At 44.5% G+C, this 71678-nt stretch overlaps 4 protein-coding genes across 5 annotated transcripts; 3 read left to right on the top strand and 1 right to left on the bottom strand.

Moving 5' to 3' along the window:
- Positions 1–23529: 23529 nt before the first annotated feature.
- LOC123054441 (uncharacterized) lies at positions 23530–32584 on the top strand. Its single transcript, XM_044478218.1, has 9 exons — positions 23530–23889; positions 26529–27068; positions 27183–28320; positions 28525–28849; positions 29373–29628; positions 29726–29942; positions 30503–30852; positions 31018–31536; positions 32046–32584. Exons 3-9 carry the CDS (start codon positions 28306–28308, stop codon positions 32482–32484), a joined length of 2121 nt encoding a protein of 706 aa, XP_044334153.1. The 5' UTR covers positions 23530–23889; positions 26529–27068; positions 27183–28305; the 3' UTR covers positions 32485–32584.
- Positions 32585–45863: 13279 nt separating this feature from the next.
- Positions 45864–50510, top strand: LOC123054440 (TPR and ankyrin repeat-containing protein 1-like). The gene is made up of 4 exons (XM_044478217.1): positions 45864–46781; positions 46885–47238; positions 47474–47693; positions 47936–50510. The coding sequence occupies exons 1-4, from the start codon at positions 46020–46022 to the stop codon at positions 48967–48969; spliced, it is 2370 nt and encodes a 789-aa protein (XP_044334152.1). The 5' UTR covers positions 45864–46019; the 3' UTR covers positions 48970–50510.
- LOC123054443 (uncharacterized) lies at positions 50014–51771 on the top strand. The gene is made up of 3 exons (XM_044478222.1): positions 50014–50510; positions 50607–50743; positions 50945–51771. The coding sequence occupies exons 1-3, from the start codon at positions 50208–50210 to the stop codon at positions 51243–51245; spliced, it is 741 nt and encodes a 246-aa protein (XP_044334157.1). The 5' UTR covers positions 50014–50207; the 3' UTR covers positions 51246–51771.
- A 305-nt stretch (positions 51772–52076) lies between these two features.
- LOC123054442 (uncharacterized) lies at positions 52077–55640 on the bottom strand. 2 transcript variants are annotated; one of them, XM_044478221.1, is made up of 3 exons: positions 55481–55640; positions 54901–55331; positions 52077–52334 (listed from the first exon to the last, which is right to left on the bottom strand). In XM_044478221.1, exons 1-3 carry the CDS (start codon positions 55523–55525, stop codon positions 52298–52300), a joined length of 513 nt encoding a protein of 170 aa, XP_044334156.1. In that variant the 5' UTR covers positions 55526–55640; the 3' UTR covers positions 52077–52297. The 2 variants fall into 2 exon arrangements, with proteins under 2 accessions (XP_044334156.1, XP_044334155.1); XM_044478220.1 differs by having other exon boundaries at positions 54901–55367; positions 55481–55639.
- Between the last annotated feature and the right edge of the window lie 16038 nt (positions 55641–71678).

Here is a 71678-nt window from a genome sequence, read left to right as displayed (position 1 = left end):
GTTGCCTCCCAACTAGCGCTATCGTTTAACGCCCTTAGCTAGGCATAAAAGCGAGGATAGATCTAAGTAGTGCTCTCTTTGGCACTCAATTGATAAGTAGCTCGCATGATAGATTCATAAGGTAATTTGATTTTCTTTCTTGGAAAGTGCTCCATGACTTTCCTTAATGGAAATTGTAATCTAATATTCCCTTCCTTCATATCAATAATTGCACCAATCGTTCTAAGGAAAGGTCTACCAAGAATAATAGGGCAAGAAAGATTGCAATCTATATCAAGAACGATAAAATATACGGGCACAAAATTCCTATTTGCAACAATAATAACATCATTGATTCTTCCCATAGGCTTTTTAATGGTGGAATCCGCAAGGTGCAAATTTAAAGAGCAATCATCAAGATCATGGAAACCTAGAATATCACATAAAGTTTTCGGAATCGTGGAAACACTAGCACCCAAATCACATAAAGCATAACACTCATGATCTTTAATTTTAATCTTTATAGTAGGTTCCCACTCATCATAAAGTTTTCTAGGTATAGAAACTTCCAAATTAAGTTTTTCATCATAAGTTTGCATCAAAGCATCAACAATATGTTTGGTAAAAGCTTTATTTTGACTATAAGCGTGAGGAGAATTCACAACGGATTGCAACAAGAAAATACAATATTTTAAAGAACAATTATCATAATTAAATTCCTTGAAATCCGCAATACTAAATTCATTATCTAGAGTTTTAATATCTTCAATCTCACTTTTACCAATTTTTGCATCAAGATCTAGAAATTCCGAATTTTTGGAACGCCTTCTAGGCAAAGGTGGATCATATTCAGTCCCATCATTATCAAGATTCATATTGCAAAACAAAGATTTAATAGGGGACGCATCAATAACTTTAAGATCTTCATCATTATTTTCATAGAAATTAGAAGAACACGCTTTTATAAAGCAATCTTTCTTAGCACGTAGTCTAGCGGTTCTTTCTTTGCACTCATCAATGGAAAGTCTCATAGCTTTGAGAGACTCACTGATATCATGCTTAGGAGGAGTAGATCTAAGTTTCAAAGAATCAACATCAAGCGAAAGTCTATCAACGTTCCTAGCCAAATCATCAACTTTAAGCAATTTTTCTTCAAGAAAGGCATTAAAATTCTTTTGAGAGATCATAAATTCTTTCACGCTATTCTCAAAATCAGAGGGTATCTTATTAAAATTACCATAAGAATTATTGTAGGAATTTCCATAATTATTAGAGGAATTACTAGGGAACGGTCTAGGATTAAAGTTTCCTCTATAAGCATTGTTACCAAAATTATTCCTACCAACATAATTAACATCCATAGATTCATTATTATTCTCAATCAAAGTAGACAAAGGCATATCATTGGGATCAATAGAAACACTCTTAGTAGCAAACAATTTCATAAGTTCATCCATCTTTCCACTCAAAACATTAATTTCTTCTATAGCATGCACTTTTTTACTAGTAGATCTTTCGGTGTGCCATTGAGAATAATTAGCCATAATATTATCAAGGAGTTTAGTAGCTTCTCCTAAGGTGATTTCCATAAACGTGCCTCCCGCGGCCGAATCTAAAAGATTTCTAGAAGCAAAATTCAAGCCGGCATAAAAATTTGTATGATCATCCATAAATTCAAACCATGAGTAGGGCAATTGCGAATCATCGATTTCATTATTTCCCAAGATTGGGCAACATGCTCATGATCAAGTTGTTTAAAGTTCATAATATCGTTCCTAAGAGAGATGATCTTAGCAGGAGGAAAATACTTAGAGATAAAAGCATCTTTGCACTTATTCCACGAATCAATACTATTTTTAGGCAAAGACGAAAACCAAACTTTAGCGCGATCTCTAAGTGAAAACGGAAATAACTTCAATTTAACAATATCATTATCTGTATCTTTCTTATTTTGCATCTCACACAAATCAACAAAGTTGTTTAGATGGGTAGCGGCATCTTCACTAGGAAGGCCGGAGAATCGATCTTTCATAACAAGATTTAGCAAAGCAGCATTGATTTCACAAAATTCAGCATCATTAAGAGGAGCAATTGGAGTGCTAAGGAAATCATTATTATTGGTATTGGAAAAATCACACAACTTGGTATTATCTTGCGCCATGGCGACTAGCAATCCAACACACAAGCAAACAAAAGGGCAAGCGAAAGAGAGAGGTGATTGGGAAAGAGAGGGCGAACAAAACGGCAAGGGTGAAGTGGGGGAGAGGAAAACGAGACGCAAATGGCAAATAATGTAAATGCGAGGGAGATGAGTTTGTGATGGGTACTTGGTATGTCTTGACTTGATGGAAGCCTCCCCGGCAACGGCGCCAGAAATCCTTCTTGCTACGTCTTGAGCTTGCGTTGGTTTTCCTTGAAGAGGAAAGGGTGATGCAGCACAGTAGCGTAAGTATTTCCCTCAGTTTTTGAGAACCAAGGTATCAATCCAGTAGGAGACTCCCCAAAAAGTCCCACGCACCTACACAAACAAACAAAGAACTCGCAACCAACGCAATAAAGGGGTTGTCAATCCCTTCACGGCCACTTGCAAAAGTGAGATCTGATAGAGATAATATGATAAGATAAATATATTTTTGGTATTTTATAATATAGATTGGAAAAGTAAAGATGCGAATAAAAGTAGATGGCAAACTTGATATGATAAAAGATAGACCCGGGGGCCATAGGTTTCACTAGTGGCTTCTCTCAATATAGCATAAGTATTACGGTGGGTGAACAAATTACTGTCGAGCAATTGATAGAAAAGCGAATAATTATGAGATTATCTAGGCATGATCATGTATATAGGCATCACGTCCGTGACAAGTAGACCGACTCCTGCCTGCATCTACTACTATTACTCCACACATCGACCGCTATCCAGCATGCATCTAGAGTATTAAGTTCATAAAGAACGGAGTAACGCATTAAGAAAGATGACATGATCTAGAGGGATAAACTCATGCAATATGATATAAACCCCATCTTTTTATCTTTGATGGAAACAATACAATACGTGCCTTGCTGCCCCTGCTGTCACTGGGAAAGGACACCGCAAGATTGAACCCAAAGCTAAGCACTTCTCCCATTGCAAGAAAGATCAATCTAGTAGGCCAAACCAAACTGATAATTCGAAGAGACTTGCAAAGATAACTAATCATACATAAAAGAATTCAGAAGAGATTCAAATATTTCTCATAGATAAACTTGATCATAAACCCACAATTCATCGGATCTCGACAAACACACCGCAAAAAGAGTTACATCGAATAGATCTCCAAGAGAGGGGGAGAACATTGTATTGAGATCCAAAGAGAGAGAAGAAGCCATCTAGCTAATAACTATGGACCCGAAGGTCTGTGGTAAACTACTCACAACTCATCGGAAGGGCTATGGTGTTGATGTAGAAGCCCTCCGTGGTCGATTCCCCCTCCGGCGGAGCGCCGGCGAAGGCTCCAAGATGGGATCTCGCGGATACAGAAGGTTACGGTGGTGGAAATAGTTTTTCGTGGTCGCCTCTGATGGTTTCGGGGTACGTAGGTATATATAGGAGGAAGAAGTAGGTCGGTGGCCGCCTGAGGGGCCCACAAGATAGGGGGGCGCGCCCACTAGGGAAGGGCGCGCCCTACACCCTTGTGGCCTCCTCGATCGCTTCTTGACGTGCACTCCAAGTCCTCTGGATCACGTTCGTTCCAAAAATCACGCTCACGAAGGTTTCATTCTGTTTGGACTCCGTTTGATATTCCTTTTCTTCGAAATACTGAAATAGGCAAAAGAACAGCAATACGGGCTGGGCCTCCGGTTAGTAGGTTAGTACCAAAAATGATATAAATGTGTAAAGTAAAGCCCATAAACATCCAAAATAGGTAATATAATAGCATGGAACAATCAAAAATTATAGATACGTTGGAGACGTATCAAGCTACTGGTAATTACTAGTAGCGCTTCTACCAGCCCGCGCTACTACTATTATTCCATATTTTATTTCTTTTTTACTTCATGTTGTATTCATACACCTTTATACAATTTTTCATACAACAAAAATTTAGGGATTGTTTTTACATCATAACAAATTATTACATCACTGGGTGAAAGAACCGTGGACTAGTTTCAAGTGGATGTCCATCCACTTGAAACTAGTCCACGGTTCTTTCACCCAATGATATAATAAATATCATCATCATCATATCATTAACAACTTATCATCATAATACATCATTGTCATATAACACCTCCTCATGATCATCGTTTTCATCAATGAGACATCACATAGCAAGTTGGTCCCTAGTCATAATCACAACTACTCCTCATCATCAACTCTAACACATTGTACCACATAATAAACATTGTACCTCATAGGACCTACTACATTCTCTTAGGACCTACTGTATTCTCTTACGTAAAATAGCATGAAACAAGATAGCCCCTGACTCTCCATTATGGAGAATGGAGATTATCCTGTCTCCAATTCATGCCTTTCGCATAATATTGCTTCCAAGAACCTCCTTACGAATGTCCATACATTTTTTCCATTCTTTGATTACCATGTGTTCACCGGTTTTAGAAATCCGATATGGACAGTTGAGATTCGTACACTAGTAGAAAAACGACTTTTAGTACCGGTTCGTAAGGACCTTTAGTACCGGTTCTGGAACCGGTACTAAAGAGTGGGGACTAAAGGTCCCCCCCCTTTAGTCCCGGTTTAACACGAACCGGGACCAAAGGCCCACCACGTGGCACGAGGCGCGCCGTGGTCTGGGGGACCTTTAGTCCCGGTTGGTAAGGATTATTTTTATTTTTATTTTTGAAATAAAGCAAAAACAGCCAGCCTACTGGGCCGGCACGGCCTGCATACGACTACAAACCCAATCTCTAGTTGGGCCAGGATGCAGGCCCGTACAGCCCAGTAGGCCCCACAAGGCAGAAGACTTGCAATAGGCCCACAAAGGCCTGCTTAGAGAGGAGCTCGACACGGTAGCCGCGGCGGGGCTTATAAACCGGTGCGAGCTCCTCTCAACTAGCGAGGTGGGACTAAACATTGTGCACTACGGGTGGCAGCGCACCACCTTTAGTACCGGTTGGTGGCTCCAACCGGTACTAAAGACCCCCCCCTTTAGTACCGGTTGGAGCCACCAACCCGTACTAAAGGCCACCACCTCTTTAGTACCGGTTCGTGGCACGAACCGGTAATAAGGTTCGCCACGAACCGGTACTAATGAGCGTCGCCCGCTTGGCCATTGGAATCGGCATTAATGGTCACATTAGTGCCGGTTCAATACCAAACCGGGACTAATGAGTTTCACATTAGACCCTTTTTCTACTAGTGGTAGGATGACCTGGTTGTATGTTCAAAACATCAAGGCGACCATTCTGATACATCAGATGAGGCACACAATCCATCAGGATTTTCTGTTGAAAAACATAGTAATAACTTCATAGTTAGCAATGTAGTTCAGTTTTAGAAGTATGCAAAAGATGCACGGATGTCGTAATAGTAAAAAATCTTACCATGGCATCTCCATGGATGTTATTGTGGTCCAACACGTGCACTAGTGACATGTATTGACCATAATGTGGAGGAGTTTGATAATAGGTATTGTAATTCTCAAGTTTAGTACAAAATGCGGTCAGATGATTTTTCTCCTGATAAGTTAATTCGGAGCCATCGGTGTAGTAGGTTCTGTCTACCATCTTCCGCGCATTGTTTGAAGAATGTAAATAAGCTGTCAACGAAAATAAGCTGTCAACTATTTTGAAATAAACAATATAAATTAGTTAATAACTATGTTTGCAAAACTCACATAGCGGTAGAATTGGAAGCGTATCAACAAGGACCCAAATGTCCATATTGGCTTGCTCGATGTCGGGATCACCAAGATCCATGGTGACAAGCATATCCTCATAAAAACCATACATCTTGCAAAGTGCTTCCAATTTGTGCAACCAAAATGGGTTACGCTCTGAGAATTGTATAGATTTACTTCAAAATCCATACCATGATGGGTCCTTAGGTGAATTTTCTTTGTTTCGAAACTTTCATGGTCTTCAAAACCCATCCTCTCCAAGACATAGCGTCTTGCATGGCATGGGATAAGCTAGTCGAATTGTAAAAGATGAAAATTACACGTTGAAATAGTTGAAGTCGTGCTTAATTACGAAAAAAAACACTTGTCGTCGTTGCGTACCGTTTCAACATCGAAGGTCTCCTGGAGCTTAATGCTGAAGCGCCGATCTTCGTCCAGGTGAGGCCTGTCGCACAGACCTTGGTCATCGTTGCACCAGTCGCACTCCCTCGGGAGACTTTCGTCGTCCGAGTACGACATTTCCTATGTTCATAATTCAAAGATTAAACTTGTACAATTAAATATATGTACTACAAAAACTAAATTTGCGACCGTCGGTGATGTTCGTTACTCCTCCTTCCCCTAGTGCATAACAAAGGTCTAGCACAAGGAGAAGAAGGAGAAACGACCCCCACGACAACAGTCGGGATTCTTCGTCCTCTCATATATGGTGGAGCCTCAACAGACTTAAAGTCAACCCGAAATATCGTTTAATTATCTTTCTAGAAAATCCAGGCAACTCGATATTTCCTACATATTCTAGCACAAGTCATGCCAAAATTCACGGAAAATTCCGGCATGACCTTTGCTAAAAAAGGACATATCGAGCGCCTGAAATTTGCCAGAACGGGAATTAATCAACACTCCGGCAAAACATAGGCCACTCGGAGGTGTAACCTGCAAACATGACCGGCTACTTTGGCAACCACATATCCTATTTGAGCAACACAAGATATACATGTTTTTATCTACATCATATCTTATAGGACTCATATTAACATGGAGATTTGGCTGGTCTCACCTCGAGGTCGGAGGGGGTCGATGACGGGGACGACGGCAGGGATGATGGAGGGGCTCCTAGATTTCTGCAAAAACAAAAACCCTATAAGCTATCAACTAATCAAATGCATACTCCTTGCATAGTGGGGTCCAATTTGAGCATTCAAAATAGGAGTACTTCTTTAATTTGAGCATTCACTAAGCAAAACCAAATCGTAAAATAAATAAGTCACTAGAAGAAATGTGTTAATACATGACGGATTTGCGGTGACAGATTCGGAAACTGTCATGGACAGACTGGTATAGCCCGCAAGCCCACCTAAGCCCGCTTGAAGCCCTAAACCATTCCCCGTATATAAAACCTAACCCTAGAGACACTCCCACTCTTTCTCCTCCACCGCCGCCCCCATCTTGGCCCTCTCTAGTTAGAGACTTCCTGCCCTTCCTGCGGCGCGTCACTGTATCCTCCTCCTTTGCACCACCGCCATCCTGCTCTTGCCCGTCATCCTGCTCCTGCTCCTCCACCGGAACCAACCGGAGCATGCCTGAAAGCGGCGGAAATTCCCGTCCCTCTCTGTACTGGATCTGGATCGGCTCCCATAATTCTTCCTCCCTCTGTTGGTAAGGACGCACTAGCACATCTACTATCTTTTGCAGTAAAGAATCGAACTAAATCCAATTCAATTCAGGTGGACCTCTTATCTTTGTGAACTTTTGTGCTGATCCGGCATGGAGGTCAAACCCGACGCCGGCTTGTCGGAGCGGAGTGGCCATGGGGTGGCTGGTCCACGGCACGGCTCACTGGAGGCAGCAGCGCAGTGGCATCGCCATTTCTTTCCCCGTCCATGAGGTCTGATCTCCCGCCCGCCCCATACACCGAAACTCGAGATCCACTTGTTCTTGTTTTTTTTCATTTTTCTTTGGACTAATCTCATATCCTCTTGGTCAGTTTGTCTTTTATCTTCTGTAACCCCAAGATAATTTCCACGAATCAGTATCTTCATTGATTTTGGTCTGTGGCTACCTAATTCTACAGCTAGAATAGAATAGAACAGGTTGAGGTGATTGATCTTAAACTGAGTAGGCAAACATTTCAGTCTAGGTTAGTCGGTGTCTTTGGAGCAAAATTGAACGCCCCAAAAGAAATATCTGCACACGGGACAAAAAAGAAAATGGTATTTTGAAACATCTGAATAAAGTTTCAATGCAACGAGAGCGCCATATCGGTAGACTGCTAGAGCTGTACTTGTTTTCATTTCCTGCTATTCGATTTGCTATTAATCTCACTTTGTCAATGTACAGACGTGCTTCACAAATGTTAAAAAATCTTGATGGTTAACGCTTTAACTTAAGGAGATATTTCCATAAGCAAGTTTAGTTTCTTGCTGTGCTGGGTTCTATTAGCTTATTCAAATTAGCATGCATTCAATAAGCAAAAGTAAATCATCTCTTGCGTCCGTACATCATCGAATATTATCACTAATACATCCCGAATAGTATCATACATATAACATCACTAATACAACTAAAAACCTAGCGAACGACGGCCGGTATCAGCGTGGGCGCTGGACACCCAAAGAGAAGGAACCATCATAGGATCATAGCTCCAGTGAGATCCCTGGAGAACCTGCCAGGTATTGGAGAACCTGTGCTCCAACGCAACCAAGTAGCGACGGATGTGTGCGTCCTCCTCGCTGACACGATGACGTACCACCTCCGCGGGGTCCTCAAGCCTCTGCACCGTCACTAGCCCACGCGACCACCACCAAAGAAGGTTCGGGTCAACGACGGGCTGGCTCCTCACCAAGTTGCGCCCCCCCGGTAGGTAGCGCCTCCTAGTACCAGCCCGGCGGAGCCCAGTCCCGGACATGGCCCATCTGGTCAAGCAGGTGTCCTCCGCCGAGTCAACGACGAGGATACGGGATAGGCATCGTCAACGTCGATGCTGGAATAATTGCTTTAACTAAAAAAATTACAACAAATGTGACATGTTCAACTAGTTCTATTAATTCAACTAGTTCTTACTAAAAATAAACTTACTATAAATAAAAATAAACTAGTTCTTACTAAAAATAAACTAGTTCTTACTAAAAATAAACTAGTTCAACTAGTTATATTAATTTTCTTACTAAAAATACACTTGTTCTATTAATTCAACTAGTTCTATTAAATTTCTTACTAATTCTATTAAACACTACTGCCCTAGTTCTTACTAACTAATTAGTACCTAGGAACTACTGCCCTAATTACCATCTAATTTGATGAACCCTAACTAATTTGATGCAATCTAAAATTTGAAGAACCCTACGAACTTTAGCTAGGCAGAGGTAGGGGAGGGGGAGGAGGAGGCATGCTCACCTCGGGTGCCTGCGGCGAGGGAGGGGCAGGCGGCGTCGAGGTCGGGGTCGGGGGCGGCGTCGAGGGTGTGCGGAGAGCGACGGGAGAGCGTGCGGCGGCCGACGGCGGTGCAAGGCGACGACAGCGGTGACAACGGAGGAGTTGGGATTTGGGGGAAGTGGTCGTGGGGAAGAATGAACCGCGTGGTTAAGTCAAAAGTAGCAGTAGCGCGTTCTAGGAAGTGCGCTACTGCTACGTTAGCTATAGCGCGTTTCAGAACATGCGCTACTGCTATTCCTTTCTCTTTTTCCCTTTTTCATTTATTTTTCTTTACATTTTTTTCCTTTCTCCTTTTTCTATTTCTTTCATTTTCATTTACTTTTCTATTTGCTTTCCATTTAATTTTATTTTCGTTAGCAGTAGCGCCTTCCTACGTAAACGTGCTGCTACAAAACTAGTAGCGGTAGCGCTGTTTCTATAAGATCGCTACTACTATGTGTAGCCTATCGGCTTAGCAGTGGGAATTTTAGTAGTAGCGCTTTTATCGTTAGACGCGCTACTGCTACGTATGTATCTGTAGCGCGGTTTTCACCAACGCGCTACTGCTAGTTAGCACTAGCGTGCTTTTTTAACAAGTGCTACTGCTAAAGTTCTGTGTATAAGATTTTTCCTAGTAGTGTTTCCCTCTCATGGGAGAAAGGAAGGGGGGAAGGCACCACCCTCCCCTGCCTTTCCCCGCACTCCAAACAAGGAAAGGGGGGCGCGGCTTGGGAGGGACCCCAAGTAGGATTCCTCCTACTTGGGCGCCTCCTTTAGCTGCTCCTCCCTCCCTCCCACCTATATATATGTGGGAGGGGCGCCTAGCATACAACAGATCAATTATTAGCCGTGTGCGGCGCCCCCCTCCACTGTTTACACCCCCGGTCATACTTTCGTAGTGCTTAGGTGAAGCCATGCGGAGATCACTTCACCATCATTGTCACCATGCCCTCTTGCTGAAGGAACTCATCTACTACCTCGCTGTTTTGCTGGATCAAGAAGGCAGAGGACATCACTGAGCTGAACGTGTGCCGAACGCGGAGGTGTCGTACGTTCGGTACTCGATCGGTTGGATCGCGAAGAAAGTTCGACTACATCAACCGTGTTGTGAAACACTTCCGCTTACAGTCTACGAGGGTACGTAGATACACTCTCCCCCTCATTGCTATGCATCTCCATGGATAGATCATTGCGTGTGCGTAGAATTTATTTTGTTTTCTATGCAATGTTTCCCAACACTTATCATGCCTTTCCACTACTTATGCAGGACAACAACGGGAGTGGCCAGCATTTTCTGCCGAGGTTAGTGATCACTCGGCTTGTACTCCCCGTCATTCCATAATGTAGTACATATAGATCCAAGCCTGGACACTTGTTAGCTTCAAACTAATAAGGATTATTAGCAAAAAGATACGAACGGTGGCGAGCAAATTATTTGTTTACGCTCTATCCAACACACTAGTGAGCTGTAGGATGGTAACTACAAACTCTGCAGCCTTCTCTTTTTACTGCCCATAATGAGTTGTTAGACAACAATGTCTGAATCTTTTTCGTTCATAGTGGTTCCCAAAGTAGTTTACTCAAGATTACCTCGCAAAGTACATGATTGGTGGACACACAATGAAGGTTAAAGTATTTCATTCAGACTACAATGAGCATCGAGAAGTCCTAATGAAGATAGTGAAGAATGGACGGGCAGCCATCACAAGGGATTGGCCTAGAGTCGTGCACGCATTATGGAGGAGGGCACAATATGGGCATTCCGCTTCACCTTCTCCAGCAACCAGAATGTCTTTCGCCTCTCTTTACAGTCTTTAGTACAACTGTGGCTCATCATTCTTTACTTGGTGCTTCTGTAGTTCTTCAGTATATGTACCTGTGCATCAAATTACGCATTCGTGGTTGAACCTATATTTGTAATAAACATGGTTCGATATGAAATAAGTGATTGCCTACTTTCAAATTCAAAATCTGTGATTTCTAAATGCAGGGATTACACTGCAGATGGTTTGCGAAAACGAAACGTCTGAGATAGACATGGAGATCAGACACGTTTCTCGGATCCACTACGTGTGCGATTAATCTCTACTGCACACACGATCAGCCAAGAAAAAACGCGTGCGATTAACAACAGCGTCGCACATAGTTCCTTCTTATTAAATGTTTGCAAAAGTTACGTTATCACACACGCTTGGCAATTATGGACCGTTTATGATGTTGTGCGCATCGCAAACGTTTGGTCATAGAAGCACGCGTGCGATAGGTCTTCATCCGGCGCTGGTACGACGGACGAATCATGTGGGATGTATTCAAGGTTCGCATACAGTTTTATAGGGACAACTGTATGCGCTCTTACATCGAATCGCATATAGTCGAGGAAAAGTAAATGTGTGTGATTGTCTACTTATCGTACATGTTGTATAATGGTGAACTGTTTGTGGTGTGTCGCGCATCATAAACGTAGCACCACAGAATACCGACTGTGATGGCAATGCGAGCACAAACGACTTGCCAGGATGAAGCATTTGGGATATTCGAGATATCAGAAACAATTTTATAGGGACAACTGTATGCATCATGGCTCCCTATCCCCGACGATTTTTGGGTCGTGTGGGAAGAACCCCCCCCCCCCCTATCGCACACACTCACTTGGAGATGGTTCAAAATGTCGTCCCGAAAAGGGGTTAAAAACCGTTTATATAGCACCTCGTTGTACCAGTGTTTCATCATGTTTATTTGTTTCGCGTTCGTTACTTTGATAATTTGATATGTGGGTGGACTGGTGCTTGCGTGTTGTTCTTACTTGAACAAGCCTCCCACTTATGATTAACCCCTCTTGCAAGCATCCGCAACTACGAAACAAAAATAAGATAAATCTAATCATAGCATGAAACATATGGATACAAATCAGCCCCTTACAGAATAGTGCATAAATTATGGTTTAAGCTTCTATCACTCTAGCAACCCATCATCTAATTACTACTCTACAATGCCTTCCCTTAGGCCCAAAGATGGTGAAGTGTCATGTAGTCGATGTTCACATAACACCACTAAGGGAATCACAACATACATATCATCAAAATATAGAACGAATACCAAATTCACATGATTACTTATAACAAGACTTCTCCCATGTCCTCAAGAAGAAAAGTAACTACTCACAAATCATATTCATGTTCAATATCAGAGGGGTATTGAATATCATTAAGGATCTGAACATATAATCTTTCACTAAATAAACCAATTAACATCAACTAGAAGATGTAATCAACACTACTAGCAACCCACAGGTACCAATTGAGGTTTTGAGACAAAGATTGAATACAAGAGATGAACTTGGGTTTGAGATGAGATGGTGTTGGTGAAGAAGTTGATGAAGATTGTGTTGGGTAACGTAGTAATTTCAAAAAAATTCCTACGCACACGCAAGATCATGGTGATGCATAGCAACGAGAGGGGAGAGTGTTGTCCACGTACCCTTGTAGACCGATAGCGGAAGCGTTATCACAACGCGGTTGATGTAGTCGTACGTCTTCACGATCCGACCGATCAAGTACCGAACGTACGGCACCTCCGAGTTCTACACACGTTCAGCTCGATGACGTCCCTCGAACTCCGATCCAGCTGAGCGTTGAAGGAGAGTTTTGTCAGCACGACGGCGTGGTGACGATGATGATGTTCCACCGACGCAGGGCTTCGCCTAAGCTCCGCAACGGTATTATCGAGGTGTAATATGGTGGAGGGGGGCACCGCACACGGCTAAGAGATCTCAAGGATCAATTGTTGTGTCTCTGGGGTGCCCCCCTGCCCCCGTATATAAAGGATCAAGGGGAGGCAGCCGGCCAAGGGGAGAGGCGCGCCATAGGGGGAGTCCTACTCCCACCGGGAGTAGGACTCCTCCTTTCCTTGTGGGAGTAGGAGAAGGGAAGGGGAAGGAGAAAGAAGGAAGGGTGCGCCCCCCTTCCCTAGTCCAATTCGGACCAGACCATGGGGAGGGGTGAGGCCACCTTTTGAGGCCTTTCTCTCCTTTCCCGTATGACCCATTAAGGCCCAATACGAATTCCCGTAACTCTCCGGTACTCCGAAAAATAACCGAATCACTCGGAACCTTTCCGAAGTCCGAATATAGTCGTCCAATATATCGATCTTTACGTCTCGACCATTTCGAGACTCCTCGTCATATCCCCGATCTCATCCGGGACTCCGAACTCCTTCGGTACATCAAAACTCAATAAAACTGTCATCGTAACGTTAAGCGTGCGGACCCTACGGGTTCGAGAACTATGTAGACATGACCGAGACACGTTTCCGGTCAATAACCAATAGCGGGACCTGGATGCCCATATTGGCTCCCACATATTCTACGAAGATCTTTGTCGGTCAGACCGCATAACAACATACGTTGTTCCCTTTGTCACCGGTATGTTACTTGCCCGAGATTTGATCGTCGGTATCTCAATACCTAGTTCAATCTCGTTATCGGCAAGTCTCTTTACTCGTTCCGTAACACATCATCCCGCAACTAACTCATTAGTCACAATGCTTGCAAGGCTTATAGTGATGTGCATTACCGAGTGGGCCCAGAGATACCTCTCCGACAATTGGAGTGACAAATCCTAATCTCGAAATACGCCAACCCAACAAGTACCTTTGGAGACACCTGTAGAGCACCTTTATAATCACCCATTTACGTTGTGACGTTTGGTAGCACACAAAGTGTTCCTCCGGTAAACGGGAGTTGCATAATCTCATAGTCATAGGAACATGTATAAGTCATGAAGAAAGCAATAGCAACATACTAAACGATCGAGTGCTAAGCTAACGCAATGGGTCAAGTCAATCACGTCATTCTCCTAATGAGGTGATCTCGTTAATCAAATGACAACTTATGTCTATGGCTAGGAAACATAACCATCTTTGATTAACGAGCTAGTCAAGTAGAGGCATACTAGTGACACTCTGTTTGTCTATATATTCACACATGTATTATGTTTCTGGTTAATACAATTCTAGCATGAATAATAAACATTTATCATGATATAAGGAAATAAGTAATACTTTATTATTGCCTCTAGGGCATATTTCCTTCAGTCTCCCACTTGCGCTAGAGTCAATAATCTAGTTCACATCGCCATGTGATTTAACATCAATAATTCACATCACCATGTGATTAACACCCATAGTTCACATTGACATGTGACCAACACCCAAAGGGTTTACTAGAGTCAATAATCTAGTTCACATCGCTATGTGATTAACACCCAAAGAGTACTAAGGTGTGATCATGTTTTGATTGTGAGATAATTTTAGTCAACGGGTCTGTCACATTCAGATCCGTAAGTATTTTGCAAATTTCTATGTCTACAATGCTCTGCACGGAGCTACTCTAGCTAATTGCTCCCACTTACAATATGTATCCAGATTGAGACTTAGAGTCATCTGGATTGCATCGACGTAACTCTTTACAATGAACTCTTTTTGTCACCTCCATAATCGAGAAACATATCCTTATTCCACTAAGGATAATTTTTGACCGCTGTCCAGTGATCTACTCCTAAATCACTATTGTACTCCCTTGCCAAAATCAGTGTAGGGTATACAATAGATCTGGTACACAGCATGGCATACTTTATAGAACCTATGGCCGAGGCATAGTGAATGACTTTCATTCTCTTTCTATCTTCTGCCGTGGTCGGGCTTTGAGTCTTACTCAATTTCATACCTTGTAACACAGGCAAGAACTCTTTCTTTGACTGTTCTATTTTGAACTACTTCAAAATCTTGTTAAGGTATGTACTCATTGAAAAAACTTATCAAGCGTCTTGATCTATCTCTATAGATCTTGATGCTCAATATGTAAGCAGCTTCACCGAGGTCTTTCTTTGAAAAACTCCTTTCAAACACTCCTTTATGCTTTGCAGAATAATTCTACATTATTTCCGATCAACAATATGTCATTCACATATACTTATCAGAAATGTTGTAGTGCTCCCACTCACTTTCTTGTAAATACAGTCTTCACCGCAAGTCTGTATAAAACTATATGCTTTGATCAACTTATCAAAGCGTATATTCCAACTCCGAGATGCTTGCACCAGTCCATTGATGGATCGCTGGAGCTTGCATATTTTGTTAGCACCTTTAGGATTGACAAAACCTTCTGGTTGCATCATATACAACTATTCTTTAATAAATCCATCAAGGAATGCAGTTTTGTTTATCCCTTTGCCAGATTTCATAAAATGCGGAAATTGCTAACATGATTCGGACAGACTTAAGCATAGATACGAGTGAGAAACTCTCATCGTAGTCAACACCTTGAACTTGTCGAAAACTTTTTGCGACAATTATAGCTTTGTAGATAGTGACACTACTACCAGCGTCCGTCTTCCTCTTGAAGATCCATTTAATCTCAATGGCTTGCCGATCATCGGGCAAGTCAACCAAAGTCCATACTTTGTTCTTCATACATGGATCTCATCTCAGATTTCATGGCCTCAAGCCATTTCCCGGAATCTGGGCTCATCATCGCTTCCTCATAGTTCGTAGGTTCGTCATGGTCTAGTAACATAACCTCCAGAACAGGATTACCGTACCACTTTGGTGTGGATCTCACTCTGGTTTACCTACGAGGTTTGGTAGTAACTTGATCTGAAGTTACATGATCATCATCATTAACTTCCTCACTAATTGGTGTAGGAGTCACAGGAATAGATTTCTGTGATGAACTGCTTTCCAATAAGGGAGCAGGTACAGTTACCTCATCAAGTTCTACTTTCCTCCCACTCACTTCTTTCGAGAGAAACTCCTTCTCTAGAAAGGATCCATACTAAGCAACGAATGTCTTGCCTTCGGATCTGTGATAGAAGGTGTACCCAACTGTCTCCTTTGGGTATCCTATGAAGACACATTTCTCCGATTTGGGTTTGAGCTTATCAGGATGAAACTTTTTCACATAAGCATCGCAACCCCAAACTTTAAGAAACGACAACTTTGGTTTCTTGCCAAACCACAGTTCATAAGGCGTCGTCTCAACGGATTTTGATGGTGCCCTATTTAACGTGAATGCAGCCGTCTCTAAAGCATAACCCCAAAACGATAGCGGTAAATCAGTAAGAGACATCATAGATCGCACTATATCCAATAAAGTACGGTTATGACGTTCGGACACACCATTATGCTGTGGTGTTCCAGGTGGCATGAGTAGTGAAACTATTTCACATTGTTTTAACTGAAGGCCAAACTCGTAACTAAAATACTCTTCTCCATGATCAAATCGTAGAAACTTTATTTTCTTGTTACGATGATTTTCGCTTCACTCTGAAATTATATGAACTTTTCAAATGTTTCAGACTTCTGTTTCATTAAGTAGATATACCCATATCTGCTCAAATCATCTGTGAAGGTCAGAAAATAATGATACCTGCTACGAGCCTCAATATTCATCGGACCACATACATCCGTATGTATGATTTCCAACAAATCTGTTGCTCTCTCCATAGTTCCGGAGAACGGCGTTTTAGTCATCTTGCCCATGAGGCACGGTTCGCAAGCATCAAGTGATTCATAATCAAGTGATTCCAAAATCCCATCAGTATGGAGTTTCTTCATGCGCTTTACACCAATATGACCTAAACGGCAGTGCCACAAATAGTTTGCACTATCATTATTAACTTTGCATCTTTTGGCTTCAATATTATGATTATATGTATCACTACAATCGAGATCCAACAAACCATTTTCGTTGGTGTGTATGACCATAGAAGGTTTTTATTCATGTAAACAGAACAACAATTGTTCTCTAACTTAAATGAATAACCGTATTGCAATAAACATGATCAAATCATATTCATGCTCAACGCAAACACCAAATAACACTTATTTAGTTTCAACACTAATCCCGAAAGTATAGGGAGTGTGCGATGATGATCATATCAATCTTGGAACTACTTCCAACACACATCGTCACCTCTCCTTTTACTAGTCTCTGTTTATTCTGCAGCTCCCGTTTTGAGTTACGACTCTTAGCAACTGAACCAGTATCGAATACCGAGGGGTTGCTATAAACACTAGTAAAGTACACATCAATAACATGTATATCCAATATACCTTTGTTCACTTTGCCATCCTTCTTATCCACCAAATAGTTGGGGTAGTTCCGCTTCCAGTGACCAGTCCCTTTGTAGTAGAAGCACTTAGTCTCAGGCTTAGGACCAGACTTAGGCTTCTTCACTTGAGCAGCAACTTGCTTGCCGTTCTTCTTGAAGTTCCCCTTCTATCCCTTTGCCCTTTTCTTGAAACTAGTGGTCTCGTCAACCATCAACACTTGATGTTTTTCTTGATTTCTACCTTCGTCGATTTCAGCATCACGAAGAGCTTGGGAATTACTTTCGTCATCCCTTCCATACTATAGTTCATCACGAAGTTCTACTAACTTGGTGATGGTGACTAGAGAATTCTGTCAATCACTATTTTATCTGGAAGATTAACTCCCACTTGATTCAAGCGATTGTAGTACCCAGACAATCTGAGCACATGCTCACTAGTTGAGCGATTCTCCTCCATCTTTTAGCTATAGAACTTGTTGGAGACTTCATATCTCTCAACTCGGGTATTTGCTTGAAATATTAACTTCAACTCCTGGAACATCTCATATGGTCCATGACGTTCAAAACATCTTTGAAGTCCCGATTCTAAGCCGTTAAGCATGGTGCACTAAACTATCAAGTAGTCATCATATTGAGCTAGCCAAACGTTCATAACGTCTGCATCTGCTCCTGCAATAGGTCTGTCACCTAGCGGTGCATCAAGGACATAATTTTTCTGTGCAGCAATGAGGATAATCCTCAGATCACGGATCCAATCCGCATCATTGCTACTCACATCTTTCAACATAATTTTTCTCTAGGAACATATCAAAAATAAACAGGGAAGCAACAACGCGAGCTATTGATCTACAACATAATTTGCAAAATACTATCAGGACTAAGTTCATGATAAATTTAAGTTCAATTAATCATATTACTTAAGAACTCCCACTTAGATAGACATCCCTCTAATCCTCTAAGTGATCACGCGATCCATATCAACTAAACCATGTCCGATCATCACGTGAGATGGAGTAGTTTCAACGGTGAACATCACTATGCTGATCATATCTACTATATGATTCACGCTCGACCTTTCGGTCTCCGTGTTCCGAGGCCATATCTGTTATATGCTAGGCTCGTCAAGTTTAACCTGAGTATTCCGCGTGTGCAACTGTTTTGCACCCGTTGTATTTGAACGTAGAGCCTATCACACCCGATCATCACGTGGTGTCTCAGCACGAAGAACTTTCGCAACGGTGCATACTCAGGGAGAACACTTATACTTTGATAATTTAGTGAAGGATCATCTTATAATGCTACCGCCAAACAAAGCAAGATAAGATGCATAAAGGATTAACATCACATGCAGTCAATATAAGTGATACGATATGGCCATCATCATCTTGTGCTTGTGATCTCCATCTCCGAAGCACCGTGCTTGTGATCTCCATCTCCGAAGCACCGTCATGATCACCATCGTCACCGGCGCGACACCTTGATCTCCATCGTAGCATCGTTGTCGTCTCGCCAACTTATTGCTTTTACGACTATCGCTACCGCTTAGTGATAAAGTAAAACTATTACATGGCGATTGCATCTCATACAATAAAGCGACAACCATATGGCTCCTGCCAGTTGCCGATAACTCGGTTACAAAACATGATCATCTCATACAACACATTATATCACATCATGTCTTGACCATATCACATCACAACATGCCCTGCAAAAACAAGTTAGACGTCCTCTACTTTGTTGTTGCATATTTTACGTGGCTGCTACGGGCTTAGCAAGAACCGTTCTTACCTACGCATCAAAACCACAACGATAGTTTGTCAAGTTGGTGTTGTTTTAACCTTCGCAAGGACCGGGTGTAGCCACACTCGGTTCAACTAAAGTGAGAGAGACAGACACCCGCCGGTCACCTTTAAGCAACGAGTGCTCGCAACGGTGAAACCAGTCTCGCGTAAGCGTACGCGTAATGTCGGTCCGGGCCGCTTCATCTCACAATACCACTGAACCAAAGTATGACATGCTAGTAAGCAGTATGACTTATATCGCCCACAACTCACTTGTGTTCTACTCGTGCATAGCATCAACGCATAAAACCAGGCTCTGATACCACTGTTGGGTAACGTAGTAATTTCAAAAAAATTCCTACGCACACGCAAGATCATGGTGATGCATAGCAACGAGAGGGGAGAGTGTTGTCCACGTACCCTTGTAGACCGATAGCGGAAGCGTTATCACAACGCGGTTGATGTAGTCGTACGTCTTCACGATCCGACCGATCAAGTACCGAACGTACGGCACCTCCGAGTTCTACACACGTTCAGCTCGATGACGTCCCTCGAACTCCGATCCAGCCGAGTGTTGAGGGAGAGTTTTGTCAGCACGACAGCGTGGTGACGACGATGATGTTCCACCGACACAGGGCTTCGCCTAAGCTCCGCAACGGTATTATCGAGGTGTAATATGGTGGAGGGGGGCACCGCACACGGCTAAGAGATCTCAAGGATCAATTGTTGTGTCTCTGGGGTGCCCCCTGCCCCCATATATAAAGGAGCAAGGGGGAAGCAGCCGGCCAAGGGGAGAGGCGCGCCATAGGGGGGAGTCCTACTCCCACCGGGAGTAGGACTCCTCCTTTCCTTGTGGGAGTAGGAGAAGGGAAGGGAGAAGGAGAAAGAAGGAAGGGTGCGCCCCCCTTCCTTAGTCCAACTCGGACCAGACCATGGGGAGGGGTGAGGCCACCTTTTGAGGCCTTTCTCTCCTTTCCCGTATGGCCCATTAAGGCCCAATACGAATTCCCGTAACTCTCCGGTACTCCGAAAAATAACCGAATCACTCGGAACCTTTCCGAAGTCCGAATATAGTCATCCAATATATCGATCTTTACGTCTCGACCATTTCGAGACTCCTCGTCATATCCCCGATCTCATCCGGGACTCCGAACTCCTTCGGTACAACAAAACTCAATAAAACGGTCATCGTAACGTTAAGCGTGCGGACCCTACGGGTTCGAGAACTATGTAGACATGACCGAGACATGTCTCTGGTCAATAACCAATAGCGGGACCTGGATGCCCATATTGGCTCCCACATATTCTACGAAGATCTTTATCGGTCAGACCGCATAACAACATACGTTGTTCCCTTTGTCACCGGTATGTTACTTGCCCGAGATTTGATCGTCGGTATCTCGATACCTAGTTCAATCTCGTTACCGGCAAGTCTCTTTACTCGTTCCGTAACACATCATCCCGCAACTAACTCATTAGTCACAATGCTTGCAAGGCTTATAGTGATGTGCATTACCGAGTGGGCCCAGAGATACCTCTCCGACAATTGGAGTGACAAATCCTAATCTCGAAATACGCCAACCCAACAAGTACCTTTGGAGACACCTGTAGAGCACCTTTATAATCATCCATTTACGTTGTGACGTTTGGTAGCACACAAAGTGTTCCTCCGGTAAACGGGAGTTGCATAATCTCATAGTCATAGGAACATGTATAAGTCATGAAGAAAGCAATAGCAACATACTAAACGATCGAGTGCTAAGCTAACGCAATGGGTCAAGTCAATCACGTCATTCTCCTAATGAGGTGATCTCGTTAATCAAATGACAACTTATGTCTATGGCTAGGAAACATAACCATCTTTGATTAACGAGCTAGTCAAGTAGAGGCATACTAGTGACACTCTGTTTGTCCATATATTCACACATGTATTATGTTTCCGGTTAATACAATTCTAGCATGAATAATAAATATTTATCATGATATAAGGAAATATGTAATACTTTATTATTTCCTCTAGGGCATATTTCCTTCAGATTGACCCTCCCACGATGAGAGGATCGTTGGTGATGACGGTGGCTTTGATTTCCCCCTCATGGAGGAAGTTTCCCCGGCAGAATCTCTCTACCGAAGAGCAAAAGTGCTCCTGCCCAGGTTCTGCCTCGAGACGGTGGCGCTTCGTCCCGAAAGCTTCCTTCTGATTTTTTCTAGGTCAAATGGCATCATATAGCAGAAGATGGCCCGTGGAGGCTTGCCAGGCCGGGGCGCCACAAGCTCGGGAGGCGCGCCCCCCAGGCTTGTGGCTTCCTGGTGAGTCCTCCTCTGGTAATTCTTTCGCCAATATCTTTTATAAATTCCAAAATGATTATTCGTCAACTTTCAGGTCATTTGGAGTTGTGCAGAATAAGTGTCTCCGATATAGCCCTTTCCGGTCCAGAATTCCAGCTCCCGGCAATCTTCCTCTTCATGTGAAACTTGCAAAAGAAGAGAGAAAAGGCATAAGAATTGTATTATAAAATGAAATAATAGTCCATAATGCGATAAATATCAATAGGAAAACATGATGCAAAATGGATGTATCGCCCTTCCATTGGCGCTTGGTGGCCAAGTGTTGTCGACGCTGCCCCCCGTATCGTCTGCACCGCCTCACTTCAACTTTGATACCCCTTTCATTGGCGCTTGGTGGCCAAGTGTTGTGGGCGCTGCCCCCCCCCATATCGTCTGCACCGCCTCACTTCAACTTGGATACCCCCTCCATTGGCGCTTGGTGGCCAAGAGTTGTCGATGCTAGCTACCCCTCAAGCACATCGCATTGAGATCAGCTCTCTAATCGTAGTGGGGCTCCGATTAATATGGCTGGAGCGCATTAACCGTGTTTTCAAGAACAACTACTCCCTTCCATCGGCCGTCATAGCTAGGGCTAGAGTGGAGCTTGCTCTCCGGTAGCAAACTAGGCATAGCAAACCATAAGCCGAGTAGTCTGCTTTTCTTTATGTTATCGAAGGCCGGCCTATGGCCAGTGGCAATCTAGGGGAGGGATGTGTCATGCCACCCCCTCCAAAATTGGAAAAAATAAGTTTTACTATGTTTTTAACATTACATATCTAACAAGTTAATGCTATGTTAAGATTGTTTGCTCATATTATGTTGATATTTAGAGCAAATTTTACAATTTTTCATGTAATATTTCACAAATTTTTAATTGTGGCACAACCCAATGGTGAGATTCTAGGTCCCCCACAACCTATGGCTTCTCGGTTGTCGACGGAATATTCGAACTCCTTAATACAAAAGACACACACTTCTCTTGCGTGTTATTGAAAGAGTAGCGCCAGGTGGACCGAGTCCACCCCCAAGCCTAGCTTCCATGGAGGAAGGAGGCAACTAGTGGTGGATCCGCCGCTAGCTCTTCAAATAAGCTCGTGTGGCGATGGGATCTAGCGTATTTTGGAGGCTTTTTGTTCCTTGTTTCTTCACCCATCGAGGTGGAGGCTGAGGAGCTCAAGGTGCGCTCGTTCCAATTATCTTGGAATCTGTCGTCGCCTCGGAGACGGGTTCCCGACCTCTAATCCGTGGCACCTACTGCTACTCAGCCCCGCGCTTCTTAGCGGTGTTTTGCAGCGGCTCTGCCTGTTCCTTCCCTGACCGTTCTGCCAGATGGCGGCGTTTTCCTCCCAACCAAGATGTCGAAAGGGAGGCAGGTTTGGATGCGGCTCATCGTTCGTTTCTTCTTCGCTCGACTTCGGCTGGGCAAGCCCCTTTATACCCAGGTGGCTCTGTTCTCGACAACGGCGAGCTTGGCTTGGTGTCGGAGCCTCGTTGAAGGCGGCGGATCAAATTGCCATCTTCTTCTCGTGTCCATCCAGGGGCCTCTCTGCAAAGTGATTGGACTGACTTGTAATTCTGGTTTCCATCTGGGTCCTTTCTTTGCGTACTGCCACTACTGCAATATACTTACACATGAGTTTATAATTTTTCTTTACTGAGCTGTTTGAGGTCCGTCGTGACCCGTCACCCGTTCAGGGAAAACGTAGCACCAGTGAAACACATGCGTGGGAGGAGAACACATGCGTGGTCTGGCTATCGTAGTGCACTAGTGCTACCTGGGAGGAGAACACGGCGTGAACCACCCCGGATCGGTCGCCCCGGAGAAAAAGAAAAAGAAAGGAACGACCAAACCCAGCAAGGAGAGACCACGTTCTTCCACTGCCTGCACTTTTTACCATGGCCATTTTCACCGTAGCTACCCCGGCGCTCCCCACTCCCCATCTCTCTCTCTCTCACAAGTTCACGAGCATTCACTCACCGCGTCTGCCTGCCACCCTCCCCTCCCATCCCTCTTCTTTTTACCCGCCCCGTGAAACAAGGGCCCGCGTCCCAACAAGGGAGGGAAGCAGCCTCTTTCCCTCCCGCAGAAGCAAAAGATTTCTGCGCCGATCGGTCTGAGCCCCCCTCCCTTCCCCATTTTGATCGCCCCTGCTTTCCTCTGCTCTGCTCTCTCTGCTTTGCTTTTCTCCACCACCTTGACTCCTCCTCCACACGGCCAAGACCACCACAGCCAAACCCCCTTCCCCCTCACCCTCCTCCTGCTCGCAAATGCCGCCTGCTGCTCGCTCGGGTGCTCGCGCGTGACCGCTTCAGAGGAGTGGGGGCACAGAGCGCGGCCGTCCGCGCGCCGGCGACATGGGGGAGGCGGATTTGGAGGAGGTGGTGCTCTCCTGGACGGCGCAGGAGATCAGCGACGACGACCTCTACAGGGACAAGGTACACCCACCGGCGCCATCCACCCATCCTTCCCTCCCGACGCGCGGTTTTGCAAAGCGTGGCCCTTTCTTTTCTTTCTGCTCGGTTCGAATCTGCGCCTAGTACGTCGTACGGACCCCGGACCGGCGCGTGCATCGCTTCTGCTAGCTTCTCGTGCTTAAGTCCGGCGGTTATCTTTGATCGATCCGTCGCGCCCAGTGGAGCGCGCTGTCGTTCGCCGCGTTCTGCTGGTCAATCTGGGTCCGTGCGCTAGGGATTTTGAGGGGGGTTTCTGTCCACGTGTCATGGATGTGCGAGTGCCGTGTACCGGGTGCCATTAATGGACTGTTTGTGCCTGATGATGGCAGCATATGTAATTGCTCAGCGTCTGGTGGCGCATGATATATGTCCGTTGGGAAGTACAGTAAGTATTGCTGTTGCTTGTTGGTGCCGTATGTGACTAATTCGGGGTAACGGGGTTGTTGTGCACGATTCTTGTGCTACTGATCAATTGCCCATTTCTCTTGAAAATAATGACACTGATTTGCTAGGTCCGTCATGTGCCACCATTTGTCAAGGGTTGTACCGGGCAGGCTGTAGCACCATCTAGTCTCATTCCCAAAAAAGTTTACACAAGACGTTTTAAAATGAATGCTGGGAGATGATGGGTGTGTAAGTTATGTGTCCTAATGAGAGAGATATACAGCCTGCGATGTTGTACAATTTCAATTTGGCAGCAGAAATTATCTGTTGTTAAGCCCTATGTTGATCCCTGCTTGTTATTGCAGTAGATTAAATTGACTCTGTTTATCACATGCCATTTCTGTGCTTAAGGAGCTGTTGGTGAATCTTTTGCTACCTATAATCATATTTCATTCATCACCTCTTTTGTGTTCAGGTCGAGACTGTTCCCTGTAACTTTAAGTCTTTTTTTGCAAGCTTGAGCCTTCTTATTTTCGAATATGTGTGTACGTATGGACCCTGGACCGGCCAAGCATATGCGTGCTAGGTTTCTGGTTGTGCTTAAATCTGCTGGTCTTCCTTGATTGACCGCTTTTAGCGTGCTGTTGTTCGCTGCCTTTTATGCGCAACCAAGTTGGGTCAGTTGGATGCTCCAAATGACGAAATGATGGTACTCTGTCTGTCTGTGGTCGTGGGGTTTAGTAAGGGTTTTCTGTCCACGGGTCATGGATGTGCAATTCGCATGTGCTGATGGCAACATAATTTTTGCGCGTTTGGTGACACGTGGTGTTTTCAGGGAATTACATGTTGCTGTGAGTGCCATATGTGCTGATTCAGGCTAACTAGATGTTACATATAATTTTTATGTTACTGATCGAGATGCCCATTGCTTTTGAAAAGGATGACACACTAATTTTCTATGCCCATGATTTTCCACCATTTGTCAAGTGCCCGTCTCATGCTAAAAAACATTAGATAATATGTGGTGTAAGTTTTAAAGGTCTGTTGGGAAATGATAGGTATCCTGATGAGAGAGATACATATCGCGATGCTGTACAATCTGGTGGAAGAAACTATAAATTGTTTTTGCTATGAAAATTATGTCTATGGTTGATATGAGCAGCTTAAGCTCTGTATTGAACCTTGCTTACTCTTGCAGTAGATGAACTTGACCAGATAGCTAGTATTTTGTTAGCATTAATTACATGTCATTCGTGTGCTCAAGGACTGTTGTATAATATTTTGCTACCTATAACCATATTCCATCTATGACCTCTTTTGTGTTTAGGTTGGGACTATTGCCTGCAATTTCTAGTCTTTTTTGCAAGCTTGAGCCTTTTTATTTTTCGGAACCTGTGCGTATGTATGGGCCCCGGACCGGCGAAGCGTATGCATGCATATGCCCTCTAGGTTTCTGGTTGTGCTTAAATATGATGTTAATTGCATTTAGCGCGCTGTTGTTTGCTGCCTTTTATGTGCAATCAAAGCTGGGTCAATTGGATGCTCCAAATGATGGTGCTTTGTCTGTGTGTGGTCCGTGCGCTGGGGTTTAGAGGGGTTTTCTGTCCACGTGTCATGGATGTGCAATTGACATGTGCTGAGTGCCATTCCTGGACGTCTGATGGCAACATAATTGTTGCGTGCTTGGTAACACATGGTATTTCAGGAATTTCATGTTGCTGTTGGTGCCATATGTGCTGATCCGGGCTAACTAGATGTTACGTATAAATTTTATGTCACTGATGGGTGTGCCCATTGCTGTTGAGAAGGATGACACACTAATTTGCCATGCCCATGACGCACCACCATTTGTCAAGTGTTGTAGCTGGCTGTAGCATCATCTAGCCCATTTCATTCTAAAAATTATTTGGATAATACATGGTGTGAGTTGAAATGGCTGTTGGGAGATGATGGGCGTGTAAGTCATATATATGTATCCTAATAAGAGACATACATGTTGTGATGCTGTACAATCTGGTGGCAGAAACTATAAATTGTTTTCCAATGAGAATATTATGTCTGGTTGATATGAACAACTTAAGCCCTGTATTGAACATTGCTTGCTCTTGCAGTAGATGAAATTGACCAGATAGCTATTTTGCTAGCATTACTTACATGCCATTCTTGTGCTCAAGAACTGTTGGAGAATCTTTTGCTACCCATAACCATATTTCATCTATGACCTCTTTTGTGTTTAGGTTGAGACTATTCCCTGCAACTTCAAGTCACTTAATCACTATCTCACGTCGTATCGTGTGCCTCTGATTGAAGAAACAAGATCAGATCTGTGCTCATGCCTTGAACTCATCAGTGAAGCACCCTCGTCGAAAATACTTTCCATGGAGGTAGCAGGAAAACCAGGATCATACTTTATGGATGTGGACTTTTGGGACAATGATGCTGGTTTTTCTACTGGGGCTTATTCTGCGAGGAATGGTGACATCTATATTTTGTCTAGCGTAAAACCTGAAGCTGCAGAGGACTTAAACCGCCATGGTGTGACATATTGCTTGGCAATGGTCACTGAGGTTTCTATGGATGATGAATACCAGAAGGGCTTCAGAGTCAAAGTTGCAAAGAATAATTGTTTGGAAGAAGAAGATTTAAACAAACTCAAGCATGCAATATTTCTCAATAATATCACGACAAACACACGGATATGGAAAGCACTTACCTTCGATACACACATGAACGAAAATTTCACAGTAATCAAGTTGCTTTTAGCCCCCACAAATCTGGTAAGATGAAATGAATTTTCGCATTTTAGTTTTACTTGCTATTTTCATCACCATTATAAATTGGTATACATGGGGCCTAACTTCTTGAGCTCCTCTTTGTTGGCTCTGTTGCAGGGTGAGGATGTTTGCCGTATGTGTGCTAAACAGGATGGGGGCTGTTTGGCTTCTTACACAGAGCAACTACTGTCAGTTAAGCTTAATCAATCGCAATTAGATGCTATTGAATCTGTCATCTCAGCTGTACGATGTGGGCATGTGAACCGCGTGAAGCTTATATGGGGTCCACCAGGCACTGGGAAGACCAAGACGGTTAGCGCTTTACTGTGGGTTTTGGCGTGTTTGAAATGCAGAACTCTTACCTGTGCTTCCACAAATGTTGCTGTTGTTGGAGTTTGCACTCGTTTCCTTCAGAACTTGAAGGATTTCAATGAGCACATTGACAACATTTGTCTACCTTCTTCTCTTGGAGATATCTTGCTATTTGGGAACAGGTCTAACATGGACATCACCGAGGATCTTCAGGAAGTTTTCTTGGACTTTCGTGTCGATGAACTTGTGGAATGCTTTTCATCATTGTCCGGATGGAACTACAGAATAGCTTCAATGATATCCTTTTTTGAAGACTCTGCTTCACGGTATGATATGCTTCTTGAGGATGATGGCAAAATTGATCCAGTGTGCTTTCTGGACTTCATAAAGAAACAATTTGATGCGACAGCAATAGCTCTGAAAAGATGCATAATGAATTTGTGGGTTCACCTTCCTGGAAGGTGCTTTTCTCGTGATAGTGTCATAAATATATCTTCATTGCTGAATATGCTGGAAAATTTTGGACCCTTCTGTGCAACGTAGACTTGACCGAAGAGGGTTTGAAAAGGGGCCTTGGTTACCTGTCAACTGAAAACTCTGTTTGTGCACAGCCTATATCTTCTGTTGAGAAGGAACTGGACGGAGCAAGGTCTTCATGCCTTAAGTTGCTTAAAGATCTGCTACACTCGCTTAATTTACCCACTGGAGTAGGCAAAGACTGGGTCCAGAGCTACTGCATACGTAATGCAACACTTCTTTTCTGTACCGCCTCTAGCTCTTATCGGTTACATCACATGGAGATTGCACCCCTCGATGTATTAATTGTTGATGAGGCTGCTCAAGTGCGGGAGTGTGAATTGGTGATCCACTACGTCTGCATTGGTTAAAACATGTTGTTTTGGTAGGAGATGACTGTCAGCTGAGTGCAATGGTTAAAAGCAAAGTAAGGTTTTGCCTCACCCTCTTTACATTGTCTTGTTTCCTTTATTAATTATATTGGTGCATTTATCAACAAGATAAACTTCTGATACTGAAACACTTTCTTTTCTTGAAAAAAAATGTAATGGCCTTATCTTTCTTTCATGTTCCATTGTTACTGATCTGTTTTTGATATTCTTAAGTCTTACCTTTCATTGTTTATCTCTAGGTATGCAAAGAAGCTGGATTTGAGACAAGTCTATTTGGGAGATTGGTTATGCTCAAATTTGATAAACATTTGCTGAATATACAGTATCGCATGAATCCTTGTATCAGCTTATTTCCAAATACTCAGTTTTATGGGAGGAAGATTTTAGATGGTTCCAATGTCCTGTCTCCAAGTTATAACAAGGATTACACATGCCTCCCTTTTGGCAGCTACACGTTTATAAATGTCACTGATGGAAGGGAAGACAAAGAGGGCACAGGAAACAGTCGCAGAAACATGGTTGAAGTTGCTGTTGTTTTGCACCTAATCCATACCATCTTTAAATGTATGTCTAAGCTCAGCTCTATCCTTTCTTTAACCTTAATGTCTTCCTTTCTAGTTTTTTTTATAAAAGGACTTGGCTAATATAACATGGGATCTTTAGAAGCTTGTGTGGTCTTCCATTCTTGTGCTGCATACTTGATAACATTCATTGGTAGAAAGTTGTTCTCTGCAATAGTGTACGTCTGAGAAGTTTTCTATGTGTATCTCGTGATATGGTAATTGCATCAATCCAGCTTTATGAATTTCAATTCTATTGCACTGTTCAGCAGACAATTTACATTTTTATTTAGAAAAAGAAGAACATTAAGTAGATGAAACATTTATGCTCTGTTAGAGTAGTTGGCCACTGCATGTGCCCGCTTTAGTAAATTTTATTATCTTCAGACTTTGTAGTGGAAAAGCAATGATATGTCAATGATTTGGGGGTACATCAACTTAAATTTGCTGAAGAAATTCTTCCAGTAGCCTTGTCCAAAGATTGGTCCCTAAAGTTCAGTAAGCATACCACTTATGTTTTTGTGCAGCTTGGAAAAGAACAGATCAAGGGCTCAGCATCGGTGTGGTCTCTCCATATAAAGCTCAAGTTGATGCAATTAAAAGTCGGCTTGGCAAAAAATATGATACATGTGATGGCTTTCATGTGCGGGTGAAGTCCGTTGATGGTTTCCAAGGAGAAGAGGATGATATAATAATACTATCAACTGTTAGATCCAATGGGAGAGGAGTTGTTGGATTTCTTGCTGATAACCAAAGAACAAATGTTGCTCTTACTAGAGCAAGGTGTGCATCAATATTTTTGCGGTCCCTTGTTCTATTGCTGTTCGAAGTATGTCAGACTGGTGATATAAATTATCTGATGGATGCTTTATTCATGCAGGCACTGTCTTTGGATTGTTGGGAACGCTCATACACTATATAAAAGTGGGACCGAATGGACAGACCTTGTTGCTGACGCAGAGAGACGTAAATGTGTTTTCAGTGCCACTAATGACGCAACCATGTGTAAGTTGGTTGTGCAAGTAAAGCAAGAGCTTGATGAACTTGACGATCTTCTTAATGCTGATTCAGCAGTTTTCAGCAATACTAGATGGAAGGTAATTACCATGGTTTCAGCCAGTTTGACTTTGACCATACTTCATATTTTCTAGTAGTTACCAACAATGCAAACCACATGTATGTGCATGTGTCTTATGAGGCTCATGCTGAATATACACTTCCTTTATAGTGTGATTTTGTTTGTATTCATGAATATACATGCAAACCACATGTATGTACATGTGTCTTATACTTTTTGGAATCATGTGTGTGGTTCACTTGTCTTTGCTATGCTGTTTGCTCTGTAATTGGATTGCGAGAGGTTTGTAATTAAGATTTTCAGGATATGTGCTACTTTGTACCATGCTATGTCAATTACGCGGTTCTTTTCTACTCCCTCCGTCCGGAAATACTTGTCGCACAAATAGATAAAATTGGATGTATCTAGAACTAAATACGTCTAGATACATCCATTTCTCCGACAAGTATTTCCGGGCGGAGGGAGTATATAGTACCATCTTGTGAACCTCGTAGTATTCTTGAAGAACACACTGTTCTTTCTTGTTTGTCATATACACTTTTTCTCATGTTCCATTTTTGGTATTCATATTTTCAACAGGTCATTCTTAGCGACGAGTTTAGAAAGTCTTTCACCAAACTAAAATCACCACAGCTCAGGAAGGAAGTACTCCAAAAGCTTATCAGACTCGGAGATGGTTGGAGGACAACAGTTAAGAACATTGATATACCTGGTGCTTCTCATCTTGCAAAAATATACAAGGTCAGAAACCTGTATCTTGTTTGGAGTACTGACGTGGAGAAAACCGAAGGAAGGTATTTTCAGATAATAAGAATTTGGGACCTAGTGTCACAGCAAAATGTTGCCAGAACTGTTCAACGTCTCGAGAATCTGTTTTCCATGTACACAGATGATTACCTGGATCATTGCAGGAGAGTGCAGACACAGGGGTATGAGTTTCTTTTATTGTTAATGGGCTATAGTACTGTGGTTACTTGGATTTTTTTATACTTATGATACTTAGAGAGATGAACTGTTTGTGAATAGTCATGCCTACAAATGAACCGCCTGTAGACATTCTTCTAATTTTTGCCCTCCTTTGTTGTGTATAACAGGAAACTGGAGGTTCCTATGGTTTGGCATATTGAGCATGATATTATCCGCTATAACAAGGATTGCAAAGGTGATGCTCATGAGGAGCATGATCTCGTGGATACATCATATGCCATGGAGAATTCAAAAGTTAGCGAAAGCTTCTTGCTAATGAAATTCTACTCTTTATCATCTGGTGTGGCAAAGCATTTGCTGACAGCTACTGATGGATCTGAAATCGACATCCCCTTTGAACTAACTGATGAAGAGCAGGAGATAATCCAATTCCCGCTCACTAGTTTTATACTTGGGAGGTCAGGCACCGGAAAAACCACTGTATTGACAATGAAACTGATTCAAAAAGAGCAACGGTCATTGATTGCCTCCCAAGGTCTACATTTGGGAGATGATTTATCAGGGCTGGATCACAAAAATATTATGCCACTGAAGGACGCAGGAGAAAGTTCTGTGAAACAAGTGTTTATCACTGTAAGCCCAAAGTTGTGTTCAGCAATAAAAAATCACATTTCTGGACTTAAAAGGTAAATCTGTTGAACTAGAGCTCTACTTAGAAGTGTGTACGTGTTTTACACCATTTTGGAAATGATTTTCAGGCATGGCTCATCCCCCCCCCCCCCCCCACACCACACACAGAGTACTCTGTTCTACTGCATTTCTAACCTCATATTCTCTAGACCCTTTGTCATACCTTTCTGAAGGGTTAATCTTTTATCCATCTGAGATGCATTTTCTCTTTAAATGTATGATTATTGGAATTATTAAAAAAACTGCACATATTGGGACTACCCCAGTGGCTTTTTATAGAAGGGGAAGATAAATCATGATCACCACTTTGCATGCCTGGCCTTGAATGTGGCTGGGTTGGGCGAGCACTCAGCCACTCACATGACTAGCCAACCAAGCCTTGCTTGATGCTCTTTTCAAAATTACATTACAAACTGGTTCGATGATTTCTTTGAAGGATTTTTGCTTTGCTCCTTTCATGATTTGTACCAACAATAATCCTTGTATTTATTTCAACCCCCTATAGATTTGGCACCGGTGATATCTCTGGCCAGCCTAGCATTCTTCACATGCATGACATCATGGATGACCTGGAAGAGTTTACAGAAATTCCTGACAATTTTTGTGATCTACCCCATGAGCACTATCCTCTTACTATAACATATCGTAAGTTTTTGATGATGCTTGATGGAACATGCCGGACATCATTTTTTGATGCGTTTTATGGTGAAATGAAGTCTAGCTTTGAGAGAGGCCATTCAAGATCTCGTGCAGTGCAAACTTTTATTGAATTGAAGGAAGTTACCTATGAAAAATTTGCTGCTTTCTACTGGCCTCGTTTCAATGCAGATCTGACAAAGAAATTTGCCGCATCCACTGTCTTCACCGAAATAATTTCTCATATTAAGGGTGCATATCAAGCAAGCAGGCCTTGTACTGGCAAACTGGGTGCGCCCCTGATTTGACCGTACACTAATCATGCACGCAAATGTGTACGATCAAGATCAGGGACTCACGGGAAGATATCACAACACAATTCTAAAACATAAATAAGTCATACAAGCATCATAATACAAGCCAGGGGCCTCGAGGGCTCGAATACAAGTGCTCGATCACAGACGAGTCAGCGGAAGCAACAATATCTGAGTACAGACATAAGTTAAACCAAGTTTGCCTTAAGAAGGCTAGCACAAACTGGGATACAGATCGAACGAGGCGCAGGCCTCCTGCCTGGGATCCTCCTAACTACTCCTGGTCGTCGTCAGCGGCCTGCACGTAGTAGTAGGCACCTCCAGTGTCGTAGGAGTCGTCGTCGACGGTGGCGTCTGGCTCCTGGGCTCCAGCATCTGGTTGCGACAACCAGGTAGAAAGGAAAGGGGGAAAAAGAGGGAGAAAGGCAACCGTGAGTACTCATCCAAAGTACTCGCAAGCAAGGAGCTACACTACATATGCATGGGTATATGTGTAAAGGGGCATATCAGTGGACTGAACTGCAGAATGCCAGAATAAGGAGGGGATAGCTAATCCTGTCGAAGACTACGCTTCTGGCCATCTCCATCTTGCAGCATGTAGAAGAGAGTAGATTGAAGTCCTCCAAGTAGCATCGCATAGCATAATCCTACCCGGCGATCCCCTCCTCGTCGCCCTGTTAGAGAGCGATCACCGGGTTGTATCTGGCACTTGGAAGGGTGTATTTTATTCAGTATCCGGTTCTAGTTGTCATAAGGTCAAGGTACAACTCCGGGTCGTCCTTTTACCGAGGGACACGGCTATTCGAATAGATAAACTTCCCTGCAGGGGTGCACCACATAACCCAACACGCTCGATCCCATTTGGCCGGACACACTTTTCTGGGTCATGCCCGGCCTCGGAAGATCAACACGTCGCAGCCCCACCTAAGCACAACAGAGAGGTCAGCACGCCGGTCTAACCCTATGCGCGCAGGGGTCTGGGCCCATCGCCCTATGCACACCTGCACGTTGCGTACGCGGCCGGAAGCAGACCTAGCCTAGTGGCGTTCCAGTCCAATCCGGCGCGCGCCACTCAGTCGCTGACGTCACGAAGGCTTCGGCTGATACCACGACGCCGGGATACCCATAACTACTCCCGCGTAGATGGTTAGTGCGTATAGACCAAATGGCCAGACTCAGATCAAATACCAAGAACTCGTTAAGCGTGTTATGTCGAAGTAACCGCGGACGCCGTCCAGGGCCAGGCCCACCTCTCACCTAGGCGGTCTCAACCTGCCCTGTCGCTCCGCCACAAAGATCCACTTGCGGGTACTCCTACGAGCCGACCCGACTTTATTTACCACATGTGTCATGTATAGAGTATATAAGTATATACCCGTGATCACCGCCCAGGTGATCACGGCCCGATAGTATAGCACAGCAGACGGACAAGAATGTAGGGCCACTGATGGAAAACTAGCATCCTATACTAAGCATGTAGGATTGCAGGTAAAGGTAACAACAGTAGAAGCAAGGACAGGCTATGCATCAGGATAGGATTAACGGAAAGCAGTAACATGCTACACTACTCTAATGCAAGCAGTATAGAGAAGAATAGGCGATATCTGGTGATCAAGGGGGGGGCTTGCCTGGTTGCTCTGGCAAGTAGGAGGGGTCGTCAACTCCGTAGTCGAACTAGGCAGCAGCAGTGTCGGTCTCGTAGTCTACCGGAGAGAAGAGGGGGGAAGAAAACAGTAAATACAATGCAAACATAAGCATGACGATGCGTGACATGGCAATGAGCGGTGCTAGGTGTGTCCTAACGCGACAGTAGGTGGTACCGGCGAAGGGGGGAACATCCGGGAAAGTATTCCCGATGTTTCGCATTTTCGGACAGATGAAACGGAGGGGGAAAGTTGCGTGTTCGATAGGTTAGGGAGGTGTGGTGGACGAACGGGCTACGTATTCGGATTCGTCTCGTCGTTCTGAGCAACTTTCATGTACAAAGTTTTTCCATCCGAGCTACGGATTAAAAGATATGATTTTCTAAAGATTTAATCATTTTTTGGAATTATTTAATTTAACAGAAAAGGAATATGACGTCAGCATGACGTAATGATGACCTCCGCAGTCAACAGAGCGGCTGGCCAGGTCAAACTGACCAGTGGGTCCTACCTGTCATAGACAGTGGACTAACAGAAGATTAAACTAACTAAATTTAGATTAGTTAACTACTGGACCCCACCTGTCATTGTCTAATCAACTAAACTAATTAGTTTTAATTATTAAAATGTTTAATTACAGGATTAAGCGGTGGGGCCCGCACGTCAGTGGCTGGGGCCTGCCCAGTCAGCAGTTGACTGGGTCAACCCAGTCAACTGGGACCCACGGGGCCCACTGGCAGTGGCTCTGGGGTGGCCCCAGGCCAGCCACGTCGGCGGCCGGCGCCGGAGCGACTCCGGCGACCAAAACAGAGGCGGCCCCTCGCCGGAGTTGGCCGGAATCGCGCTACGGGGCTCGGGGAGGAGCGGGGCTTGGCTCATTCGAAGGCCCGCGCCGTGGCGCATTGAATGGAGGTGGTGGCTTGGTCGGAGGAGGGCCGCAGCGTCGCCGGCGATGAGCGGGGCGGACGCCGGGGCTCGGGTGAGTTTGATGGCGAGGCTGCGGGGCATGGTTCATCGCGGGGCTGGGCGCGTTCGAACGCAGAGACGAAGCCGCGTCGAACGGTAGCGACACCGTGGCCGGAGAGGCTGTGTAGCGACGGCGACGAGTGGCGCGGCGGACGCCGGCGTTCGGCCGCGAGAGGGAACGGCGGTGCCACGCGTTAATGGGCAAACGGGAGGGCTAGTCGGGCCCTACTCGACGCGGCGAGTTCAATGGCAACACGCCCATGTCCATTTGGTCACCGAAGACTCGTCGGCGACGAGCTCCGCGGCGCTGCGTTTGGGCGCTTCGGCGGCAACTAGCTAGGGCGCACGAGAGAGAGAGGAGGAAGCAGGGGCTCACCGAGCGGCGCACACGGTGGCCCTTGGGGGTTTAGTAGCTGCAGGGGCGCGGCCGGAGTTGGTGAAGAGCGGCGGCGGAGCTTGTCGGAGCAGAGGAGGAAGACGGCAACGTCGGGGGGGGGGGCGTTGTGGTGGCTCCGGTCTCCAACGGGCTGCACCAGTCGAAGCAGCGGGCGACGGCGGCCCTTGGAGACACCGTGGGGCGGCGAGGTGGGCACGGTGGCCATGGCTAGGCCGGAGGCATGGCGGCGGTGGCGTTCGGATGTGAAGGGGAAGGAGAGGGCGAGGTGGATCCGAGGGAGGAGGGAGAGGCGCAGGAACCGAGGGCGAGAGTGGGGGCGAGTGGGAGGCGTGATCGAGGAGGAGGGGCGTGGCGGCCTTATCCTCCCCCATCGCCGGCGAGGGGGTGTGGCGGGGACGTGCCCCTGTTCTGACCCCGGTCGGGGGAACAAGGAAGGGGAGGGAGCGACCGAGCGAGGTGGGCCAGGCCGGCTGGATGGGCCGGCCGGTGGTGAGTTGGGCCGTCAGGTCCAATAGAGGGGGGGGTTCTTTTGTTTTAATTTTCACTTTTTCCTTTTATTTATTTTCTTTTATGTTTTAATTCAATTTAAATTATTTAGGCATTTTATAAAAATATGTTTTCTTTACTATAATTACCCTTGTAATATTCGGCACCCACCGAACATTTTGTTTCAATTTTGAAAAACTTTTATTGTTAATATTAATTTGAATTTGAATTTTGAAACGGTTTGACCTAACGGTAGATTAGCAATAGTAACTGTGGTGACGTGGCGCCATTAGCGTGGGATTACTGTAGCTTGATTATCCGGGCGTTACAAAACTCCTCCACTACAAGAAATCTCGTCCCGAGATTTAGGAGGTAGAAGGAAACAGTGCGGGGTATTCATCACGCAGGCGATCCTCGCGTCCCCAAGTGGCTTCATCCTCAGAATGGTGCGACCACTGGACTTTGAGGAACTTGATCGCCTTCTGACGTGTGCGGCGTTCAGCTTGGTCGAGAATGCGGACCGGATGCTCCTTATAGGAGAGGTCCTGCTGCAATTCGAGCACTTCATGATCCACAGCTCGAATTGGGTCCTTGAAGCAACGGCAGAGCTGTGACACATGGAACACATCGTGAACCTGAGAAAGGTTCGGCGGTAGCTCCAGTTGGTATGCCACTTTTCCACGCCTTTCCAGAATAGTGAATGGGCCAATATAGCGAGGAGCTAGTTTGCCCTTCATTCCGAAGCGGTGAGCACCCTTCATTGGTGTGACTCGAAGATAAGCCTTTTCGCCAGGTTGATAGACCATGTCTTTATGATGACGGTCATACTGACTCTTCTGACGTGACTGAGCAGCTTTGAGATTCTCACGAATAATGCGGACTTGTTCTTCGGCATGTTGGATAATATCCGGACCGAAGAGTGGACGTTCCCCCGTTTCTGACCAGTTCAGAGGGGTTCGGCACTTTCGCCCATATAACACTTCGAAGGGGGCCATCTTCAGACTAGCTTGATAGCTATTATTATAGGAGAACTCGGCATACGGGAGAGATTCCTCCCATTTCTTGCCGAAGGAAATAACACAAGCTCGAAGCACGTCTTCGAGAACTTGGTTGACGCGTTCAACTTGCCCTTGCGACTGAGGATGAAATGCAGTACTGAATGATAGATGAGTTCCCATGGCTTCTTGGAAACTTGCCCAGAATCTTAAAGTGAATAAGCTGCCACGGTCTGAGCTGATAACCAATGGAATACCGTGGAGTGAAACAATCCTGGACATATAGAGCGTTGCCAGTTGACTAGCAGTGATCGTTTCCTTGACCGCCAGAAAATGTGCAACTTTGGAAAGCCGGTCAATGACGACAAGAATAGCATCATTACCTTTCTGTGATTTGGGAAATCCAGTGACGAAGTCCATCTCAACATGGTCCCATTTCCATTCAGGAATAGATATAGGTTGCAGAGTTCCAGCAGGTCTTTGATGTTCTGCTTTGATACGACGGCAAACGTCACACTCAGCAACATATCGAGCAATGTCTTGCTTCATATTAGACCACCAGAATCTCTGACGGATGTCTTGGTACATCTTTGTACTACCAGGATGGATACATAGGGGCGTATCATGAGCTTCTTTCATAACTTCCCGTGTCATATCCAGGTTTTTCTCTGCACATGGCACCACTAGGCGGCCCTTGAAGTATAAAGTGCCATCTTTAGCAATAGTGAAGAATGAGGGCTTTCCTTCTGCGAGGTAGCGCTCAATCTTGTGGGCTTCAGAGTCATACTTCTGTAGCCTTTTGATGCTGTCCACGAGATCTGGTTTAGCAACTAGGGTATTGAGGGAACCCTGGGTAACAACATGGAGGTTCATCTTGCCAAACTCCTTAGGAGGGGGAGCGAGTGCACCCGGAGGAACAATATGGAGGTTCAGCTTCCTGAATTCTTCAACAAGCGAGGGCTGAACTTTGTGAACCTGGAGGTGGTTGCAGTAAGACTTGCGGCTCAAGGCATCAGCCATTACATTAGCCTTGCCTGGCGTATAGGAAATACCCAAGTCAAAGTCTGCAACAAGCTCCATCCATCTCTGCTGACGGAGGTTCAGGTCTGGCTGAGTAAACAGATACTTCAGACTTTGGTGGTCAGTGAAGATCTCGCAACGATTACCGAGAAGGTAATGTCGCCACTGCTTCAGCGCATGAATGACAGCAGCAAGTTCGAGGTCGTGAACTGGGTAGTTCTCTTCGTGAGGGCGCAATTGCCTAGAGGCATAAGCAATCACTTTGCGGTCTTGCATTAGGACACAGCCTAATCCTTGACGGGAAGCGTCGCAGTAAATGACAAAGTCCTTCTTAGTATCAGGTGGAGCTAGAACTGGGGCAGAAGTCAACTTGTCTTTGAGTGCCTGGAAACTTTCCTGACATTTGTCTGTCCATTGGAACTTGACGCCCTTATGCAACAGGTTAGTCAGAGGCCTAGCGATCTTGGAGAAGTTCTCGACGAATCGACGGCAATAGCTGGCGAGACCGAGAAAACTTCTGACTTGCTTAACGTTCTTGGGAGGAGTCCAATCAAGGATAGCCTGGACTCATTCAGGGTTGACGGCAATACCATCCTTAGAGATGACATGCCCAAGATAGGTTACTTCGGGTAGCCAGAATTCACATTTGGAGAACTTGGCATATAGTTGATGCTCTCGTAGCTTTTCCAGCACAAGTCGAAGATGTTCAGCATGTTCTTCTTCGTTCTTGGAAAATACCAGGATATCATCCAGATAAACCACAACGAACTTGTCGAGGTAATCCATGAATATATAGTTCATCAGACGAGAGAAGGTGGCTGGAGCATTGGTTAAACCGAAAGACATGACGGTGTACTCGTATGAACCATATCGAGTCACGAAGGCGGTCTTTGGGATATCCTCTTCGCGAACACGGATCTGGTGGTAACCCAGCCTCAAGTCGAGCTTAGAGAACACTGATGAACCAGCCAGTTGATCATACAAATCATTGATCCGAGGAAGAGGATACTTATTCTGAATGGTGGCTTGGTTTATAGGACGGTAGTCTTGAACTAATCGGTTTGTCCCATCCTTCTTCTTGACAAAGAGAGAAGGTGCTCCCCAAGGAGAGCAACTGGGGCGAATGAATCCTTTGCGAAGAGAATTGTCTATTTCCTCCTTAAGCTCAAGGAGTTCATGCGGCGGCATCTTGTAGGGTCGCTTGGCTATAGGAGTGGTGCCTGGTTTCAAGTCGATGATGAATTCCACAGCTCTAGCAGGGGGAATCCCTGGAAGTTCTTTAGGGAAGACGTCGAGGAATTCACGCACGACGGGAATGTTTTCAATGCCCTCGAGTGGTGCAGCGTTCAATGCATTCAATGCATAGAGCCTGGCCTCGGCATTTTGCACCAGATGAGCTTGGTAAGCAACTATTTCATCTAAAGGGTGAAGTAGATGAACGGTCTTAGTGGCGCAAACTATAGAAGCAGTATGCGCTTTCAACCAATCCATCCCCAAAATGAGGTCGATGTTAGACGACTTCAGGATAATGGGAGAGGCATAGAATTCCAGCCCTTCGACTTCCACGGGGACATCGATGCCAACCAGGGAGGTTTGACACTGTCCCACGGGGGTTTTGACCAATACCGAGGTGTTCATCTCCTCACATTTAACGTCGTGCTTGTATGCAAAATCTTCTGACATGAATGAATGCGATGCACCTGTATCAAATAAAACGGATGCTGGTACTGAATTTACGAGGAGTGTACCCATCACAGTAGCAGGCTGGTCTTGAGCTTCGTTGAGATCAACGTGGTTGGCATGAGCACGACCATAAGACTTAGCATTGTTGTTGCGGGGCTGGTTGTTACCACGGCCAGTTGCTGGAAGGGCCAGTTGATTCTGGTTCTGGTTGCATTCTCTAGCACGGTGTCCTGGTTGACCACACCTGAAGCACAAGCCATTATTAGGAGTGGGAACAGGAGCTTGGGACGGTGGAGCTGGAAGTCTTGTCTGCCTAGATGGTGGTGGAGGCAGACGAGGTGCAGCATAGGTCTGCCTTGGGGCAGATGCATTTGGACGGTACATGCTGTTCGGGATCCATATCTTACGCTTCTGTGAGGGCGGGCCCGAAGATGAGCCCGTGTCACGGTTGCGCCTGTGAGAGCTCTGGTATTCCTGCAGACCAGTTTCGACATTGATGGCCTTGTTCACCAAGGTGGCGAAATCAGCAAAGTCATGCACTAGAAGTGCGAGCTTGATGTCAGCTTGAAGGCCATCACGGAACTTCTCCTGTCTGCGTGCATCAGTTGCAATGTCCTCTTCAGCATAGCGAGACAAGTCCAGAAACTCCCGTTGATAAGCTTCAACAGTTTTGTTGCCTTGGGTGAGGTTGCGGAACTCACGCTTCTTCCGGTCCATGACTCCCTGAGGAATGAAACGGGCACGGAAAGCTGCTTGGAAGTCTGGCCATGTGATGATTGTTCCAGCTGGCAGAGTACGCCTGTGGCTGTCCCACCATTGAGCTGCGGGTCCCTTCAGAAAGAAGGAAGCAAAGTTGACATAGCTGGCAGGGGCTACATCGGCAGGCTCCATCTCATAGGTGATGTCACGGAGCCAGTCATCAGCATCCAGAGGTTGAGTTGAGCTGCGATACACAGTTGGATTGAGGCGCATGAAATCCTGCAGAGTTACTAGGGTTGGTGGTTGGTCCATATTGGGGCGAGGAAACTGAGCCATCATATTTTCCATGAATTGGCGGTTCAGTTCGAACTGTTGGATCATACCAGCCATGTACTCACGTGGTGGTGGGGCATTGCCACCACGACCACGACCACCTGGTCTAACCATCCTGCTAATATATAACATGGGTAGTTCAGCATTGAGAAAATTTGCAAAGACAAGAATCATTCATGATGAAACATGCATAAAGAAAGGAGCACGATAGCTACTACATAGTAGTCGGCATAACTTACAAAAGGGGTCATGCATAGAGTTCAGTACACAGAGTTCAGTACATAGACTAAAACAACATAGGCGGCTCACAGGCTCGCGGCGAATGCATCCAACACTACAAGCAAGCCTACATCAGTCCCAAGAGGTACTGTGGAGGTAATCGTAGCCCGACAACTGGTAGTGAGGCAACGGATAGCCCTCCACGTCAGCAGACTGGGGGCCGCGGATACTCAGGTGTAGAGCCCGACGCTCAGGTGGCAGAAGAGGACCAAGTGCGGGAGAGTAGCCTCCCACCTCTGGCCAACCGACACCGTGGGGCATCACGGTCCTGGCTGGGTAGATCGCAGTACGCGGTAGCTGTCCAGATCAGACAAAGGGGTGCAGCAGCGTCAGAGCACGGTAAAGGTGCTGACGGGTGGTGTACATCTCGTGGCGAAGAGCTCGGTTAGCTCGATCCAGCCCATCAGCATGCAGAACCAGGTTCTGATGGTAGAAGGGCTCTCGGGTGACAGTGGAGTAGGCAGCAGTATAGTATCCCTCCGCACCAACATCAGATGCGATAGCAATGTGCCTGAAAGGGGAGGTGTCCAACTCCCGATACTCTCCACGAAGACGTGTCAGAGCAGCATAGGCATCGTGGACAGCCATATCGATGGTCACTCCAACACCATGAGCGGTGTGCAGCACAGTAGTGGAGTCATACTCCCGCGAGTAGAGGTGGACGATGGCACGGTACTGCTCCTGGTTAAAGTCCTGGTACTCCTCGTAGACGGTGTATTCAGGGTGCCAGCGATAACCCAGATAGGTCATCATCTCAGCTAGCACAGCAGGTGATCCCGAGGCACCAATGGCCGTCGTGTGGCGCACGACCTGCCTCGTGGGTTCCATCTGAAAGCAAAGACGTTTCAAAGGAGTCAAATGACAGTGTGTGAATTGTTCAAAATACTATTCTAAGAAATAACTATGGCTTATCCAACTTTGGGGTGAATGCGGTCACGGGATCCTAGTGTTAGAGTTAGTAAATTCGTTTAACCCGAGTAGAAGAGAGTTCAGAGTCCCAGAGTAAAGGTCGAGGAGTAAAAGATCCTAGTACCACCCAATGGCAACGTGGGCCCATAAGACACACAACCATGTTAGTAAAAATTTTGTAATGTCTAGACTCGACTTCGGCCAAGGAGTGTGGAAAGGGGGATTCCTACAGGCAGTCAGCTCTGATACCAACTTGTGACGCCCCCGATTTGACCGTACACTAATCATGCACGCAAATGTGTACGATCAAGATCAGGGACTCACGGGAAGATATCACAACACAACTCTAAAACATAAATAAGTCATACAAGCATCATAATACAGGCCAGGGGCCTCGAGGGCTCGAATACAAGTGCTCGATCACAGACGAGTCAGCGGAAGCAACAATATCTGAGTACAGACATAAGTTAAACAAGTTTGCCTTAAGAAGGCTAGCACAAACTGGGATACAGATCGAACGAGGCGCAGGCCTCCTGCCTGGGATCCTCCTAACTACTCCTGGTCGTCGTCAGCGGCCTGCACGTAGTAGTAGGCACCTCCAGTGTCGTAGGAGTCGTCGTCGACGGTAGCGTCTGGCTCCTGGGCTCCAGCATCTGGTTGCGACAACCAGGTAGAAAGGAAAGGGGGAAAAAGAGGGAGAAAGGCAACCGTGAGTACTCATCCAAAATACTCGCAAGCAAGGAGCTACACTACATATGCATGGGTATATGTGTAAAGGGGCATATCAGTGGACTGAACTGCAGAATGCCAGAATAGGAGGGCGATAGCTAATCCTGTCGAAGACTACGCTTCTGGACATCTCCATCTTGCAGCATGTAGAAGAGAGTAGATTGAAGTCCTCCAAGTAGCATCGCATAGCATAATCCTACCCGGCGATCCCCTCCTCATCGCCCTGTTAGAGAGCGATCACCGGGTTGTATCTGGCACTTAGAAGGGTGTATTTTATTCAGTATCCGGTTCTAATTGTCATAAGGTCAAGGTACAACTCCGGGTCGTCCTTTTACCGAGGGACACGGCTATTCGAATAGATAAACTTCCCTGCAGGGGTGCACCACATAACCCAACACGCTCGATCCCATTTGGCCGGACACACTTTTCTGGGTCATGCCCGGCCTCGGAAGATCAACACGTCGCAGCCCCACCTAAGCACAACAGAGAGGTCAGCACGTCGGTCTAACCCTATGCGCGCAGGGGTCTGGGCCCATCGCCTATGCACACCTGCACGTTGCGTACGCGGCCGGAAGCAGACCTAGCCTAGTGGCGTTCCAGTCCAATCCGGCGCGCGCCACTCAGTCGCTGACGTCACGAAGGCTTCAGCTGATACCACGACGCCGGGATACCCATAACTACTCCCGCGTAGATGGTTAGTGCGTATAGACCAAATGGCCAGACTCAGATCAAATACCAAGAACTCGTTAAGCGTGTTATGTCGAAGTAACCGCGGACGCCGTCCGGGGCCAGGCCCACCTCTCACCTAGGCGGTCTCAACCTGCCCTGTCGCTCCGCCACAAAGATCCACTTGCGGGTACTCCTACGAGCTGACCCGTCTTTATTTACCACATGTGTCATGTATAGAGTATATAAGTATATACCCGTGATCACCGCCCAGGTGATCACGGCCCGATAGTATAGCACAGCAGACGGACAAGAATGTAGGGCCACTGATGGAAAACTAGCACCCTATACTAAGCATGTAGGATTGCAGGTAAAGGTAACAATAGTAGAAGCAAGGGCAGGCTATGCATCAGTATAGGATTAACGGAAAGCAGTAACATGCTACACTACTCTAATGCAAGCAGTATAAAGAAGAATAGGCGCTATATGGTGATCAAGGGGAGGGGCTTGCCTGGTTGCTCTGGCAAGTAGGAGGGGTCGTCAACTCCGTAGTCGAACTAGGCAGCAGCAGTGTCGGTCTCGTAGTCTACCGGAGAGAAGAGGGGGGAAGAAACAGTAAATACAATGCAAACATAAGCATGACGATGCGTGACATGGCAATGAGCGGTGCTAGGTGTGTCCTAACGCGGCAGTAGGTGGTACCGGCGAAGGGGGGAACATCCGGGAAAGTATTCCCGATGTTTCGCATTTTCGGACAGATGAAACGGAGGGGGAAAGTTGCGTGTTCGATAGGTTAGGGAGGTGTGGTGGACGAACCTACGTATTCGGATTCGTCTCGTCGTTCTGAGCAACTTTCATGTACAAAGTTTTTCCATCCGAGCTACGGATTAAAAGATATGATTTTCTAAAGATTTAATCATTTTCTGGAATTATTTAATTTAACAGAAAAGGAATATGACGTCAGCATGACGTAATGATGACCTCAGCAGTCAACAGAGCGGCTGACCAGGTCAAACTGACCAGTGGGTCCTACCTGTCATAGACAGTGGACTAACAAAAGATTAAACTAACTAAATTTAGATTAGTTAACTACTGGACCCCACCTGTCATTGTCTAATCAACTAAACTAATTAGTTTTAATTATTAAAATGTTTTAATTACAGGATTAAGCGGTGGGGCCCGCACGTCAGTGGCTGGGGCCTGCCCAGTCAGCAGTTGACTGGGTCAACCCAGTCAACTGGGACCCACGGGGCCCACTGGCAGTGGCTCTGGGGTGGCCCCAGGCCAGCCACGTCGGCGGCCGGCGCCGGAGCGACTCCGGCGACCAAAACAGAGGCGGCCCCTCGCCGGAGTTGGCCGGAATCGCGCTACGGGGCTCGGGGAGGAGCGGGGCTTGGCTCATTCGAAGGCCCGCGCCGTGGCGCATTGAATGGAGGTGGTGGCTTGGTCGGAGGAGGGCCGCAGCGTCGCCGGCGATGAGCGGGGCGGACGCCGGGGCTCGGGTGAGTTTGATGGCGAGGCTGCGGGGCATGGTTCATCGCGGGGCTGGGCGCGTTCGAACGCAGAGACGAAGCCGCGTCGAACGGTAGCGACACCGTGGCCGGAGAGGCTGTGTAGCGACGGCGACGAGTGGCGCGGCGGACGCCGGCGTTCGGCCGCGAGAGGGAACGGCGGTGCCACGCGTTAATGGGCAAACGGGAGGGCTAGTCGGGCCCTACTCGACGCGGCGAGTTCAATGGCAACACGCCCATGTCCATTTGGTCACCGAAGACTCGTCGGCGACGAGCTCCGCGGCGCTGCGTTCGGGCGCTTCGGCGGCAACTAGCTAGGGCGCACGAGAGAGAGAGGAGGAAGCAGGGGCTCACCGAGCGGCGCACACGGTGGCCCTTGGGGGTTTAGTAGCTGCAGGGGCGCGGCCGGAGTTGGTGAAGAGCGGCGGCGGAGCTTGTCGGAGCAGAGGAGGAAGACGGCGACGTCGGGGGGGGGGGGCGTTGCGGTGGCTCCGGTCTCCAACGGGCTGCACCAGTCGAAGCAGCGGGCGACGGTGGCCCTTGGAGACACCGTGGGGCGGCGAGGTGGGCACGGTGGCCGTGGCTAGGCCGGAGGCATGGCGGCGGTGACGTTCGGATGCGAAGGGGAAGGAGAGGGCGAGGTGGATCCGAGGGAGGAGGGAGAGGCGCAGGAACCGAGGGCGAGAGTGGGGGCGAGTGGGAGGCGTGATCGAGGAGGAGGGGCGTGGCGGCCTTATCCTCCCCCGTCGCCGGCGAGGGGGTGCGGCGGGGACGTGCCCCTGTTCCGACCCCGGTCGGGGGAACAGGGAAGGGGAGGGAGCGACCGAGCGAGGTGGGCCAGGCCGGCTGGATGGGCCGGCCGGTGGTGAGTTGGGCCGTCTGGTCCAATAGGGGGGGGGTTTCTTTTGTTTTAATTTTCACTTTTTCCTTTTATTTATTTTCTTTTCTGTTTTAATTCAATTTAAATTATTTAGGCATTTTATAAAAATATGTTTTCTTTACTATAATTACCCTTGTAATATTCGGCACCCACCGAACATTTTGTTTCAATTTTGAAAAACTTTTATTGTTAATATTAATTTGAATTTGAATTTTGAAACGGTTTGACCTAACGGTAGATTAGCAACAGTAACTGTGGTGACGTGGCACCATTAGCGTGGGATTACTGTAGCTTGATTATCCGGGCGTTACACTGGGAAGACAAGATTATGTGATGCTTTCAGATAAAAGATTTTCATCTTTGAACAATGATAAGAGAGATAAAATTTATGATATATTCCTTGAATATGAGAGTATGAAATGTACTGCCAAGGAGTTTGATTTGTCAGATTTTGTCAATAGTCTTCACAGCAGTCTTGTATCTGAGGGCTACCATGGCGATATGGTGGATTTTGTTTACATAGATGAGGTACAGGATCTCACCATGACACAAATAGCACTTCTTAAGTATGTCTGTATGAACATCAAGGAAGGCTTCCTTTTTGCTGGTGATACTGCACAGACTATAGCAAGAGGTATCGATTTCAGGTTTGAAGATATCCGTTCACTTTTTTATACTGCATTCCTGGCAGAAACAGAAGTGTCAAATCAAGGACTTAAACACGGTAAAAAGGTCCATCTCTCTGATATGTTCCAACTGTCTCAAAATTTCCGCACACATTGTGGCATCCTCCGTATGGCACAAAGTATCATGAGCCTTCTGTACTTCTTTTTCCCATCAAGTGTTGACAAGCTTAATCCAGAGACTGGACTTGTATACGGAGAAGCTCCTGTGCTGCTGGAGTCTGATAACGATGAAAATGTAATTATGACCATTTTTGGAGAAAGCAAAACCAAACATGGTAACCTGCACGGGTTTGGTGCTGAGCAAGTCATACTGGTTCGTGATGATGCTGCCAAAAAACAAATTATTGATCTTGTTGGTAAACAAGCTCTTGTTTTGACCATTGTTGAATGTAAGGGCCTTGAGTTTCAGGTATGGGCTTATAAATTTAGTTTCATCTCTGTTCATTTTGCAAAATATTTTAGTTGTAGAACACTGTTTCAAAATGTGTACTTACCCCATAGATATTGTGTAGGATGTGCTGTTGTACAACTTTTTTGGTTCGTCGCCTTTAAGAAACAAATGGAGAGTTCTCTATGGCTACATGAAAGATAGAGATATTATATCACACTCTGAGGAGATCTCTCATCCTGGTTTCGACAGAAGCAAGCATTATCTTCTCTGTTCAGAGCTGAAGCAACTATATGTTGCAATCACACGCACTAGGCAAAGACTCTGGATATGTGAAAATACGGAGGATTACTGTCGACCAATGTTTGACTACTGGAAGAAGTTGTGTCTAGTAGAAGTTAGATTACTAGATTCTTCCCTCATTCAGGCAATGCAGACGGGGAGCAGCAGTGATGATTGGAGGCTACGGGGAACCAAGGTTGGTGATCTTACTTATTTAGTCTGGAAAGCCAATTTTAATTTACCATGCTATGCATTATGTTGCCTATTGAGTAATTTCTGTGTGTTCTTACTTCTTAGTCTTGTGAAATTCATGTTTTTTTGTCTCAGTTGTTCTATGCACACAAATTCTTTGTTAGGCGGGTCATGGCGCGTACCTACTTACAGGTTTACCATTGTTATTCCATGTCACTAGTTCTCTCTCTTTTTTATAGTTATTCAATGAGGGGCAATTCGAGATGGCTACTATGTGCTTTGAAAAGGCCGGTGATGCACATAGAGAGAAGTTGGCGAGAGCTGCTGGACTTGTAGCGACTGCTAACCGTGTCATCTCAACAAATTTGGAGTTGGGCAAGGCTTCATTGCAAACAGCATCAGAGATTTACGAGTCCATAGGCATGCATGAGAAAGCTGCTACTTGCTATATCAAATTAGGTGACTACAAAAAATAATTTCCAAGATGTATCCATACTTTGAGATTTCATCATTCCGTAACGTTTTACGTTGTCCTTAAAGAGCTGCCATATAAGTAAATGTCATCAAATTTCAAAACGTTTTTTTCGAAATGATATCCCTACATAAATTACGGACATGCTAATTTTTAGCTTTCATATGGATAGTTTTACCTCACACTCCATGAAGCTCTGTCTGACTAAACATTGTGTTCCTTGCCACAGGTATGGTCTATATGCAAAAATGCGGTACTTCTAAACTTGAGGATGCTGGTGATTGTTTTGCTATGGCTGAATGCTGGTCGGAGGCAGCTGAAGTGTTCTTGAAAGCTAAATGTTACACAAAGTGTTTCTCCATGTGCTCGAAAGGGAAAAAATTATTCAATCTGGGCCTACAGTTTCTGCAGCAGTTAGAGGAGGAACATTCGCTTGAGAATTCAAAATCTTTGGAGGTTTCTGCAATTAGAACAAAGTATCTGGATAATTGTGCTCAACATTATTTTGAGCGTGGTCACATAAAGCATATGATGCCTTTTGTTAAAGCTTTCAGCTCTATGGATCATGTACGGGCATTCCTAAATTCTCGGAATCTTGTTGATGAACTGTTGAGTTTAGAGATGGAGATGGGTAATTTCCTAGAAGCTGCAGGAATAGCAAAGCATAATGGAGATGTCTTACTGGAGGTAGACATGCTCGAGAAGGCAGGCTTGTTTGAGGATGCGACACGGCTTCTCCTCCTCCATATCATTGTGGATTCCTTGTGGTCTTCAAATAGTAGAGGGTGGCCTCCCAAAAGATATGCAGAGAAGGAACAGTTGCTTTCAAAAGCAAAAGAGATGGCAGAAAAGGTATCCGAGTGCTTCTACTGCTTTGTTTGCGTGGAAGCTGATGCACTGTCAGATGTTAACAAGTCTCTTCCCAGTTTAAATTGCACTTTGGTTGAGGGCAGAAAATGTGCAAACTTGTTAGTTGAACTCGTTGCTTCCCGTTCGATTCTTGATGTTCATCTCCAGTCTCGAGCCTCTGGATACAATATAGAATTAGGGCCAGGATCTGAGGATGAAAATTGTTGTAATGATATGCTGGCCTCTAACCAGATGTCACCCCAAACTCTGTTTTATGTTTGGAATAACTGGAAGTCAATCATAATCAAAGTACTATCTCAACTTTGCCACGCCGATGGTCCAGAATTAAATGATTATGCAGTTATGTATGAAGATCTTTGTGCCAAGTACTTTTGGATTGCGAAAAGATGGTGAAGCTGACATATATGTGGTGCTTAACGTGAATGCAAGTTGGCTTTCTACTGCTGGCAGAAATTCTTTGCAGCAAGATGGCAACAGATGTTTCTTGGGTGCCCCTCAGTGTTATTCATGTGCTCAGTGTTTCTGGATGAATGAGCTGTCTTCTGTTGGTTTCAGTGTACTTAAGAAGTTGGAGGCCATTGTTCAAATTTCTCCAAAGTCATCATCTTCTTATACCCTGGTGAGAACTATCCTTATCATAAATGAGATAGCAAAGTTTCTGGAAGAACCACAGTTCAGTATGCCAAAAAGTTCCATGAAGTTAAGAAGCTTTTTTGTTCTCTGCGGGCGTCGCTTCTTTGAGTTAGTTTTTCTTGTGTGGAGAGATGGGACAACAAGGAGCCTCTTGCGTCTACTTGACTTGCCAGCTGCATATGGATTGATTGCTGATTCTCTTAATTCAAATCTTCGCCCAGCAAATAAAAATCTGACTCACGGGCATCTTGGGAGAACAACAATGCTCCTGCTTCATGCAGCACAATTGGATGAAGCGCTACTTTCAAGACTACTGCAGTACCTGGACAATAGTTCTGATTGGGCAGAATTTTTTCAATATTTCAAAAGATTTCTTGACAGTGGTGGTGATAGATCCTCCTTGATCTCGAACTTTAAGCGTTCTCTTGAGTTTACCTTCAATGTGAAGTGGAAGGATGAACTAGACTACATATCCCCAATATGCTATGTGGGTCTTTTATGGAGTGCCTTGGTTTTATGGCTTCATCATGCTTAATACAGAATGATTTTATATGCTGCACGAAATCTCTGTTGGTCAATATGTTGGAGTGCCGTACCAGCAAGGTTTACATTGACACCTGCCTGGTATCTAACTCGAGCCCAGATTCTGATCTTGATCGTTTGGCATACACATCAGGCCGTTTCATATATCAGACAATTATGGCTATCTTGACGAGCAAGCATATGCTCCAGGAATGGGTACATAAGACTTCATGTCCTTCTAGTACTTCATACAAACCGGTCCTCCTTAGACTAGTTGTTACACTTATCCACTGATCCTTACTCTTTCTCTGGGGAATTGCTATGAGGTCACACAGAACCTCCTGAGGAATGAAGTGTTTAAGGATTTACCTGTGGAGTTCTCTCAGAAGATTGTACATGCTTTGCAAATTAAGTCTCGCACACCGAGCAACTTCACAAGAGCGCTTGCTGATGCACTCGCCGCAATCGGAGATAATATGGTAGTTATTGGTACACCCAAGAGCCCGGTAGACTGTCAAAACTTAAATGCTTATATGATTAGCAAGGAGGATTTGTATGATGTTCCGAAGATAATGGCTCTTCTGTGTCCTGAAGAAGCAAGTTATGTAAAGCAAGAGACTCCGTTGCCTGAAAAATCTGATGGTAATAAGTCTGGCAATGTTATTTCTGGAAACATTCCTAAGGATGCACAGGATAATGAGATGGAGCGTAGTAGTGAGATGGATTTAGCTGATGAGATACTCTTTGAGAAGCTTGAGACTCTTCGAGCCGAAGGCCTGGTGAGTTTCAAATGTTATAATGCTTGTTTTGTTATCATCCAGTTTGTCCCACTGTTCCCAGCTGCCATGTTATTCTAAAAAAGCTAATTTGTGCAGAAAAATCCAAGGGATATTATTGAACTCCTTGTAAGTGCCCTTCCATGGCTGGAAAGTAACACTCCAGCAGGGATTGATAAACGATTGCTGGACGATGTCAGGCGCATCTGCAGTGAGTTTGAAAATGGTTCTGACAGGTAAGCGAATGTTAATTCAGCGCCAAGTATAAAATTCTTAAATGCAGTACTACAAATGCCACATTGCAATTGATAGGCATGCAGAGTGGCATCTTTCTGCATGCTTTGTACCCTCAAGACTAGTGTAAGAGACATGAATAGGTTATCCCCATGTCTTCTGAAAAATTACCACTTGGCGCGAATTTGTTTTGGTTATCACAGGGTGAGGGGAAGAGCTTTTCTTGCTGTGGAGAAGCTGCGCCAAGGTGAGAACAAACTGCAGCTGATCCTCAGGGTGCTGACTGAAGCAAGCCTAAGGAGGATTGAAAGTGAAGCGACAAAAAAAAGCATGAATGACTGGAGCAGTGATGCTGCTGTCCAGCCTCAGGCTGATGCCGACGGATGCTCAGATGACGACGAACCTGACACGGGAGAAGCTGGGGCCTCGACCTCAAAAAAGGCGGCACAGAAGCAAAAGAGCAAGAAGAAATCCAAGAAGTCCAAGGGCCGGGGCAAGAAGTGAGCTCCTGTAGCCCCCTAGGCGGTGCGGTTTTCCCTGTCGCGAAACATTTACCGGCATTGGGGAAGAACTTGTATATCCCACCACCTTATTTAGAACCAAAGTACAGCAAGTGCTATATAATCCCATCACTGTAGAACCAAACGGATAGCAGGTGCTGTGTTTTCCTTGGATTGGATGTAGTGGTGGCTTATGTTGTTGCCTTGCCCTTGCTGCTGCTACTACTAGCTGAGCCTGTTTGCGCCCTTTTTGTTGCTGTGTTTATGCCTCATCTCTTCATTGTCGACCCAGTTAAGCCAAAACTAGTTACTAGGAGTACATTCGTTCTTAAAACATACAGTACTTGACAAACGACCGCTAAGCTCAGAAGAACCAGACCATGTGCATGCCTCATCTCCTGATCCCAACGGTTTAGTCAAAAGGAAATGTGTTGCTTCACATCTGATCAGGGAGGGAACTTGGGATCGGATGACTGGAAGATTGCTAGCATCTCTCAGCTTTGGTTGGTTGTGAGGACTTGCATTTTTTCGTACTTATTATTGGAAGCTCTACCTCTTTGAATAGCTCTACCTTATGATCACTTTTCAATCCCCACGCATATTGCATGATTTTTTGTTTTCTTGTCTTTTCAAAGAAAAAGAGTCCAACAATTGAGACTGTGTTGCTAAAACAGAACTGAAATAGGTGAAACCATGGACAGCTTAAATTAATCATCCATATGAACTGACATTCGACCAATTCTCAACACGCCAACAGCCATGATCCACCAACAGATGCACCAGTAATAGAAACGATGTGATGATAGCATTCGTAATTCACCGAGGGACAGAGCAATGCAAGCATGAATCACACTTTAGAACCAACACGTTCGCATACATCAGATATGTTCATAGCTACACCCGTACTGACAATCTTACAGCTCCAAGTTTAAAATCACCGCCAGTCAAACTGCAGACGTGCTTAAAATAGGTACAAAGCCCCTAGAACCATGATAGCTGACTTGGATGACGGGGCCGAAGAAATGAAAGGGATAGGGTGCTCCAGGTGATCATCTCTTAGCATGCAACATCCCCTCCATTGTCCACAGCAGGCCTACATGATAGTCAACAACACAACTGAATATGTGCACAGACATTTAAAAAAAAAATAGTCCAATAGGGGAGGTACCCCGCGGAATTATATTAAGGGCATCTCCAACGCTGGATGCTTAGAAGGGCGCCAGGATGAATTTCCAATCGATTTCCCGGACGATGAGCAGTTACCCCATCGCATCCCAGCTTCAAGTGTGGCATCGGTGCAAAGATTTGCACCGGACGCTAGGCCTCTTTTCTTCGCTCCGCAAGGCGTCTGTGGTTGTAATTAGCCTTGGAAGTTAGCGCTTAGCATTGACCGGGTAGGGCGCTTAGGTCTTTTTTGTTTTCTGATATTTATTTTTTCTCTTTCTAAGCGCCTCTTGAAGATTCCAGCATTGAACATGCTCTAAGGAGCTACAGGAGACCCCAAGCCGAACCCGCCGAATTTTAACCGAAGTGGCTAAACTCGCTTCCACGGGGGCTCGGACCAGAAGCCACATCTGGGCTCCCACCTACATATATGCACAAACATTATATGTAGCTAATAGATAAATACAACTATCGTATAATGGTGTTATACTATGGTATACCACCTACATCTATTTAGTACGGCTGCTAAATCAGGAACTGCCTCTCTTTTTTCCAAGTGTACTTATCCTGTTATCCTACTCACTGTTTGTGATTGATCTCACCATTTTCGGGATGTTCTCCACTTCTTCGTGTCCCCAAACAAATGGAACGCGTGAAGATATCTATAACCCCACAGGAATTCATTTCTAGTTTTAAAAATCAAGTGTGTAGTGAAATAGTGAATGCCAGGCTCTGAGAGGCAGACAGAACAAGACATAACTGCAGCTAGGATGGAGAAGTCTGACGGCATTGTCCACAAGCTGAAGCCGCGCCACACCTAACACTTTAATCTAGAGTTTGGTACATGGGTTTGGGATGAAAGACCATTCACGAAACAAATCAATGGTGAGCCTGACATTAACTGAAGCAGATCAAAATTCAGGTACTAACTTACTCCATCTAGACGGTCACATTGTTTTGCTGCTAAGACAAAACTGGAGGGGCTCTAAACAGTGTAGCAATGCAATGGTAAACGTTCGGTGAAACAGAATAATAATTGGTGAAGATCCTTTGCAGATCTTGAGAGCAGCGAGGAACGAATTATAGATTAACTGGTTTGACCCTGAATACTTTACCGAGCGGCTACTTTTGCGCCCCTGAACAATTGATCTTGAGAGCAGCGAGGAACAAATTATAGATTAACTGGTTTGACCCTGAATACTTTACCGAGCGGCTACTTTTGTGCCCCTGAACAATTTACTACTAGCCATGCTAATAGAACTACAACCACTATCTAGGTACTATACCAAATCTCAACTGTTAATTGCCTACTACAATCGGACACACAGAAGAGTCCCAAGGAGATAGAATCTCCCATTCTGCCTACATCCCTACTTCATCTTTTTGAGTTGAAAGTGGCTAAACGCGCTTCCATGGGGGGCGAACCAGAAGCCACAGCTGGGCTCCCACTCCCACCTATATATATGCACAAACATTATGTAGCTAATATATAAATAGAACAAAAGCAATCAAAATGTCAGTTCAAAAAGGCATATTTGTTTTCTATGCACAAGTTACTGGTGTTATACTATGGAATACCACCTACATCTATTTAGTAGGGCTGCTAAATCAGTAACTGCATCCTGTTATCCTACTCACCGTTTGTGATTGATCTTACTGTTTTCACAAAGTTCTCCAGTTCTTGGTGTCTCCAACCAAACGGAACACGTGAAGATATCTATAACCCTAAAGCAATTCATTTCTAGTTTCAATAATCAAGTGTGCAGTGAAATAGTGAATGCCAGGCTCCGAGGCAGATAGAACAAGACATAATTGGAGCTGGGACGGGCAAGTCTGAAGGCATTGTCCACAGCCCAAGCCACGCCACACCTAACACTTTAATCTACAGTTTGGTACTTTGGTTTGGGATGAAAGGCCATTCAGGAAACAAATCGACGGTGAATCTGATATTAACTCAAGCAGATCAAGAAACAAGTAGTAACTTACTAGATCTAGGCAGTCACATCGTTTCGCTACTAAGACAAAACCAGAGGGGGGTGTATTGGTGAAGACCCTTTGCAGATCTTGAGGGCAGCCAGGAACAAATTATAGATTGGTTTGACCCTGAATAGATGATCAGTTTACTACTAGCCCATGGTAGTAGAGCTACAACCACACCTCTACAGCTCTACTGGCTGTGGAATAAATCAAGGTACTACCGTACTAGCACATTTTCTACTGGCCTGTGATTAATCTATCTAGGTACTATAAAAAATCTCAACCGTTAATTGATTACTACAATCGGATACACAGAAGAGTTCCAAGGAGATAAAATCTCCCATTATGCCTACAACATTACTTCATCTGTTGAGTTGAAACTGGGCAAACATACAGGCCTGTTCTAGGCATACTACTCTGAATTTCTGAAATGGTCGTAGACTAATTAGTTTGCAATCGCAAGGAACCGGCAGAAGGCATAGTGACCATGAATGCTGGTGCAAGGAGCGAGAACTCACTCGTGGTGAGAAGCCGAAGACGAAGCCGAAGCCGAAGAAGCCGGAGGGGGAGCCAAGGGTTCGGGGAACTCCAGTGGGATGTCTTTGCTGAACAGGCTGAGGTGGTTGTCGAAGGCCGGGACGGGGCCGACGCTGGCCTCGTACTCGGCGATGGTGGCGGTGGCGAAGTCGTCGATTTGGTGGAGGTAGAGCTTCTCCTCCTCCGAGAGCGAGGTGGCGCGGTAGTAGTGGCGCGCCTTGTGCATGTCCGAGAGGTCGGCGCAGTACTCACCGAGCATCAGCTCGAGATCCATCACCGCCTCGATGTCCTGCACCTTTTTCTCCAGCGCATCGATCGCGCGGTCCGTCCGCACCGCGTACTCTCCTATCATCCGCACCTTGTACTCCCCTTCCTTGATCTTCGCGGCCACCAACGCCTTGGCCTTGTCGTCCTGCATGACACGAACGCCAATCCGTGATGTGAAACCCTAGTTGATTTCAACCACGCCAATTAGATCAGCAATCGCGTAGGCTCAGTCCGGCCGATGAGCAATTGACGATCCACGAGGTCTGAGAGAGCGAGAGCGAGAGAGAGGGGTACCATGGAAACCTCGACGGCGCCGGCGCCGGGCGCCGGTGCTGCCATCACGGGACGGGGGGAGCGAGAGAAGGGGAATTTCTTTCGTCAGGGTTCACCAACACCCAGCGTGCGACGGTGCGAGCCCCCGGCGGCTGGACCCCGTATACTACTGCCTTAGGTGGGCCGACCAGAATTAGCTGGGCCGCTCCTTGTGCAGCACATCGTATTTCTTTGCCAGGAAAGTATAGTTTCCCCTTGCCTCGAAAAAAAAGAGTGTCCAAAACCGGATCAATTGAGCATCGAGGTGGTTTTGGACAGAATTTTAGGTGGTTTTCGAATAACCCGTGCTGACTGGACTAGCTAAGTTGGCAAAGTGAAATTCAGGTGGTTTTCTAAGAAGTTTGAAACATAAACCTATAGGTTAATAGAATTTATATGCTTATTACATAAACCTTTAGAAAGTTTGAAACATGACATTGAGTAAACAGATTTTATACGCACATCTTTGCCACCTGCTGAAAATAGCTTGCCCATCTATCCTTTCACCTTATCTCAGACATGATCACTCAAGTATTTGAATGTTCCTTTCTTCAATTGCCCTACATCCGTTGGCATTTCCAAATATTTGTCGCTCAAGGATTCAGTAGGGACTTGAAGATGGCCCTTCAGTGCATCTCTGGGCAACCCTTACTGAAGAATATCAACGATTTCTTTGTGTTTATTCTCTGTCCATAAGCCAAAAAGTGTGACACCTGTTCTACTCCATTTACTTTTGCCGTGAAAAACAACATGCTACCATCCGTGAATAGGAGGTGGTTCACCGGCGGAGCAGATGGGGACACCTTGATTCCGCTAAGCTGGGATGAGCGGTCTTCTTATTTCAACTGGCACGAAAGACCCTCTGCTGCCAACAAGAAAAGATATAGAGAGATAGGATCTCCATGTCGAATACTTCTTGTAGGTTTGGATTCCTCCAATTTACTCCCATTAAAAATAATAGAGAAGGATATTGAGCTCACCATGTTCATAATGAATGAAATCAACGGACCTGTGAATCCCAGTTTTTCCATAATTGCCTTCAGATAGCTCCTTTCTACATTATCGTAGGCTTTCATCATGTCCAATTTGAGTGCACAAAAATTATTATTCTCCCGTTCCTCTTCATGAAGTGCAAATATTCGTACGTTGAGATTATGTTGTCAGTAATAAGCCTGTCAGGTACAAATGCCGACTGTTCCTCTAATGTGATGTCAGGCAGGGCAACCTTCAAATGGTTTGCAAGAACTTTAGACATTATCTTATAGAAAACATTACAGAGACTAATGGGGCGAAAATGTGACAAGAGAGTCAGATTGCCTTTGGGATCAGTACCAACTAGAGGCTAAAGCGCGCTTCGCTGCGTCGTTCTTCACTTGTTCAATTAACATTTTATATGCCTTCATGTCGGGCGCTGCACAAAGGGGTCAGTTGGGTGAAATATTTTCAAAAACTGTTTAGTTTGTGAAATAGTTTCGCCCTCAGGTCAAATTTGTGCCTTTTGCCGCGTAGCCCCCTTCCATTGCGCATGGAGCCGTCTTGGCCAGCACCACCGCCGTGTCGTGTGCCCCATCCACACCCCTCCCAGCCTGTGGTGGTAGCGGGCGTCGGTGTCGGTGTTGTCCCTTCACCCTTGTCGTGGCTGACAAGCCATCTCAAAGGCGTCCCTGCTTCACCTCCCTCGTCTTGAGCCGTACAAGCATGAGAGTTCAGAGGGTCGGCAAGCACCCCGCGCAGACGTGCCCAACCACACGGTGACACGCCAGCAGCCGCCCTAATCACACATGCGCCGGCTGCACCGCTAATCTTTCCCCTTTCTGCAATGTAGAGAGATACGACGCCATGTTTGCCTAGGCACATGTTCCAAAAGCAGTCACGCCGTTCTTCACTTGTTCAATTAACATTTTATATTTATAGATTGTTGTGATTAGTTGTTTTGTTTTGATTTTATCTGCGTTTGCTTTGTGTTTTAGTTTATTTTTGGTGGTGTTTTTTTCTATATCGTATTGGGTTGCTGTTGGAGTTATTTTTTTCAAGAGAAGGGATGAGTTATTTGATGCGTGGTTATGAATTTTTTGCACCTTTTAGCCTTAGTGTTAGCCCGATGGTGATTATTTGAGCCTCTTGGGAGTTCTTTTTTCACGCTAAACCCATGGAATTGTTACGGTGATGCTCATATGGGCTAGCACGCAAAGCTCTTGCTCGCTTAGCTTGGCTCCCTCCTCCTCTCGCCCATTAGCTTTTTTGCTCACCCGACTGCTAGCTCAGAAAAATCGCCTATCTTTTTTTATTTGAGAAGGTTATTTAATTAAATGATGTTGCAAAGGGTGATTTTGAATTGCATCCATAAGAACCAGTATGGCTTTCTCAAGGGTAGATCAATCCAGGACTGTCTGGCTTGGAGTTTTGAGTATATACATCAATGTAAACAGTCCAAGAGGCCTATTGTTATTCTGAAATTGGATTTTGCCAAGGCTTTTGATACAGTTAATCATGAAGTTATTTTGCTGATGCTCAAACACAAAGGTTTTGATGATAAATGGATTGGTTGGGTCAAAGAGATTCTCTCTACAGGGTCTTCTTCTGTGTTGCTCAATGGCATCCCTGGCAAGCAGTTCAAGTGCAAATGTGGGGTCAGACAAGGGGATCCTTTATCACCTCTTCTATTTGTAATAGCAGCTGACCTTTTACAATATGTGGTTAATCAAATGCTGGCCTAGGGTATCTTATCACTCCCAATCCCCACCCATGACCTGGAGTTTCCTATTATACAGTATGTTGATGATACTGTTATCTTTCTATCAGCCAAAGATGAGGAGCTGGTAGCCCTCAAGAACATGCTGCTTACCTTCGAACAATCTACTGGTCTCAAGGTCAATTTTGCAAAGTCTTCAATGATCCCACTCAACCTTGAGGAAGGTGAAGCAATTAGGTTAGCTGCTGTGTTGGGCTGCAGGATTGGCCAACTCCCTTTTACTTATTTAGGGTTGCCCCTTGGAACCACTAGGCCCAGGATTGTTGACCTCATGCCTTTAGTGGACACTTTGGAGAGGCGTCTGACCGCTAGCTCATGCATGCTCAATCAAGGATCTCGTTTGCAGCTCCTCACTTCAGTCCTGACCTCTATGCCAATCTACTTTCTTTGTAGTTTGCAAATCCCACCTGGTATTGATACGTCTCCAACGTATCTACTTTTCCAAACACTTTTGCCCTTGTTTTGGACTCTAATTTGCATGATTTGAATGGAACTAACCCGGACTGACGCTGTTTTCAGCAGAATTACCATGATGTTGTTTCATGTGTAGAAAACAAAAGTTCTCGGAATGACCTGAAAATCCACGGAGGCACTTTTTGGAAAATATAAAAAATAGTGGCGAAAGAATCAAGGTCAGGGGGCCCATAGCCTGTCCAGGAGGGTGGGGGGCACGTCCTCTCCCCCGGGCGCGCCCCCTGTCTCCTCGGCCCCCTGGAGCTCCACCGACCTCAACTCCAACGCTATATATTCCGTTTCGCGAAGAAAAAAATCAGAGAGAAAGTTTCATCGCGTTTTACAATACGGAGCCGCCGCCAAGCCCTAATCTCTCTCCGGAGGGCTGACCTGGAGTCCGTTCGGGGCTCCGGAGAGGGGGATTCGTCGCCGTCGTCATCATCAACCATCCTCCATCACCAATTTCATGATGCTCACCGCCGTGTGTGAGTAATTCCATCGTAGGCTTGCTGGACGGTGATGGGTTGGATGAGATTTACCATGTAATCAAGTTAGTTTTGTTAGGGTTTGATCCCTAGTATCCACTATGTTCTGAGATTGATGTTGCTATGACTTTGCTATGCTTAATGCTTGTCACTAGGGCCCAAGTGCCATGATTTCAGATCTAAACCTATTATGTTTTCATGAATATATGTGTGTTCTTGATCCTATCTTGCAAGTCTATAGTCACCTATTATGTGTTATGATCCGACAACCCCGAAGTGACAATAATCGGGATACTTCTCGTTGATGACCGTAGTTTGAGGAGTTCATGTATTCACTAAGTGCTAATGCTTTGTTCCGGTTCTCTATTAAAAGGAGGCCTTAATATCCCTTAGTTTCCACTAGGACCCCACTGCCACAGGAGGGTAGGACAAAAGATGTCATGCAAGTTCTTTTCCATAAGCACGTATGACTATATTCGGAATACATGCCTACATTACATTGATGAACTGGAGCTAGTTCTGTGTCACCCTATGTTATAGCTATTACATGAGGAATCGCATCCGACATAATTATCCATCACTGATCCATTGCCTACGAGCTTTTCACATATTGTTCTTCGCTTATTTACTTTTCCGTTGCTACTGTTACAATCATTACAAAACCCAAAATTATTAATTTTGCTATCGTTACGTTTATTTCCATATTACTTTGCTACTAAATACCTTGCTGGAGATACTAAGTTATCCAGGTGTGGTTGAATTGACAACTCAACTGCTAATACTTGAGAATATTCTTTGGCTCCCCTTGTGTCGAATCAATAAATTTGGGTTGAATACTTTACCCTCGAAAGTTGTTGCGATCCCCTACACTTGTGGGTTATCAAGACTAATTTCTAGCGCCGTTGCCGGGGAGCATAGCTCTATTCTTTGAGTCACTTGGGATTTATATCTGCTGGTCACTATAAAGAACTTGAAAGACAACAAAACAAAAATTTATCCCTCAACTACGAGGGGAGGTAAGGAACTGCCATCTAGCTCTGCACTAGATTCTCCTTCTGTTTTGAGTAAGCTTGCGACACCTAAACCTGCTACTGCTATGAATTCTGATATGTCGCATGTTATTGATGATGCCACTTCTGCTATGCATGATAATTATGATGAAACTACTTCTATGCCTGATACTACTGTGCCACTAGGTGAATTTCTTGATGAACAACTTTCTAGGCTAGAGAGAATGAAATTATTGAAGATGCTATTATTGATGATAGTGATGATGAAAGTTCTCCCAATGATTATGAATTGCCTGTTGTTCCTGAGGGTTATGTTATGAATGAAGAAGCTGCTAGAGCTATCTTTGCTTGCAATGATAGATATGATCTAAAGAAATTATTAGCTAAATGGAAGCAGCAGTCTCTTAATGCTAGAATGAAACCTGACCCTGTTTTTGCTACTTCACCTATTTGTGTTACTGATAAGGATTATGAATTCTCTGTTGATCCTGAAATTATTACTTTAGTTGAATCAGATCCTTTTTATGGCCTTGAATCTGAAACTGTTGTGGCACATCTTACCAAGTTGAATGATATAGCTACCCTGTTTACTCATGATGAAAAATCTCGCTATTATTATATCCTTAAGATATTTCCATTCTCATTAAAGGGTGATGCTAAGACTTGGTACAATTCTCTTGCTCCTGGTTGTGTGCGTAGTCCCCAAGATATGATTTATTACTTCTCTGCTAAATATTTCCCTGCTCATAAGAAACAAGCTGCCTTGCGGTAAATATATTATGTGTGCAAATCAAATAAGAGAGTCTCCCACAAGCTTGGGGGAGGCTTCTCGATTACTTAATGCTTTGCCTGATCATCCTCTTAAGAAAAATGAAATACTTGATATCTTTTATAATGGACTAACCGATGCTTCCAAGGACCACTTGGATAGTTGTGCTGGTTGTGTTTTCAGGGAAAGAACAGTGGACGAAGCTGAATTACTATTGAATAATATATTGACTAATGAAAATAATTGGACTCTTCCTGAGCCAATTCCTGAGGAAATTCCTGAACCAATTGAGCCAGCTCCTGAGCCTATTCCTAAACCCACTCCGAGAAAGAGAGGTGTTTTATTTCTCAGTCCCGAAGATATGCAAGAGGCAAAGAAATCAATGAAAGAAAAAGGTATTAAAGCTGAAGATGTTAAGAATTTACCACCTATTGAAGAAATACATGGTCTTAATATACCGCCTGTTGAAGAACCACATTGTCTTGATAACCCGACACAGGTAGTAAAGGTAAATTCTCTCTATAGATATGATAAAGTTGAAATCCCCTCTACTAAATTTCATAGCCCATGTTTAGATGAATTTGATGACTTTATGGCTAGGCAAGAAAGTTTTAATGCTTATGTTGGTAGAGAGTTAAAGAATAATACTCTCGAGATAGGACGCGTGAGCGATAATATGGCTAGAGTTAAAGGTGAACTCAAACTCATTAGCAAACATGCTTCTATGGTTGCTACTCAAGTTGAGAAAGTACTTAAAGCTCAAAATGATTTGCTTGATGAATTAAATAATAAAAATGACTTTGCTGTTAGAATGGCTACTAGGACTGGTAGAATGACGCAGGAACCTTTGTATCCTGAAGGCCACCCTAAGAGAATCGAGCAAGATTCTCAGAGAAACAATTTAGATGCACCTAGTTCTTCCAAAAAGAAGAAAAAGAAAAATGATAGGACTTCGCATGCTTCTAGTGAACCTACTGTAGGCACACCTGAGAATCCCAATGATATTTCTATTTCTGATGCTGAAACACAATCAGGTGATGAACATGAACCTAGTGATAATGTAAATGATAATGTTCATGTTGATGCTCAACCTAGCAATAATAATGATGTAGAGATTAAACCTGCTGTTGATCTTGATAACCCACAATCAAAGAATCAACGTTATGATAAGAGAGATTTTGTTGCTAGGAAACACGGTAAAGAAAGAGAACCATGGGTTCAGAAACCCATGCCCTTTCCTCCTAAACCATCCAAGACAAAGGATGATGAGGATTTTGAGCACTTTGCTGAAATGATTAGACCTATTTTCTTACGTATGCGCTTAACTGATATGCTTAAAGTAAATCCTTATGCTAAGTATATGAAGGATATCATCACAAATAAAAGAAAGATACCGGAAGCTGAAATTTCCACCATGCTTGCTAATTACACTTTTAAGGGTGGAATACCAAAGAAACATGGAGATCCAGGGGTACCAACTATACCATGCTCCATTAAAAGAAATTATGTTAGAACTGCTTTATGTGATCTTGGAGCCGGTGTTAGTGTTATGCCTCTCTCTTTATATCATAGACTTGAATTGAATAAGTTGACACCTACTGAAATATCTTTGCAAATGGCCGATAAATCAACTGCTATACCTGTCGGTATTTGTGAGGATGTGCCTGTTGTGGTTGCAAATGTCACTATCTTAACGGACTTTGTTATTCTTGATATTCCCGAGGACGATAGTATGTTGATTATCCTTGGTAGACCTTTTTTGAATACTGCAGGGGCTGTTATTGATTGCAACAAAGGCAATGTCACTTTTCATGTTAATGGTAATGAGCATACGGTACACTTTCCGAGGAAACAATCTCAAGTTCATAGCATCAATTCTATTGGAATAGTTCCAACTATTATTATTGGAGGTTTTGAATTTCATCTTCCCACTGTCAAGAAAAAGTATGATATTCTTATTGTAGGGGATGTTCATATCCCCGTTGAGGTAACCTAGTGTTATTCGAAATTTCTCCGGTTCCGTGTTATTCGGAATGAGTTTGTTAACAAGACTTGATCAACCTTGTTAGTGGATTCATTTTGATGATCATGAGATGGATGAAACTAGAAGGCACAACCTTCTGTACCCTTTTTTTTATGTTCTGTTATTTAGAATAAATAAAGCAAAAATAGTATTATCTGTCTGTTTTTCGAATTATCCATGCAATAAAAAATATCCCGAAAATAAAAGTGCTCCAAATGCCCTGCCAATTTAGTATGATTTTTTCTTGAATATTTAAGGATTTTAGGCACTAAGAACACTGCATGAGGGGCAAGCACCTGGCCAGGAGGGTCCAGGGCGCGCCCACACTTATAGGGCGCGCCCCCTGTCTCCTGGGCCCACGGTGGCCCCCCTCCGCTTATTCTGCACCCACACACTCAATCTTCCTCCCAAAAAAATCCCCATCCAGCTCAAGCACGAGTTCTAGCTCATTTTGCTGCGATTTTCGATCTCCTTGCTCAAAGCTCCATCTGAAAAACTGCTTTGGGAGATTGTTGCTTGGTATGTGACTCCTCCATTGGTCCAATTAGTTTTTGTTCTAGTGCTTTATTCATTGCAAATTTTTGCTGCATAGGTGACCCTGTTCTTGAGCTTGCATGTCAAATTTATGAGGCCCCAAGTAATTCTAATGCATGATATAGGCTCTAGGCACTTGTAGGAGTAGTTGCTATCAGTTTTATTGAGTTTGATTCACTTCTATTTTGAAGTTACCAAAATTGCAGAAATTTTTCAGAGGAAGAAATATGTCTAGGAAAATGTACCAAGGTGGTTCCTCAACAAAGAAAGGACCCAGGTGTGCAATGCGTGAGCAAGACGATGAACCACCAAGGGAAGCTTATGTGCGGCCTTGTGAATGGCCGTCAGAAGAATTTGTGGTCAATGCAGGAATTAAGGCTGAATTTGATGCATTTGTGCGTAACGCTGATCTTGAGGACTTCATGCAAGATAAGTGTCCTCAGTACTACTATTTGACTGATGCATTCGTGAGAAGGTTTAAATTTTCATCTTCGCGTAATTCTCAAACTGTCCTGTTTGATATTTATGATCAATCCTATACCATGGACTTAGAAGATTTCACCACTGCTTGCAAACTCCCACAGTGGGGTAGTGTTAATGAACCCCGTAAATCTGAATATAAAGACTTTCTTACTAGTATTACTGTGGGAGAATCTAGGGACATAGCACAAGCTACCATAGGGAGCATTCACTTTCCTGCCATACATTATTTTGCTCTCTTCATTGGTAGATGCATAAATGGTAAAGACGAAGCTTGTCACATGTGTGTCCCTGATCTCTGTGTCCTCAAGAGTGCTGTTTTAGGTAATAAAGATTACAACTTGGGGGCAATAGTTGCACGTAGGTTGCATAATAATGGTTTATCTGGAGATTTATTTGGAGGGATTTATGCGACTCGTGTTGCAAATTATCTTGGTATACCCCCACGTGAGGGTGACATGCTGTTACCTTCTGCTTGTTTAGATTATGACACTATGGTCAGTCATCGTTTTCTTGTGGGGAATGAACAATTCCTCCAATATCGACTAATCTTTGACAGACGTAGCTTTGTCCATGTTACTCTCCCTGCTCCTTCCCTTTTTGATTACCAGGCAAAACGAAGATATGTTGTAACCAGGGAGGAGGCAACCAAATACGAGAGGATAGCGGAGGCAGCCCGCCAACATGCCGCAGCTCAGGAGGCATTGGTTGCTGCATCCCAGTACGACCCCAGTTACAACTACGAGTATCAGCCAGGCTATCCTTGGCATTAGACCAACTTAGGCCAAAAGCCTAAGCTTGGGGGAGTACGTATTTCTCACCGACTTTACATTCATGTTCACACACTATTTTAGTCGTTGGTGCTCATACTCTTTCATTGTATTATCCATGTTAGTTTAAATTTTCTTTTTCTAGTTTTCTTCTTGTGAGTTTGATAAACCTTAAGAAAAACCAAAAAAATTAGTTAATTTAATTTCCATGCTTGTAGTAGAATTAAAATGAAAACCCAAAAAGATTTCTCGTTCTTCTTTTACTTGTTGGGAGCTTTCCCGTGTAAATAGTTTTATTTTCTTTTCTTTGGCAGTCGAGAAGACCATATTGAAAATGTTTTGTGGCTCTCATATGCATGATTGTTTATTTAACTTAGAGCCCATATTACCCTGTCTTCTCTCTTGAGTTGAATGCTTGCAGATTCCAGCTTAGTCCAATGCACGTGCACTATTATTATTATACACATCGTTCGGTCGTGCAAGTGAAAGGCAATAATGACGATATATGATGGACTGATTGAGATGAGAGAAGCTGGTATGAACTCGACCTCTCTTGTTTTTGTAAATATGATGAGGTCATCGTTCCTGGTTCAGCTTATTATGAAGTAAACATATTTGCAATGACATTTAGAGATTATAGTCGCTTGTGCCATGCTTGATTAGCTATGAGTTATAATGGTTTACCTTGCGTGCCAACATGCTATTAGAATGATTGTGATGTGGTATGATGGGATGGTATCCTCCTTTGAATGAATTGAGTGACTTGACTTGGCACATGTTCACGCATGTAGTTGAAACAAATCAACATAGCCTTCATGATATTTATGTTCATGGTAGATTATATCCTACTCATGCTTGCACTCGGTGTAAATTAATTTTAATGCATGTTCATGACTGTTGTTGCTCTCTCAGTTGGTCGCTTCCCAGTCTTTTGCTAGCCTTCACCTGTACTAAGCGGGAATACTGCTTGTGCATCCAAACTCCTTAAACCCCAAAGTTATTCCATATGAGTCCACCTTACCTTCCTATATGCGGTATTTACCTGCCGTTCCAAGTAAATTTGTATGTGCCAAACTCCAAACCTTCAAATGAAACTCTATTTTGTATGCTCGAGCAGCTCATGTTTCAACTAGGGTTGCCTATATCTTCCATGCTAGGTGGGTTATTCTCAAGAGGAGTGGACTCCGCTCCTCATTCATGAGAAAGGGCTGGTAACCGGGATGCCCAGTCCCAAGATCCAAAAAGATCAAAGCAAATCAAATTAATTAAACAAAACTCCCCCAGGGCTATTGTTAGTTGGAGGCACTCGTTGTTTCGAGCAAGCCATGGATTGATGCTTGTTGGTGGTTGGGGGAGTATAAACCTTTACCATTCTGTTTGGGAACTGCCTATAATGCATGTAGTATGGAAGATACAACCATCTCATAGTTGTTGCGTTGACAGTGAAAGTATGTCGCTCAAAGTGTTATTCAATCTCTTTTTTAAAAATCGAGCTCTGGTACCTCTATAAATCCCTGCTTCCCTCTGCGAAGGGCCTATCTATTTACTTTTATGTTGAGTCATCACCTTCTTATTAAAAAGCACCCGCTGGAGAGCACACTGTCATTTGCATTCATTATTATTGGTTTATATTGGGTATGACTTGACTGGATCTCTTTTACCATGAATTACAATGTTTAGTCAGTCCTTGATCTTTAAAGGTGCTCTGCATTTATGTTTTGCGGTCTCAGAAAGGGCTAGCGGGATACCATTTTGTTATATCATGTTATGATTGTTTTGAGAAAGTGTTGTCATCCGAGTTTTATTATTATGGCTCGCTAGCTGATTATAATTGATATGAGTAATTGTGAGACCTAGGTGTTACTGTGAGTATGGTTAGTTCATAATATTTGCTGAAACTTGAATGCTGGCTTGATATATTTACAACAACAAGAGCAAATAGAGTTTGTAAAAGTTTTTCTTTATCACTTTCAGTTTATCAACTGAATTGCTTGAGGACAAGCAAAGGTTTAAGCTTGGGGGAGTTGATACATCTCCAACGTATCTACTTTTCCAAACACTTTTACCCTTGTTTTGGACTCTAATTTGCATGATTTGAATGGAACTAACCCGGACTGACGCTGTTTTCAGCAGAATTACCATGATGTTGTTTCATGTGTAGAAAACAAAAGTTCTCGGAATGACCTGAAAATCCACGGAGGCACTTTTTGGAAAATATAAAAAAATACTGGCGAAAGAATCAAGGTCAGGGGGCCCACAGCCTGTCCAGGAGGGTGGGGGCGCGCCCCCTGTCTCCTGGGCCCCCTGGAGCTCCACCGACCTCAACTCCAACGCTATATATTTCGTTTCGCAGAGAAAAAATCAGAGAGAAAGTTTCATCGCGTTTTACGATACGGAGCCGCCGCCAAGCCCTAATCTCTCTCGGGAGGGCTCATCTGGAGTCCGTTCGAGGCTCCGGAGAGGGGGATTCGTCGCCGTCGTCATCATCAACCATCCTCCATCACCAATTTCATGATGCTCACCGCCGTGCGTGAGTAATTCCATCGTAGGCTTGCTGGACGGTGATGGGTTGGATGAGATTTACCATGTAATCAAGTTAGTTTTGTTAGGGTTTGATCCCTAGTATCCACTATGTTCTGAGATTGATGTTGCTATGACTTTGCTATGCTTAATGCTTGTCACTAGGGCCCGAGTGCCATGATTTCAGATCTGAACCTATTATGTTTTCATGAATATATGTGTGTTCTTGATCCTATCTTGCAAGTCTATAGTCACCTATTATGTGTTATGATCCGACAACCCCGAAGTGACAATAATCGGGATACTTCTCGGTGATGACCATAGTTTGAGGAGTTCATGTATTCACTAAGTGCTAATGCTTTGTTCCGGTTCTCTATTAAAAGGAGGCCTTAATATCCCTTAGTTTCCACTAGGACCCCGCTGCCACGGGAGGGTAGGACAAAAGATGTCATGCAAGTTCTTTTCCATAAGCACGTATGACTATATTCGGAATACATGCCTACATTACATTGATGAACTGGAGCTAGTTCTGTGTCACCCTATGTTATAGCTATTACATGAGGAATCGCATCCGACATAATTATCCATCACTGATCCATTGCCTACGAGCTTTTCACATATTGTTGTTCGCTTATTTACTTTTCCGTTGCTACTGTTACAATCATTACAAAACCCAAAATTATTACTTTTGCTATCGTTACCTTTATTTCCATATTACTTTGCTACTAAATACCTTCTGCAGATACTAAGTTATCCAGGTGTGGTTGAATTGACAACTCAACTGCTAATACTTGAGAATATTCTTTGGCTCCCCTTGTGTCGAATCAATAAATTTGGGTTGAATACTTTACCCTCGAAAGTTGTTGCGATCCCCTACACTTGTGGGTTATCAGGTATTATCAAGCAGTTGGACAGAATCTTCATACAGTGCCTCTGGAGGGGGAGTACTGATGCTCCCAAGCAATCTTTGGCTACTTGGGATTTAGTCTGTCGGCCAAAAGACAAAGGAGGTCTTGGGGTCATCAACTTAAACATTCAAAACAAGGGACTTCTGCTCAAGCACTTGCATAAATTTTATAATAAGGCTGACATACCCTGGGTGTCCCTCATCTGGAACAGTTATTATGTTGATGGTGTTCCACACGCTACAACCCCAGTGGGCTCCTTTTGGTGGAGAGATATCCTTGAGCTCCATGATGCATACACACCTATTGCCTCAGTGCACATCAACATGGGTGACTCTGCTCTGTTTTGGACTGATGCTTGGTTTATTGGTGGCTCTTCTAGACCTTTATGTTGGAGATTGCCAAGGTTATTTTCCTTTGTTAACAATGACAAGGTTTCAGTGCATGAATTCATCATATCGCAGGATATTTTTTCCATGTTCTTCTTGCCATTGTCTCATGAAGCTGCTTAGGAGTTGCATGTGCTAGAAGATTGGATCATGGCCTTGAACATGGACATCAACATACTAGATGTTTGGGTTTGGCCGGGCAGATCTGGTAGTTACTCAGCCAAGAGTTTCTACACCTTGATGCACTCTCATTTGCCCACAATTCAACCGTGTAATTGGTTGTGGAAAAGCAGATGCACCTTGAAGATCAAAGTCTTTGGCTGGTTACTTTTCTTTGACAGGCTTAACACCAAGGACCTTCTGATCTGCAGGCACTGGAGATCCCCCGTGGATGATAATCTTTGTGTTATCTGTCATGAACTTTCATATGAGGATAGGCTGCATTTGTTCTTCAACTGTAATTTCAGTAGGAGGGTTTGGAACTACCTTTCTATTGACTGGTCAAGAGGGCCGGATATTCAGCAATGTATCCAGCATGCTAGATCCAGCTTCAGGCATCCTTTCTTCTTTGAAGTAATGCTGACGGCAGTCTGGAATATTTGGATCCTCAGGAATGGCAGAACATTTAGAGGGGAGAGAGCTACTTTTGCTACTTGGCGGTCTAACTTTGTACATGATCTTTCACTCCTAACTCATAGGCTCAAGGAGGATAGCAGCATCAAGCTTAAAGCTTGGATAAATGCTTTAGTCTAATTTGTCTAGGTAGGTAGTTCTAGTCTTGTACCTTAGCTTTGTAGGCTAGTTTCTTAGCTCTTGTATATACTCCTTCTATTCTTTTTGTACAGTTGTTCATTTTTAATAAAGGGCTGTGGGGCTTTGCCTCACAGTAAATATTCAAAAAAATTGATGTTTAAGGAACTTAAACTATATAATTACTTTTAAAACCATGCATCTTAGAAACATTCATGAATTTAAAATATATTCATGGTTTCAAAAATGTTCACAATATAAAATGTTTTCAAATGTAAAAAATGTTCACAAACTTTAAATGGCCGTGAACTTTAAAAATATCCACAAATTTAATCAATATTAACGAATTTGAAGAATTTCAAAATATGTTTGTGTTTTTTAAAGTACACAAATTTGAATAAGTGCTCATGAATTAAAATGTGAAAAAAATAAAAATAAAAAGGGAAGAAGAAATAAACTAAACAATACACACTTACACGTGGGGCCCTAGTGACCCCACAACTCTCGAAGCACCAGAGCGCTTCAATTCGAGGGAGCTTAGTATCTCTATAGATAGTGTGCCATTTATGGCCGGATTTTCCTCTCCACGGACAATGCCGAGAACTACTTTAGTGACAAAAGCCCCACATATGTCTGTGACGCCCCCGATTCAATTGTACACTAATCATGCATGCAAACATGTGCGATCAAGCTCAGAGACTCACGGGAAGACAACACAACACAACTCTAAACACAAATAAGACGTCCAAATGATACTGGAAGAAGTGAGCTGGGAACCCATCAAACCTAGGGGCCTTTGTGGGAAACATTTGAAAATAGTGCTCTCTTCCATTAAAATCTCATACATTGTCGTTGTTACCTTAACTGGTACATGTTGTATTACCTCAGGTACCCCTTGCACCCCTTCAAACGCGTACAAATTTTGATAAAAAATCCATCGCCAACTGCTGCATCTCAGTCGGGTCCTCTATGATTTCACCGTATGGTTTTTGCAAATACTTGACCAGATTCTTCCTACGCCGGATTGATGCCCTGAGATGGAAAATGTGTATTTCTATCACCAGCCAAGAGCCCCTCCACTTGAGACCTCTAGCGCCACATCAACTCCTCACGGAGATACTACAACTCGATTAAGCGGTCGTTGATTTTAATTTCAGCGTACTTGGATCGGTCCTAGCCACATCACCGCACAACCTTTCAAGTTCCCTTTTCAGTTTCTCGCCACACAGGACCCCGATCCTAAGTCACACCGAACTAGCATGTAACACATCATATCACTTTGCGACCTCACGCACGGTATTCCCATGGGTGCCACCTTACCTGGCCCGGGACCGTTTGCGCCTTTTGGCTCACGTATATGATAGTGTCGCTAGCATCCGTATGGCAAAGAACCCGGGCCGACATGACTAGTCATAAACCCAAGGTGGCACTAACTTATAGGGACAGACATACATGACCCAACAATGAACATGTCGATCAACAACGTATGAACCCAAGTCGTAGCAAGCTACAAGGACTTAAAGGAACAACGCGTGACATTTCCCCGAAGGGACAGACACAGGAACGAAGAAGGACACATGTCGGCCAGCCTAAGTGTTTCGGAGCAGTAGCAAGGTACCATGGCTCAGTGGAAGCACTAGGAGACATTTCCCGGTAAGAGAGGCTACCAAGAATAAACAACTAGGTTGTCGGATCCCACACATACCAAGCATTTCAATAACATACACACAATATGCTCGATATGTGCAAATACAACATGTCATCACATCAAAACTCTATGACTCAGAGTATTTATTCATTAGGCTCCGAGGAGCGAGATATTACAATCATGGGTCTCATGACCCAACATTCAGAGCATACAAACAACAAGCACATGCGGAAGCTTAACATGTCTGAGTACAGACATCTACAAATGAAAAAGCTGAGAAGCCTGACCATCTACCAGATCCTGTCGAGGGCACAAGATCGTAGCTGAGGTAACAAGCTAAACATCGAAGTCCACGCGGAACTACTAGTGAGACTGAAGTCTCTCTGCAAAAACATAAATTAAGCAAACGTGAGTACAAATGTACCCAGCAAGACTTACATCAGAACTAGCTACATATGCATCATTATCAACAAAGGGATGGTGGGGTTTAACTGCAGCAAGCCAGCTTTGACTCGGTGGCTATCCTGAACTACGACTGCAAGTAACTCTTTGAGGTGGCACACACGAGTCCACATATTCACCATATCAATACACCACTATGGATCCGCTTCCGTCTCCCTACGAGAACGCCATCCATAGCACTCACGCTTATCTTGCGTATTTTAGAGTATCCACTTTCACTTGTCTATGAA

This window comes from Triticum aestivum, chromosome 2D, assembly GCF_018294505.1.
Source record: "Triticum aestivum cultivar Chinese Spring chromosome 2D, IWGSC CS RefSeq v2.1, whole genome shotgun sequence".
Taxonomy (NCBI): Eukaryota; Viridiplantae; Streptophyta; class Magnoliopsida; order Poales; family Poaceae; genus Triticum; species Triticum aestivum.
This window is presented reverse-complemented; position numbering and strand designations above follow the sequence as displayed.

Bases quoted from the DNA above. Each gene is read 5' to 3' on its own strand.
- LOC123054441 (XM_044478218.1), top strand. The intron at 28,850-29,372 runs GTATGTCTAAGC...GTTTTTGTGCAG, and splicing joins AATCCATACCATCTTTAAAT to CTTGGAAAAGAACAGATCAA. The intron at 29,629-29,725 runs GTGTGCATCAAT...TTATTCATGCAG, and splicing joins GTTGCTCTTACTAGAGCAAG to GCACTGTCTTTGGATTGTTG.
- LOC123054443 (XM_044478222.1), top strand. From the start codon at position 50,208: ATGGTAGTTATTGGTACACCCAAGAGCCCGGTAGACTGTCAAAACTTA. The intron at 50,511-50,606 runs GTGAGTTTCAAA...TAATTTGTGCAG, and splicing joins CTCTTCGAGCCGAAGGCCTG to AAAAATCCAAGGGATATTAT. The intron at 50,744-50,944 runs GTAAGCGAATGT...TGGTTATCACAG, and splicing joins TTTGAAAATGGTTCTGACAG to GGTGAGGGGAAGAGCTTTTC.
- LOC123054442 (XM_044478220.1), bottom strand. From the start codon at position 55,525: ATGGCAGCACCGGCGCCCGGCGCCGGCGCCGTCGAGGTTTCCATG. The intron at 55,368-55,480 runs GTACCCCTCTCT...GAAATCAACTAG, and splicing joins GCGCCGTCGAGGTTTCCATG to GGTTTCACATCACGGATTGG. The intron at 52,335-54,900 runs GTGAGTTCTCGC...ACTATCATGTAG, and splicing joins TCTTCGGCTTCTCACCACGA to GCCTGCTGTGGACAATGGAG.
- LOC123054440 (XM_044478217.1), top strand. From the start codon at position 46,020: ATGCTTTCAGATAAAAGATTTTCATCTTTGAACAATGATAAGAGAGAT. The intron at 47,239-47,473 runs GTTGGTGATCTT...TCTTTTTTATAG, and splicing joins GGAGGCTACGGGGAACCAAG to TTATTCAATGAGGGGCAATT. The intron at 47,694-47,935 runs GTGACTACAAAA...TCCTTGCCACAG, and splicing joins TACTTGCTATATCAAATTAG to GTATGGTCTATATGCAAAAA.